General features: G+C 35.6%; 3 protein-coding genes, 1 long non-coding RNA gene and 2 pseudogenes across 5 annotated transcripts; 4 read left to right on the top strand and 2 right to left on the bottom strand.

Moving 5' to 3' along the window:
• Positions 1–4,599: 4,599 nt before the first annotated feature.
• On the bottom strand, positions 4,600–7,620 carry LOC107640219 (G-type lectin S-receptor-like serine/threonine-protein kinase At1g11330; annotated as a pseudogene). The gene is made up of 4 exons (XR_015883598.1): positions 6,434–7,620; positions 5,996–6,288; positions 5,700–5,910; positions 4,600–4,992 (listed from the first exon to the last, which is right to left on the bottom strand). The product of XR_015883598.1 is annotated as a G-type lectin S-receptor-like serine/threonine-protein kinase At1g11330 (transcript).
• A 4,874-nt stretch (positions 7,621–12,494) lies between these two features.
• LOC148563446 (serine/threonine-protein phosphatase 7 long form homolog) lies at positions 12,495–14,320 on the top strand. Its single transcript, XM_088486813.1, has 4 exons — positions 12,495–12,563; positions 12,848–13,762; positions 13,860–14,194; positions 14,242–14,320. The coding sequence occupies exons 1-4, from the start codon at positions 12,495–12,497 to the stop codon at positions 14,318–14,320; spliced, it is 1,398 nt and encodes a 465-aa protein (XP_088342939.1).
• A 16-nt stretch (positions 14,321–14,336) lies between these two features.
• Positions 14,337–15,000, top strand: LOC148563447 (uncharacterized; annotated as a pseudogene).
• A 922-nt stretch (positions 15,001–15,922) lies between these two features.
• Positions 15,923–17,524, top strand: LOC107643037 (Pentapeptide repeat-containing protein). Its single transcript, XM_016346570.3, has 6 exons — positions 15,923–16,321; positions 16,410–16,439; positions 16,545–16,651; positions 16,755–16,789; positions 16,871–16,999; positions 17,073–17,524. The coding sequence occupies exons 1-6, from the start codon at positions 16,026–16,028 to the stop codon at positions 17,262–17,264; spliced, it is 789 nt and encodes a 262-aa protein (XP_016202056.1). The 5' UTR covers positions 15,923–16,025; the 3' UTR covers positions 17,265–17,524.
• A 1,861-nt stretch (positions 17,525–19,385) lies between these two features.
• LOC148563448 (uncharacterized) lies at positions 19,386–21,089 on the top strand. Its single transcript, XR_015883135.1, has 2 exons — positions 19,386–19,539; positions 19,951–21,089. It is a non-coding gene; the product is annotated as an uncharacterized LOC148563448 (long non-coding RNA).
• Positions 19,696–20,975, bottom strand: LOC107643038 (NAC domain-containing protein 7). The gene is made up of 2 exons (XM_021123113.2): positions 20,816–20,975; positions 19,696–20,741 (listed from the first exon to the last, which is right to left on the bottom strand). Exons 1-2 carry the CDS (start codon positions 20,973–20,975, stop codon positions 19,939–19,941), a joined length of 963 nt encoding a protein of 320 aa, XP_020978772.1. The 3' UTR covers positions 19,696–19,938.
• Positions 21,090–72,089: the final 51,000 nt, after the last annotated feature.

Here is a 72,089-nt window from a genome sequence, read left to right on the forward strand (position 1 = left end):
CACCAATCACCTCAATCTCCCTTCCCTATTACCACCTACCACCACTCACATCCATCCACTTTTCCCCATAAACCCCACCTACCTTCAAAATTCAAAATCACTTTCCCACCCAAACCCACCCACTATGGCCGAACCTACTCCCTCCCCCTCACTATATAAACCCCTCTATCCTCCTTCATTTTCACACAAGACAACCCTATCTTCTACACCTTGGCCGAATACACCTCCCCCTCACTCTCCTCCATATTTTCTCTTCTTCTACTTCTTTTCTTTCTTCTCTTGCTCGAGGGCGAGCAATATTCTAAGTTTGGTGTGGTAAAATCATAAGCTTTTTGTTTTTCCATTACCATTGATGGAACCTAAGACCGGAGAAACCTCTAGAAAAGGGAAAGGGAAGACAAAAGCTTCCACCTCCGAGTCATGGGAAATGGAAAGATTCATCTCCAAAGCCCATCAAGACCACTTCTATGATGTTGTGGCCAAGAAGAAGGTGATCCCCGAGGTCCCTTTCAAACTCAAGAGAAATGAGTATCCGGAGATCCGACATGAGATCCAAAGAAGAGGTTGGGAAGCCCTAACCAATCCCATTCAACAAGTCGGAATCCTAATGGTTCAAGAGTTCTATGCAAACGCATGGATCACTAGGAACCATGATCAAAGTGAGAACCCGAATCCAAAGCATTGGCTCACCATGGTTCGGAGGAAATACTTAGATTTTAGTCCGGAGAATGTAAGGCTGGCGTTCAACCTACCAATGATGGAAGAAAACGCACGCCCCTACACAAGAAGAGTCAACTTTGATCAAAGGTTGGACCAAGTCCTCATGGACATATGTGTGGAAGGAGCTCAAAGGAAGATTGACTCAAAAGGCAAACCGGTTCAGCTGAGAAGATTGGACCTTAAGCCTGTAGCTAGATGATGGTTGGAGTTCATTCAACGCTCAATCATTCCCACTAGCAACCGGTCTGAAGTTACTGTAGACCGGGCCATCATGATCCATAGTATCATGATTGGGGAGGAAGTAGAAGTTCATGAGATTATACCTCAAGAACTCTACAAGGTGGCTGACAAGTCCTCCATTATGGCAAGGTTGGCCTTTTCTCACCTCATTTGCCATCTATGCAATTCGGCTGGGATTGACATAGAGGGAGATATCCTCATTGATAAGGACAAGCCCATCACTAAGAAAAGGATGGAGCAAACAAGAGAGCCTATTCATGGATCTTAAGAGACGCATGAAGAAGCTCATCACCAAGAAATTCCTGAGATGCCTCAAGGGATGCACTTTCCTCCACAAAATTTTTGGGAGCAAATCAACACCTCCCTAGGAGAATTAAGTTCCAACGTGGGACAACTAAGGGTGGAATATCAAGAGCACTCCATCATCCTCCATGAAATTAGAGAAGATCAAAGAGCAATGAGGGAGGAGCAACAAAGACAAGGAAGAGACAAGGAAGAGACATAGAAGAGCTCAAGGACATCATTGGTTCCTCAAGAAGAAAACGCCACCATCACTAAGGTGGACTCATTCCTTGTTCTTAAATTGTCTGTTTTTTGTTTTTATGTTAAATGTTTATCTATGTTTGTGTCTTCACTATATGATCATTAGTATTCAAGTGTCTATGCCTTAAAGTAGTGAATATGAATCCATCACCTCTCTTGAATGAAAAATGTTTTAATTACAAAAGAACAAGAAGTACATGGTTTCAAATTCATCCTTGAAACTAGTTTAATTATTTTGATGTGGTGACAATACTTTTTGTTTTCTGAATGAATGCTTGAACAGTGCATATGTCTTTTGAAGTTGTTGTTTATGAATGTTAAATATGTTGGCTCTTGAAGAATAAGGAAAAAGGAGACATATTATTTGATAATCTGAAAAATCATAAAAATGATTCTTGAAGTAAGAAAAAACAGTGAATACAAAAGCTTGCAGAAAAAAAAAAGAAAAGAAAAAGCAAGCAGAAAAAGTCAAAAGCTCTTAAAACCAAAAGGCAAGAGCAAAAAGCCAGTAGCCCTTAAAACCAAAAGACAAGGGCAATAAAAAGGATCCAAGGCTTTGAGCATCAGTGGATAAGAGGGCCTAAAGGAATAAAATCCTGGCCTAAGCGGCTAAACCAAGCTGTCCCTAACCATGTGCTTGTGGCGTGAAGGTGTCAAGTGAAAACTTGAGACTGAGCGGTTAAAGTCAAGGTCCAAAGCAAAAACAGAGTGTGCTTAAGAACCCTGGACACCACTAATTGGGGACTTTAGCAAAGCTGAGTCACAATCTGAAAAGGTTCACCCAGTTATGTGTCTGTGGCATTTATGTATCCGGTGGTAATACTGGAAAACAAAGTGCTTAGGGCCACGGCTAAGACTCATAAAGTAGCTGTGTTCAAGAATCAACATACTGAACTAGGAGAATCAATAACACTATCTGAACTCTGAGTTCCTATAGATGCCAATTATTCTGAACTTCAATGGATAAAGTGAGGTGCCAAAACTATTCAAGAGGCAAAAAGCTACAAGTCCCGCTCATCTGATTGGAGCTAAGTTTCATTGATAATTTGGAATTTATAGTATATTCTCTTCTTTTTATCCTATTTGATTTTCAGTTACTTGGGGACAAGCAACAATTTAAGTTTGGTGTTGTGATGAGCGGATAATTTATACGCTTTTTGGCATTGTTTTTAGTATATTTTTAGTAGGATCTAGTTACTTTTAGGGATGTTTTTATTAGTTTTTATGCTAAATTCACATTTTGGGACTTTACTATGAGTTTGTGTATTTTTTTGTGATTTCAGGTATTTTTTGGCTGAAATTGAGGGACTTGAGCAAAAATCAGATTCAGAGGTTGAAGAAGGACTGCAGATGCTGTTGGATTCTGACATCCCTGCACTCAAAGTGGATTTTATGGAGCTACAGAACTCCAAATGGCGCGCTCTCAATTGCGTTGGAAAGTAGACATCCAGGGCTTTCAAGCAATATATAATAGTCCATACTTTGCTCAAGTTTAGATGACGTAAAATGGTGTTGAACGCCAGTTCCATGCTGCAGTCTGGAGTCAAACGCCTGAAACAGGTTGCAAAGTGGAGTTAAACGCCAGAAATAGGTTACAAACTGGCGTTCAACTCCAAGAGAAGCCTCTACACGTGTAAAGCTCAATGCTCAGTCCAAGCACACACCAAGTGGGCCCCGGAAGTAGATTTCTGCATCATTTACTTATCTCTGTAAACCCTAGTGACTAGTTTAGTATAAATAGGACTTTTTACTATTGTATTTAGAGAATGGAGATCTTTTCATCTTTTCATCTTTAGATTACGTTTTGGGGGCTGGCCATTCGGCCATGCCTGAACCTTGTTCTTATGTATTTTCAACGGTAGAGTTTCTACACTCCATAGATTAAGGTGTGGAGCTCTGCTGTTCCTCATGAATTAATGCAAAGTACTATTGTTTTTCTATTCAATTCAACTTATTCCGCTTCTAAGATATCAATTCGCACCCAAGAACATGATGAATGTGATGATTATGTGACGCTCATCGTTATTCTCACTTATGAACGCGTGCCTGACAAACACTTCCGTTCTACATGCAAACAAGCTAGAATGAGTATCTCTTGGATATCTAATACAGGGGATCGAGTCCGAGTTATTAGTGTCTTCGTGGTATAAGTTAGAACCCATGGACGGCCATTCTTGAGAATCCGAAAAGTCTAAACCTTGTCTATGGTATTCCGAGTAGGATTCAGGGATTGAATGACTGTGACGAGCTTCAAACTCGCGAGTGTTGGGCGTAGTGACAGACGCAAAAGGATCAATGGATCCTATTCCAGTATGATCGAGAACCAACAGATGATTAGCCATGCAGTGATAGCGCATTGGACCATTTTAACTGAAAGGACAGGTGGCCATTGACAACGGTGATGCCTAACATACAGCTTGGCATGGAAAGGAGTAGGATTGATTGGATGAAGACAGCAGGAAAGCAGAGGTTCAGAGGAACGAAAGCATCTCTATACGCTTATCTGAAATTCTCACCAATGAATTACATAAGTATCTCTATCTTTATTTTCTATTTATTTATTATCATTATTCGAAAACTCCATAACCATTTAATATCCGCCTGACTGAGATTTACAAGATGACCATAGCTTGTTTCAAGCCGACAATCTCTATGGGATCGACCCTTACTCACGTAAGGTTTATTACTTGGACGACCCAGTGCACTTGCTGGTCAGTTGTGCGAAGTTGTGAAACAGAATTAAGAACCTGAACGTGCATATTTAGTTTTTAGCGCCGTTACCAAGGAAGGAATGATCACAATTTCTGCGCAGCATGCTTATTTTTCTATAGGCTCTTTGAGAGTAAGAGGTGCATCCTTAGTTTAGCCAACTAAAGTGGATTTTTGGCTATTTTTATCATAGTGGAGTTATTAATCTCGCTAAGATTGGTGATCTAAACGACGCTCCAGCATCAGCAAACCTCGTATCTTATTCTTTGTATTTTATTTCTATAACTTGAATACAGTTCTTTTTTCTTTATATATATATAAAAGTTGAATGAAATATTGTAAGTAACTGTTGTTACAAATTGCTTGAATGAAGCAGCGATTCTAATTTTAACTGTAGTAGCATAAAGAAAGAAAATAATTGATGAAGCATCATAATAATTAATTATTTTACAAGAAGACATGATCAATCCTTTATCTTCCTCGGATGTTTGTCAGACTCATGTAATTGATGGAAGATGCTCCATCATTTCTAAGAGAAGACTCTATATCTATCATAGTCTGTATTTAAATGAATGCTAGCTGTTTGGGAGGAGGAAGATTAACAGTCTCACTATTAAGCATCGAAATTACTGCAGTCATAGTAGGCCTATAGCTTGCAAGTTCTTGTACACACAAAAGACCAATATGTATGCACCTCGTTATGTCTTCTTTATTGCTTGGATTTGATATTTATGGATCTATTAATGATGCTATGTTGTCATTTCTCCACAATTTCTAAGCCTGCAAACATTAACAGTAAGCATGTACTGGTTGTTAACCTTCACATTACTAGGAACTAGGAAGAAATTCCTTTTGGAAAAGATTAAATTGACGTGAGTAATTTAAAAAAACTTACAAACCCCAAAAGGTTCAAAGATTCAACATTCTCATAAAAGCTACTATTTTTTCTACCATTAATAATCTCCAAAAGTAAAACACCAAACCTAAATACGTCTGATTTTTTTGAAAATAGTCCTTGTAAAGCATATTCTGGTGATATATAACCACTGCATAAATTTTAAAGTTAATTTCTTTAATTATCATTTCATATATAAATTAAATTCCAACAAAAGATAGAATACTTATAATGTTCCAACAATTCTTCTAGTATTGGCTTCATTTTCAGTATTCTCAAAAATTTTTGCCATACCAAAATCTGATATTTTCGGATTTAACTCGTTATCTAATAATATATTACTTAATTTCAAGTCTTTGTGTATAATCTTTAATCTAGAATCTCTGTGAAGATAAAGTAGAGCTCGAGCGATTGTTAAAACGTTTTTTCCAATTTAATACCTTTTGTTTAGGCGGATCTGCAATAACAACAAATTGTTATGAGTATTTTAGCTATATATCAAAGAAGGACCCAAATTAATTGAATGATAACAAATTCATCCACTGAAAAGAGATTCATTTTTATCAAATAAGATGAAATGATGGGAACTAACCAAATATATGTGCATCCAAACTTCGGTTTGGTAGGTATTCATAGATCAAAATCTTTTCATCTCTTTCGATGCAACATCCAAGAAGTCTGACAAAATTTCGATGTTGAAGTTTTGATATTACCATAACTTCATTCATAAATTCTTCTACACCTTGTCCAGATGTTTTTGAAAGTCTTTTAACTGCTATCTCCTGTCCATCTTCCAATCTACCCTGAAAGATATGAATAAAACTCACAATCTGTGGGATATAACACTTACTGTGTTAAGAAAAAAGATACATACTGTAATACTAATACCTTATGTACAGATCTAAAACCACCTTGTCCTAGCTTATTATTTGAGTGGAAGTTGTTTGTTGCAGTAGCAAGCTTTTCAAGCTCAAATAGTGAATTATCCGGAAGTTCAACGTGACTCATATCATTAACATAACTTCTTCTCTGAATTCTTTAAAGTGCTTTCACTGCACAGAAATATCAAATGTTTCAAACTATTTATTCTGCATAGGAAAACATATTGTATGAATTGTAGTTACCTCCTCTGATTGCCCTTTTCCTCAAGATATATGCACAAGCCACAATAAGAGCCATTGCTATTATGACCAAAAGAACTATGATCAGTGTGTGAGTTTTCTTCTTTTCAGTGTTCAAAGAAATTAAGATAAAGTTAGTCCTGGTGTTCTACATGTCATCATGTACAAACAAGGCATTGAGCAATGAAATTCATAATAAAGTTACCAAGTTCCGAAGAGGAAACTCGAATGTAAAGATCAATGCCTCCCATTGAGAATTGCTGTATGTCCATCAAGTTTCCACACCATAACATGCAGCCAATGCCAGAATCATAAGTGTATGCAATGCAAGAGCAATTTGCCAAGCACTCAGTTCTGCAATCATAAGCAATGGAAGATAACCACTGTGAAAAATCTGGAACCTTGACATTTTGCAGCTTCACAAACCCATCACTACTCCCATTATTTCTAACTCTCTCATCACATTGCAGAGGCTTCTTCCTCACACAACCGCTGCTCCAGTTTTGTTTATTCCACTCTTGAGCATTTTTTGGCTCAAACCCTCTCAAACAGCTGCAGATAGGTGAATTTTTAGGATCACAGATTCCAAAGGGACCACACTCTCCATAAACATCACACACAGAGCTTACAGCAGACCAGTCCACAATCCAATCTCTCTTTGCATAATCCCAACAGGTTTCATGAAGGTTTCCATCAGAACTCAACACATACATCATTGACACATTCGCATAGTTGTATGAGAGGTAGTAAGTGCCGTTGGTTTCACCTTCACCATCTAAGGAGAACCCGTCAAGATAGTTCGCGTTCATAGTAGGTATCCCAATAAAAACTTGACCGTTCCATGGACCACTTCGCCAATAAGGTTGAGTTCCTCTCCATATGAACACTTGAGCGATGTGAAGCGGTTCAAGACTCATAGTGAAGTCTCCTATGGATGGATCATTAGGAGTTCTCCATGAGGTGAGTTTCACTCTCTTGCCGGTAATCTCATTGGTGCTAAGCTCCATTTTCGGCAAGAAAGTATCTGCAAGGTGCTGGAAACTCTGCCAAAGGATCCTTCCTATGGTGATTTCTTACAACACAAGGTTTCCGGTGTTCTGAAGCTGTGCCGTTGTGTGGATGTAATATTTGTGATGTTTGTTGACCAAAGAATCTGCTTCTGTTGGTTCATGAAAACAAGGTTTCCATCCTCAGATATTTTGAGATGCCTTGAAGAAGAATCCTTTATAGGTTGGTTTCTGACGGCAACCCAGACCACAGAAGATTTGGACATGTACCAAATTCCGAGGTAGGATAAGGTTGATGAGTTAGAATGGGTGAAGAATCCTAGGTGGAACAAAGTGTTGTTGGAGCTTAAGGTTTTGGGGTCCTTAAGGATGTAATTAGAGGAGGTTATGGTGTCTAATAAGGAATTCGCAACATGGCAGAAGCTAAGTGTTAGTAGCAGCAAAACTGGTATGTGCATGTCACCTATGATGAAGTGAAGTAACATCATAATTACATGAAACGGTTAAAGTTCTTGGTTGGATAGAAAAGTTTGGAAGATGACTGTGAACAAGTTTTTCAATCACAAAGACAATAAGTTTCTCCACCTTAGATAAGTTAAATAAATGGTTGGTTTATTGAATATTGTAGGTATAATATAACCTATTTCTGACACCAGCTGTTTTACTTTTTATATTTTATCATATTTTTTCTTGAGAAGGGTACGTACATAATCATTATTGTTGATTTATGTTTACTCTACATTTTATTTATTAATTCGTGTCTGTATAATATTGTTACAATTAGAATCAAATTTTTTTTTAAATTAAGAAATTCTTTTTCTCCTTACTAATTTTACAACCAAACTATGCCACATATCACTCTCTCATTATAATTGAAATTAAATCTTTTCCTTCAAAATTAAAGAATTCTTCTCTCCTCTATACTAATTTTACAACCAAAATGTGCTACATGTTACTCCCTCATTACAATTGAAATTAAATCTTTTCCTCCAAAATTAAAGAGTTCTCCCATCCTCCCTCTTCCTTCTTCTATCTCTCCACTTTCTTCAACCACTCTATCTATTTTATATATCATTATTAATATTAATATTAATTATAAATTACTAATTTGACAATAAAAGATGTGCAACATGACATTCTTTAATTGTATTAAAATTAAAATTAAAATTAAAATATACCTATATTATGTATCATATATTACTATATAATTTAATAATCAAATGTGTCACATGAAACTCTCTTATTAAAATTGAGCAAAAATATTTTTTCAAAATTAATAAACTCCCTTCCTAAATTCTCTCATCTACTTTCCTCTATTTTTCTATTTCTCTCTATCATTTTTACTCTATATATAATTTATATTTTATATTAGTAATTTGACAAATCAAAATCTGTCATATGAAATTTTTTTATTACAATTAAAATAAAAAATTTTCTTCCAAAATTAACAAACTCTCATTCTCACTCTCATTCTTCATCTATATCTTTCTCTCTCTTTTTTCTCATTCTCTATTTTTTCTACCTTTCTCTTCTACAGAAAACAAAATTAACAAAATAATATAATTCAAATAAAAAATAGGGTAAAAAACTCAAATAAGCCAAAGGGAGCAAAATTTTACACAAATCCGCCAAACCAAAATCTGCTTCATGAATCCACCAATGCACATTTATATGTAGTTCGAACCAGCCTGATTCGAACTCCATTTCTACATAATTCGAACCAGCTTGGTTCGAATTATACACAAACACATGCACACACTAATTCGAACCAGTTTGGTTCGAATTATACACTTATTAAAATAATTAATAATTTAAAAATTAAATAAATATATATTTTATTTTATACATTAAAAAAAAGCTAACAAAATATTTAATTACGAGACTTCTTTAAAATATTAATGAGCTATCGATTCGAATTTCATACAATACTCTTTTGTCCATTTTTAATAACTCATGAATATTTTTTAATAATTTTTTTAATAAATTTATTTAAATTATACTACAAAAAATATTTGATCCTATGCAAAACAATTTAAAAAAAATGGCTTAAAAAATATTAGAAGTACTATAAAAATTTGTAACGTTCTAATAACTTAGGTAAATACATGCATGTACTCAAATTTTAAATAAAATACTCTACATAGTCAATAATAATTTAGAAATAAAAGAAAATATTTTGTTCCATATAAAACAATTAAAAAAATATTTTATTCTATACAAAATAATTTTAAAAAAATGGCTTAAAAGATGTTATGAGTACTATAAAAGTTTGTAATATTCTAGTGATTTAGGTAAATACATGATAAAAATATTTTTTCTTTAATTTCTAAATTATTATTGACTATGTAGAGTATTTCTTTAATGTCCTAAATCATTAGAACGTTACAAATTTTTATAGTACTTTTAACATTTTTTAAGCCATTTTTTTTAAATTGTTTTGCATAGGATCAAATATTTTTTTAGTATAATTTAAATAAATTTATTAAAAAAATTTATTAAAAAATATTCATGAGCTATTAAAAATGGACAAAAGAGTATTGGATGGAATTCGAATTGATAGCTCATTAATATTTCAAAGAAGTCTCGTAATTAAATATTTTGTTAGCTTTTTTTTAATGTATAAAATAAAATATATATTTTTTAATTTTTAAATTATTAATTTTTTTAATAAGTGTATAATTCGAACCAAGCTGGTTCGAATTAGTGTGTGCGTGTGTTTGTGTATAATTCGAACCAAGCTGGTTCGAATTAGTCTGTGCATGTGTTTGTGTATAATTCGAACCAACCTGGTTCGAATTATGTAGAAATGGAGTTCGAATCAGGCTGGTTCGAACTACATATACATGTGCATTGGTGGATTCATGAAGCAGATTTTGGTTTGGCGGATTTGTGTAAAATTTTGCTTCCCTTGGTTTATTATTGTGATTTGCCCTAAAAAATATTATTATTATGTACATATTTTTTTAGTTTTTTATTTAATTTTAAATTTTTATCTCTTATCTTTCTACTCTATATTTTTATTTCTCTTCTTTCAAATATTTATTACATATAATTTGGAGAGAATACTAATGTTATAATTAAAAGTTAGAATCAATATTCAATTGTTTTAAAAAAAATTAATTTTGAGTTAATTTTATAATTATCAATATAATTTTGTATGCTAATATCTAATTATATTTTTATATACATAAAGAGAAAAAATATTATTTTTAAATAACAAGTATAAAAATTAATTATTTTTATTTATGCAACAGACTTAACACCTAATTAAACGTAAAAATATACACGTTAAATTTTTTCAAATTTTAGATAACGAATGTTAAAATTAATTATTAATAAAAAATTAAACTTTTTCATATAAAAATAATAACTAAAAACTGTATTATTTGATTTTTTATCTATAAATTGGTATTCTTAATAAAAAAATTTTGTGGACCTACAACTTTTTTTGGTAAAAATAGTATGATATTATAAATTTTTTTTGCCATATATAATTTATACTCTCAAAATAAAATTGATTATAATTTTAAAAAATATATATTTTCATAATATATTATTACGAGTAAAAATACTAATAAATTTATATAGACAGGGTTTAATAATAGTCTAATGTTATATTTAGTCTCCCTGAAATTTCTTGACATCATTCAAGGATTTTGACAACGAACTGATAGATATTTAGTCTAATGTTATTTTATATATTTTACATAAAAAATTTTAATTAATAATTTTAACATGTATTTACAACATATATGTTATTTAAATTCTAGATTCTTTCGCAAAGTTTAATTTTAAATATAAAGATAGATTTTAACAAATTCTCAAGAATGATCAAGATAAAAGGAATAGTTATTTATTAATAAAGATAGAATTACTTCAAAAAATATAGTTATCAACTTTACTTATAAATACACTAACACTCTTTAAGTATATTCACATTCTAACCTACTAAAATATCTACTTAAAACTCTTGTTAACTTAAGTATCAAAGTCTCTTGCAGGTACTACTCCCACCTCCTCACGAAGAACTCGGTGGCACCTCGGCTCAAGAACAAATTGGACGCTACTTCGCAAAAGATCTGGACCTTATTTTCATACTCAAATCAACATTTTAGACAACTCTCGGAACAACAAACATTATTCATCACAGAAGAAATCAAATATAACAAAATAAATAAATTATTTTCATAAAAATATATTCAAATAAATTAATAATTTTAATAATATATATTAAATTATCTGCCAATTATTATCTTGAGATGAATACTTCTTCATACAATAATAAATTAAAGAAAAATATAGGTAGATAATGAAAATATTAAACAATGTGAACAATAGATATATTGGATATTCATTTCACTAGGTGTACGGATGATTATTTTAATATTAAAATTTAGATGATTAATTTGGAGGTGTAGTGTATTTTTATTTGATTGGTGGTTGTTCATATTGTTCAAGATGGTCATTGTTTACCTAACACTCCCCATAAATTAATAATACAGGTTGAATAGTAAATGTAGTCCAATTAAGAGCTTGTTTGGGTGAGCTTCTAAGAAAAGATCTCTTTTCGAGTTATCTTTTTTTAAAAGATTTTATGGAAAAGTAAAAGTAATTTTATGTTTGGGTATCTCATACAAAAAGATCTTTTTATCTATCAATTATGTTTGGGTATAACAATATAAAAGTACTTTTTTGTTTATTTATTACATGAAAAACATCTTTTTTTTAAGAGAAAAAGATCTTTTAAAAAAAGATGTAAATTACAGCTTCTCAAAAAAGATGTTTTTTTTTTTAAATTTTTCTAGTGCTTTTACTTTTACTACTAGAAATTTGCCAAACACGCTAAAAAATAAAAAAAAGATCTTTTTTCGGGCAATTTACACATATAAAATGATTGAATAAAACGTTTATGCAAATACAACATTGGCAATTTCCAAACGCAAATACAACAAACGTAACTATATATAATCCGCTACACCCTGCAACGGAACTTAATTACACGTAATCCGCTACAGGGTATCGCGGATTACGTTGAGGGCGGGGTTACTCATAAACCGATACACCCTGTAGCGGTTTATGATAAAATGGCGTTTCTGCATAATCCGCTACACCCTGTAGTGGATTATGAGTATAGTGGTGTGTCTATATATACCGCGTGAGGCTGTAGCGGAAATCATTTGAGTTATTTTGGAAAGAAAGTTAGAGAAAGAAAGTAGAGAGAAGGGAGAGAAATTTCAAATTCTTGAGTAGTTTGGAAGAATGGAGGATGAACGGCGGTTGTATCGGCTCGACGGCGTTGCTCACGTAGCCGGAACCATCGATGCAGAGGTAAGTATCTATATTTCCAAACACTATTTTAATAAATATATATTTTATTCAATATTAAGGAAGTAATTCATTAATTAGATAGACAGAGACTTAGTTTAGGTTTTAGTTTGAAAATAAAAATTTGAAATATAAACTTTGACATTTAACATTTAGTAGTCAAGGTAGAGAGGTAAATTAGTAATTTCAAAACCCAAGTAGCTTAAGACTAGAAATACAAGCTACAATTTGGTTGGTGATGTTATTGTTAGAAATTAAGCTGGTGTTCTTTATTTCTGAAAATACAGCCAACCCGATGTGTGTATAGCGTCCGTAGGCAACAAAATATGCCGTTACATAATAGGATCATACCTTACTTAGAAAGGGCTGGGTTGTACCACCTGGCTAGGCTGAACGCGCATTGGTTCTGGTTGGATGAACCTCTGGTCAGCGCATTTATCGAGAGGTGGCGGCCTGAGACCCACACTTTTCATATGCCATTCGGAGAGTGTACTATCACGCTCCAGGACGTGGCATACCAGCTCGGGCTACCTGTGGATGGTCAGGCTATTTCCGGGTGCATGACAGACTTCCACATGCACATCGAGGGGGCCAGACCGGCATGGGAGTGGTTCGAGGAGTTATTTGGTGAGCTTCCGCCACCGGATAAGAGAAAGTTATACACAGTCCACCTCACATGGTTTCATGAGCGGTTTAAGGTGTTACCAGCGGATGCTTCGGAGGAGACCGTGCGCATATATGCACGCACATATATTATGATGCTTCTGTCGACACAGCTGTTCATGGACAAGAGTGCTAATCGAGTCCACCTTCGCTGGTTGCCTTTTGTGGCGAGACTTGACGATATGGGCAGCTATAGCTGGGGCGCCACTGCATTGGCGTGGCTGTACCGATGCATGTGCAGGGTGGCGAATAGAAACGTCACCAACTTAGCTGGACCCCTACAGTTGCTACAGTCATGGATCTTTTGGCGGTTCCCCACGCTGAGGCCGCCGGGTTTTGATGCTTTCTATTTTCCATTGGCATCTAGGTATACTTTAATTCATTCTTTCTTTCAAGTTCATTACGTTCTATATTTGAAATTACATACTTACGTGCTATTTCTGCAACTCAGATGGGCCACATATTTGCCCTCTTCTGATGGAAAGGAACGGCGAATTATACAGTATCGTCTGGCATTGGATCGACTGACTCATCGAGATGTAAATATTTTGTTTTTGTTTGTTGTTATTTTAATTGTTTTTTTCACACTTATATGTATACATTGGTATAATGCTGACCTTGCCTCTTGTCTATCAGATTATGTGGGAGCCTTATGGTTCACTGGACGTACTGGCAGTCATCCATTCGGAGATACTGACCGAGGAGCACAGCCGGTTATGGCGGGCTCTCACTAGCCTGATCTACTTTGCAGTTATTGAGTGGCATCAGGTAGACAGGGTCTTTCCACAGCTAGGGGGCGTACAGCATTTGCCTGAGCCAGCGCTCAACATAGAGTATCTTCATAGTAAGGACGGCAGGGGTGGAGATAGATGGTTCCCCACTTACTATAGGACATGGCATCAGCATTGGGACGAGCAAGTTCGTTCTGTGTTGAGTGTCCAGAGAGTTCCTGATCCTACTCCATCCCCTGAGTACCTGGACTGGTGGCACCGTGTTGCACATAAGATTCTGTCACCAGGGATTGCTTTCGCCGACCCCAAGCCGACCCAGGTTCCGAACGATGCTATACTCAGAGGGTCGTCGCAGGCACCGACTAGAGTTCCAGTGTCCGATATGCCGGATAACAGACGTTTGGAGCAGAGACGATGCATCGGTACACATGCCACTTATTGCGACTGGCGCTGGCTAGACGACATGATGCAGGAGGAGCAGGTTGGTGGTGATGACGGAAGTCAGGCAGATCATCGCCTTCGTTGATCTTCTGCTAGACGACGGGCTGCTCGTGGTGGAGGAGCACCTCCCGTCCACCACGATGACGAGGTAGGATCGTCGCGTCGGCACCCTACAGACACTCATGTTGGTGGCACCGCGGAGGCTAGTATGGGTGGTACACCTTTTACCCACGTATCTAGCTCTCAGGTACTACATGGGTGTAGCACACAGCTGTTAGCCGATCTTACTACCACTTCTTTCACCATGGATTTGGACGATCAGTTGGGTGGACCCCAGTTCTATGCGAATTTTGCTGAGATCATACGGGGTGACGACGTTTATCAGTACCAGAGTTCGATTTCAGGCGGCCCTTCAGACCCTACGGAGTATAGGTCACAGCCAGCGGATATGCCTGAGACCCAGGTTCCTGAGACCCAGCTCCCGGTCGACTTGAATGAGCCCGCAGACAGCCCGTACGACACTTGGTTTGGGATGGGGGGACGCCACTATCTGCATTTGGAGTTGGGGCACAGGAGGCTCCGCCGGGAGATCGGCGAGTGGCTAGGATTAGGCGTCCGACTCGATGTGGTACAGGCTCGCACCTACTTGGTCCATTCGGACGCGACCATGATGTTGACGGTGACCAGCAATAGCGTCCGATTCTCTTAATTTCCGACAGTTATCCATGTATGAATTATGACTTATTTATTTTCTGTTAGGGTTAACGACTTGTGACAGTTATATCTGTATTAGTTATGTAGTTATACCTGTATTATTTTTGTACGAGTTACTGCGAATGACGATTATATTTTGTATCAATTCGTGCATTTTGCATCATGGGTTTTAAACCCTAACATATAAACACCACTATACTCATAATCCGCTACAGGGTGTAGCGGATTATGCAGAAACGCCATTTGATCATAAATCGCTACAGGGTGTAGCGGTTTATGAGTAACCCCGCCCTCAACGTAATCCGCGATATCCTGTAGCGGATTACGTGCAATTAAGTTCCGCTGCAGGGTGTAGCGGATTATATATAGTTGGTTTGTTGCATTTGCGTCTGAAAATTGCCAATGTTGTATTTGCGTAAAGATTTTGCTCATTCATTTTATTTGCGTAAATTGCCCTCTTTTTTCATTGAAAAAAGATCTTTTTTTATCAAAATAATGACGCCCAAACAACCACTAAATATATTTAAGATACATGAATGTTAAGGAGAAAATAATTTAAAATTATTTAATTTAATTTAATATTCATAATTATATATAATATCTAAAATAATATACTTAATATTATATATTTATTTTAATAATAATTAATAAATATAAAATAAAATAATTTTTAAATGATTTAAACTAATTTTTATTTTCTTCTAAACAATTTTTTTTTTAAAAAAAAAGCTTATTGGTAATTGTAGAGAAGATAAAATTAAAGTGTGTTCCAAAGCATCAAGTTTGAAGAAGCATAGATAATAGTGGAACACGTGTGCTACTACATTACCACCAGTCAAGTACTCAACTTCCATAATGAGTTGCTAAAGTGCAAATCCAAACTTACTGCATCTCTTCTTCTTCTTGTTCTTCTCCAATGGCACTAAATTCATTGACTCCGCTTTCCACAGGCTGTCTTCACGCATCCAAGACTTGCAATGTACACCAATCTTATTTTCATCCAAAGGGAGCTTTTAAAGTTGTCTGTGAAATGAAGAGAAACACAGAACCCAGGAGGAAGTGGGGGAAACTGGTTTCCGCCACGTTGGCAGCGGCAGTTATTGCCTTCAGCTCTGACATGTCTGCCCTTGCTGATCTCAACAAATTCGAGGCCGAAATGAGGGGTGAATTCGGCATTGGATCCGCTGCTCAGTATGGTTCTGCCGACCTCAGGTTCCTGAATCCTTTCCTTGCTTTTTAAATCTCGACTTGCTTGTAGCCAAAACTATAGTCGCCTAATTCTTTTGTTCATTACTTTTAGGAAAGCAGTGCATGTGAATGAAAATTTCAGGTAATTGCAAAATAGTTATTCAACTTATTCCCAATGTAAAATTGATCAACGTGTCCTCTGACAGAGCCTCTATTCATGATCATTCTAAATTACTGACTGATACAGAAGAGCCAATTTCACAGCTGCTGATATGAGAGAATCTGATTTTAGCGGTTCAACCTTCAATGGTGCATATCTTGAGAAAGCTGTTGCATACAAGGCTAATTTTACAGGTATAAGCTTGGATATGAATATCTATAGAGCATTAGTTTCTCTGTAGAACTTCCAAAATTTAGTGACTATAGTTTTGTTACATTTCCCTTGGACATTTTTCAGGTGCCGATTTAAGTGACACTTTGATGGATCGAATGGTAACTAACACCTCAAATTAATTAATTCTATGCATTAGTTGGTTTGATTATATGTGGTTTTGCTTGTCCGGGGGAGTACAGGTTCTTAATGAAGCCAATTTCACAAATGCTATTCTCCTTAGAACAGTGCTGACACGGAGTGACCTTGGAGGTGCCATCATTGAAGGTGCTGATTTCAGTGATGCTGTGTTGGACCTTCCACAAAAGCAGGTACACCAATTATTGTTAGGTCTGTGGTACCTACATTGCTTGATATTTAACTATGTTACAACTGTTGGTGTAGGCTTTATGCAAGTATGCAAGCGGCACAAATCCTGTAACAGGAGTAAGCACAAGATTAAGCTTGGGTTGTGGCAACAAACGACGAAATGCATATGGCAGCCCGTCGTCTCCCCTGTTAAGTGCTCCACCACAGAAACTGCTTGATCGAGATGGTTTCTGTGATGAAGCAACTGGCCTTTGCGATGCAAAGTAGTTGCACGCATTTGGCCATATGTTTTAAGAGACTATGAATGAGGCATCTCTATGCAGAGCATATCCTCCTCAAACCAACTCACGCCTACACTGATTGATCTTTGGGCAGAACCTGTTTTTGAACCCTGTTTTTCTCCCTGTAAGATAACAGATATATTTGCTAATTTGGGGAGAATATAAAGTTCTCCTGTGTTTTGATCACACGATTTCTCATGCATATCACATAATACTTATATATAACTTGAAGAATAATTTGTTGTATATTTTTGTCTTACAATTTGCAATGGGCATGGACATAGAGTGATCTCGTGCATAGTGCAGCATACACTAATCACCACTAATATTGTATGTAGAAACTGCTCAAGACATTGATGCAGAAAAAAGCAGAACTGATCAACTATTTACTGATTGATCCTCACAGTCTTCACGATCTTTTTAGTTTACCTCATCCTTTGGACAAAAAAGTATATCCACCATGTTATGATAGTCTTAGCTTAGGTAGCATTTTTTTGGGGTGATTAGAGAGGTCTTAGAAGCCAGCCAAGTTCAACTTGCGGGAAAGCAACTTATGGTCAAGGTAATAATACAAGGAAATACTCACATTATACATCTTTACGTGAAGATGATATTGTAAATTCTTAGATAGTTAGTCAAATATATTTGGTCAAGTATATCAAACCGTCTAATGATCTACAATACTATTTTCATGTGAAGATGTCGTTATGGGAGTATGCATCGTAATATAATCCAATTCTAATTAGAGCCCACAATATAATTATACAAAACTAGAGGTGAACATCCCATCTATCCCTACTCGTAACCCAAGCTTTGAACTAATCTCTAATTAACGAATCAATCATGTTGCTTGCAATTTACTCTTCCTTTTGTCTTGGTCATCTAAATATTAGATATATCGCCACATCAATCATGTTGCTAGCTCTAGAATTTTTGTAAATATGATACTAATTTCACGCAAATAAACAGTGCATCTCAATACAGTGTTTGATACAGTATATATCAAAACATTTCCATTACTAAATAGTGCTCAATGAAACTTTTTCATCCACGATGTTCAAGTCACCTAAGTTAATATCTGGCATTAGAAATTAATAATAAGATATGTGAGGGTTTTCATAAGAGGTTAGTGGAGCCCGAACAAAGAGAATAGAGTGAAACAACAATGATGAAGGGAGAATAGCCTGTCCCACTCCTCCACCTTCCCCAGCAGTGCACTCCGGTCCATGGAATGTTCCCCTTTGGCGATACAGCTCCTTGCTCATGGTTTTCAAAAAGCAATTTGGATTATTATTGGACCACCTCATCTAATCCACGCCTGAAATCTAATGTTACCTTGGGTTTCCATCTCCATGCCGCTTTTATCTCTTAGAAAGTTGGTTCTGTTTTCACTTGGTATATATACATGTAACGTGTCCAATTTGTGTCAAACATTTGACGAGGATGGAATCTAATAAGTTTGTCTTTAACCAAATTCAGACAAGAAAAGCAAGCATCTTTTATTTTATTAATCGTTTTATTAGAAGGGAAACATAATAAGCAGAGTATCTTTGGGAGGTTTACTTTGGTTTTTGGGGAAGTAATTATAAATAATGTTATGTGTGATGTTGCATAATGTATATATGACCGCCGCACATGGCAAAAAATGGTGCTAGCTTAGCATGTGTGGATTATTAAAATGCTCTTTTAACAAACCCCGGCCCCATTATTACTCACACATTCCGCATGTCAATGCGCATGGTGTGCTGCTAGTTTACTTTTTAATTTTTATGCAAGGAGAACGCGACCGATGAATTGACCTAGCTAGCTAATTCTCTTCTTCTACTATTATATGATAAACACTATATATTGAGTCAAATTAAAGGAGTACTTTGTCTTAATTTCTTGATAATTTTTAGTTGCTGCAGATGGCTACTGTAGTGGAAGTATTACGATATTAAGTTGATGGAAGCACGCCTAATCATTATGTCGCGCCATTGCATTGCATTGCTCTACTACTCTATCTTCACTCTGACACCCCCACATAAAAAGGGCTACTTGTTTCCCTTATCATCATGATTAGGTGCTTAATGAATGTTTTAATTTGCCTTCATACTGCTCCTATGGGTATATATAAACCATACATTATCAAAGTTTGAACATAAACTACTTCAGCACTAGTGGAGCATCCCTCCAACTCCTCCTCCTCCTCCTTCACTGAGTTAGCTATGACACTAGCTAGCTAATTTACAGCTGAATTTGCATGCATCCACATGCAGTAGGTACGTTAACTCCTATTCACAAAGACTCTATATATCACTTCATTCTTTTACCAAGAAAAATATAATAAATCCACTTGGCTTAGGTTTTCAAGCCTTTACACTTGCCGGTTCATGGAGAATCACAATTATTAATTGATCGAGACTACACATGTGTGTAGTAATAAATGCAATTAAACTACATATATATAATGAAGAAACCAGTTTAACATCAACAGACACACTTAAATTTAGCATCTGGTGGATGATGATAGTCATTCATACAGCACAAAATAAAGGTTCAACAATAAGAATATTTAATACGACGTTTGGGCGTATTATGTACACAAACTCGGAGCTAAAACTGTACTTAATTGCTATATGCATATTCTAGTTACTATATATAATATAATAATATTGACTTCAATTCCACAGGTGAATATCGCAGTTACTGGAGGCAGACGTTGAAACATAGTCATCCTGCTTGGTGGATCCATTTGGAAGCACAGTAGTAGCAACATGTTGTTCATCAGCCACGCTGCAGGTTTCCTTGGAAGCCTGATCTTGATCTTGACTCATGAGTTGAGAAGCAACAAATTTGTCAAGCACTCTCCAATCCGTGACTTGGTCCACCACTACTGCTTGCTCAATATTGCTACCATAAAGCAAGTGAAGTTGTTGCTGAATGCGTTCAGATGAATAGGACTGCAAAGTTCCATTATTGTTGTTGTTGTTTTCGGCGTAGGCATAGGGTGAACTCAAAACTTGATTAGGGCTCTCAAGGTGTGGAAGTTGGAGAAAAGCATCATGGGTGTTGTATTGGAATTGATGAAGGTCGTGCTTGCAGGGATAGTGAGTGGATGGAGATCCTTGCATGAAGGGAAGTTGATCATCATAGTCTACCACGTTGCGTAGCGTGGGCATCCGTTTCTTGAAGACTCTGCACACAACCCAGCCATCTTCCTGATTGGAGTCAAGACGATACTCGTGCATGATCCAGTTTGATTTGAGGCCATTGGGAGCTCGTCCTTTGTAGAACACAAGAGTCTTTCTCATACCAACCAGGCAATGGCTTGAGCTTGAGTATATGGCTTTGTCTCTTCCCGTGGCTTTCCAGAATCCTGCCTTTGTAGCTCTATTGGTGCGAGTCCCTGTTGGGTACTTCTTATCTTTATGGCTAAAGAAGTACCATTCATTTTCATCCTCGCTTCCTATTTTGCATATTTCTGCATGCATGCATCTCACTCCAGTTATAATTCATTTCTATCTACTAATGTATGTTAGTGGCTCTGATACGTACCTTGAAGATCCCATGGCTCAATCTTATAGAGATCCACATCTTTTATCACATCCAGATCAATCCTTTTCGAAGCTATCTTTTTCCTTAGGTAGTAATCAACAAGTTCTTCATCCGTCGGATGGAACCGAAACCCAGGAGGAACATGGGAAAATGCGTTCATTTCAAACCTCCTGCATTTCAATAAATCATATCACTTCCGTTAGTTGTAAAATTTCAGCAAAATTTCTGTGTATTAATGTGTTATTAGCCACGTAATTTAATTTATGTTTATTAATGTTTGTATTATATATTTTAACATGTATTTTATATCAGTGATGATTGATTGATAATTGGTTTTTTGTTTGCAAATAATAACATGATCTACATATGTATATACGTATTGTGTGGTAGATTTCACAGGAATATGTTAAATTCTGTAACAACAGTTTTAAAATAAAAATGAATAACAGCAACAGCTAGTAGTGTTGACTGTATTTGATAGGGTCTAATTCGAAGGAATCTTCTGCTGCCTGAATTCGATTTGTGCTTACAAGTTAGAAGTTTAACAAAGAGGAAAAAAGATATGATAGTAGTGTTGAATGGAAGTTCACGGTTAAAAATTGAAATTAAAAAAAAAAAAAAGGTTCAACAACAGCAAAGGACAAGAAAATGAGGAATAGAAGATAATAACATATATAATTGTTGATAATTGATGTTCCCCTTTAGATACTGTTGCTATATACAAACACTATAGAACTAATATAGAAGGATGGAAAAATCAACCGTAAACAATTACGGTCTCGTCAGCTAATAAAATTTCTCCAAAACAACTCCATTAGATTTAGGGTTTGATTATATAGCATCAAATATTTACCCTATTTGAAGCCAACCCTACAGCAAAACTGGTAGAGCACTCAAGCATTTCACGAACGTACGTAATGGCTTACAGCATAGTTTGCTAAAATTGTCTAAGAGAAGAGGCGAAGTTTTTGACTTAGGAACTGATGACTGATCATTCAAACATATATAAAAACGGTTCGGGAAAATCTAATGATCATGGCATCTATCACAGGCAGATAAACTAAAGCTAGCATGGTTGTTTTGCGGTCGAATGAATAAGCAAAGAGATCAATATCTGTCGGGTGCAAATTAAAACCAGAACAAAGGGAATAATAAATAAATAAATAAAAAGCTGAAGTAAAGCACATGAATCACGGTAGGTGTAGAACACACAAATTGCAACCGAAACACACAGATCGAAGTCATGTCAAAGATTTTAATTATGTCATGTTTTCATCAGTCTTTTATTGTTGTCTCTTTTTGTTTTTTGGACTTATGCTGGTTGACTTGAGTTATTAAAAGAAACAAACCAGTAATATTTTCTCTCGTCATGCCTTAAGAATATAGATAGAGATACTCACATATTAATAATATGCTAAAGTAGATATGCATTATATATAATGAGAACAAGTTTAAAGAACAACCTTAGCTTGATATATCCTGCACCTAAGAACTCCAAGTAGAATCCCTGTACGTAGATCTGTTGTATATGAAATTAACCAAACTTTTCTTGTACGTAGTACAATTTCTCTATCGATAAGAATCCTTTTAAATCAATATATATAACCCAAGTCTTTGTAAGAGCTACTTCCAGAAATTGCACCAAAAAACAGCAATGGAATGAACAGGATGGGGAAAAGAGAACAGAAAAAGTGGTAATTAATGAGAGCCTCGGGAATTGAAGTGGATCACGGCCTTGTGCACTCAAGAATGATGAAGGTGATGAGATAGATCCCGAGGATCCTTAGCTTCAAAAAGAGAAGTAATTAAAAGGAAAAAGAAAGAAATGTTGGTTCGTTCAGGGAATGGGAGAATGAAGAGGAGGTAGGGTTAAATAGGAAGTAAAACACCAAGAAACAAATATATAAATTTAAAGAAGAATAAAGAATGATCCCTCTCAAAAGTTTTTCTCTCTCCTTATCGATGTATTGAGTTGGAGCTAGATTACTGGAAAAGCTTTCAGTTCATAAAAGTGTGGCGCTAGAGGAATCTCTCTCCACCCACCAGCAACTGATGGTGACGAGAAAAGAATGATGTGGTGTTAACGTTTCAGAGGGCCAGCGTGGGACCCCAGAAAGAGAATGAAGAGATTATAGATGATATAATAAACAATAATGAGAGAGAGTGAAAGAGAATGAATATATATGATCCATGCAGCATAGCATAGATCAACTCATCAAATGCTGAACCACGAATGCACATTTTCTTTTTTAATAAAAGGGACCAAGTGTTGATATATATCCAGACATGTGAGCGAATAAAATTCAGTTGATGATATGCTGAAATTTTCCCAATATCTAATCATCAATGGAGTTTTATTTCTCTTCATTTCATCTCACTTTAAACAAAATTTTGGGTTTAAATTATGTGAACGACTAAATTAAACAATTCTCAGAAACTAGGATTTAATACTTTCAATTAAATAAAGAATAAGCATGCAGTTTATAGAAAAAATGCTGGACATCCTCCCTGGCATCAAAATTTCAAAAAGCCTTGCGTTTTCTAACATTTTTACATCGTATTTGGTGTACAAGATCACATTTTGATTTATATATTTATTTATTGTTCAGCATGCCTTCTTTTTTGTTTATATTAGTAGTTGTTATAATAATAGCAACACAGGTACTATATGGTAGCGTTTGGTGGAGAGACAGAGACGGAAAGACTGAGACTGAGAGACAGAGACTAAGAGACAGGGATTGAAATAAATCTCAGTATTCTGTTTGGTGCAAAATGGGAGACAGGAATTGAAACAAAAATAAAACTCTAATTTAATTTGCACAAAGGGTAAAATTGGAATTAATTAATTGAAATGAAAGTATTTTAGGTATAAAATGTTATTAAAGTTTCAGTCTCCATCTCTAAAAATTTTAGTCCCCTGTGTCTCTACTTTTTGGAGGTACTGAAATACTGAAATTTTAGAGACAGAGACAGAAATTTTAGTACCAGTCTCTGAACTAACAAACACGATACTGAGTCTCAGTCTCTCAGTCTCTGTCTCAGTACCTCAAAACAAACGCTACCTATATGATGTACAGTTCTTCTAGATGGATCACAATAATGCTTTATCCTTAAATAAATGCTAAAAATCTGCAGTATATAAATTTTTAGTAGTAATTATAAATGAAATTGTAAAAGGGAAGTTTCATCATACCAATTAAACAAAAAGGTAACAAACTTCTAATACACTCATCATCAACATTAAAGTTAATTTGTCTCAAATTCTGTGTTGAACTTTTTTTTTTTGGGGAACTCTTTATTTATATGTATGTGTTGCTGAGTAGCATCATATATATATATAATATATGCTCCTTGTTCTGATATAGCATAACCTAATATTGTTAATTTATATCCTAATAACCATTACTTGATTATTGTTGATCAAAGTTTTCTGATATAATTTAGTTAGGCTTGTTAATTATTAGCATAGACTACCAGCCTTCCAGTGGTTGGACGTTGCATTAGCTAGCTAGCAGCTTGTTTTATGTAGAGTGTGGTGTGTTACATTATATTGAGATATCACATATTTATGTGCATTGCGGCATGAGGGTGAGGATAAAAAAGCGCAAATAAATTAGTGAGAGACAAGACAAGAAAGAGGAGTATAGTATATAGTATTGGAACATTTCAAGTGCATTGAAAGTACCGATACACCAGTTATTTTAACCGTTGATCTAAATTATAAAATTATAAAAATATATATAATATATGTTGATTTATAAAAATATATATAATATATATTAATTAAAATTAACAGTCAAAATAACTGGTGCATAAATACTCTTGGATACATTTGAAATGTTTTCTATAGTATTTATTATTTAAGGATTTAGTAAAATAATAATTGGTTTTCAGTTGGAGCAACCGCACGCGGCCTCTGGTTGGTTGGTCCGCAATATAGTATATAAAAAATTAAGCCTTTTATTAAATTGTATAATTAAATCTGCTGTTAAAGCTTCCACGAGTTGGACCCACCAAGCGACCGACCATAGACAATACGAAAGTGACTCCTCTCCAAATACATACACCCGGGTCTCCACAGCTGAAGAGCGGTGGCTGCACTTTTTGTTGACTTCCAATTGAAAGGTGACACGTGGAGGAAAGTGTTTGGCACGTGAAGTGAAGACACACGCTGGAGTGGATAGGCTGAGTTATATAATATACAAAAAGGGACTAATTTTTTTATATTGATTAAATATATATGTAATATATTGTTATTGAAAGATTATGTATTTTTTTTATATGGTGTTTTATTCAAATCGAACAGTTCGATTTATTTAAATAAAAAAATAAACTACAAATCAGAGGATATGATTTGTATTTTTTATTTTTTTATTTTTTAAAATAAAAATCGGACGGTCCGATTTTAACATTAAATTTTTTTTTTATTTTCGAAATCACAAATCGGACCGTCTGATTTGTGATTGTTTGTTTAAAAAGAAAATAATACAAACAAATCGTTGCTTTCGATTTGTATATCCTATACTAGTATGAAACACACCTCTCCTCACAGTTTCTTGTTATACACCTCTCTCTCACACATGAAAAATAATAAGCGACAAAAAGGCAATATTTTGACTGAATCTCTAAAATAGTCCTCCAATTTATAAGTTTATGTATTAATTTGATTTTTAAAATTTTAATTGCATTCATTTAAACTTTTACATTAAATTTTGAGCAACATATTAGTCCTTCAACTAATTTCTGACGTGAATCAACAGCTAGATTGCTGATGTGGCACCATTACTACTACGTGATATTATCTCTCACCCCACATTATCATCATCATCTTCTTTTTTATCTCTCTCTCCCTCTTCTTCCCCCAACCTCCACCACCTCTCCCTCTCTTTCTCACTTTCCATCACTTCATGCTGCAAGTCCCTTTGTCATATACTATCTTCTCCGATCTCCTCCTTTCTTCCTCCACTTCCACCGCCACAACACCTGCCGCCACGATGTTTTTCTACCTTTCATTTTTCGATCTTGCGCCACTTACGATTGCTCCTTCACTCTCTCACTAACTTCACTTTTAAACTCTCTTTAATCCATCCCAAAAATCGCATTTGCTTCTCACTCTTAATTTCCCCAATAATGACTTCAACCTCTTGAAAAGGTAACAAAATAATTATAACAATCCAAACAAAGTCTTATACTTACTCACTCCTTTTACTTATTCATGTGCTATTTAAACTTGAAATTGCAAGGTCTTAGTTTCGATTGCCAATGACACCAAACTTGTGGAGGCCGTCATCACCGTCGGTGTTATAGCACTCCGGTGCCGACGCCACCATTGCATCCGCCGGAAATCAACTCATCGTTCAGGCTCTTTACGGCGTTAAGATCGTAGCTAACGTTGTCCTCTCTCTCTCTCTCTCTCTCTCTAAAAATTATTATGAATTGTAATTGTCATATTTAGTGATCAAATTGGTGGATTAATTGTATTATTGGTGAATATGCTTGGTACTGTGTGCCATTGTAACTAGAAATTTTCTTTTCAATGTATGTGTATGTGTGTATTTTGTGTGTAGAGAGGTGTTTTCAATTTGCGGCGGTGAAAGTGGAGGAACAGGAGAGGAGATTAGATGGGGTAGTGAGGTGGCAAAGGGACTTGCAGCAGGAGGTGGTGGAGGATGGGAAGAAGAGAGAAAGGAAAAGGAGAGGGATCGGAGAGGTGACGGAGGATGGGGGAAGAAGAGGGAGAGAGGGATGAGAAAGAGGATGATAATGATCTGGACTGAGTGATGATGCCACGTGGCAGAAATAATGCCACATCAGTAGTTTGGCTGTTGATTCATGCTGAAAATAGATTGAAGGACTAGTATGTCATTCGAAATTTAATCTGGAGATTCAAATTAGTACAATTAAAATTTTAGGGGCCAAAATGATGTAAGGGCCAAATTTAGAGGACCACTTTGAGAATTTAGTCGCAATAACTCACTTGCTATCACATAAAGCTATTTCGAATTGCGGACATATGTTATTATTTAGTTTAATAAAAAATTTAATTTATTTTATATAAATAATTTTTTTTAAAAAAAATTGAATTGGATAAATCAAATAACTAACTTTTAAAATTTATTTTTAATTTTTCGTATTATTTTTAAATGATGAATTTGGTACATTTTTTTCATTCTTCTTCTAAAATTCTTTTTTTTTAATTTATATTTTATTTCTATTTATTTAATTTTCATGAAATATCATGTATATAGATTGTTTGAAAAATAAAGTTTGATATTCTAAAAAAAAAATCACGTCTTTTTATACGTATAAAAATCGCAAAGCAGGAAAAATAATATTTTTAGGACAAAAGTATTAGCTTTCCTTGTAATGGCTTAAATCTAAAAAGTAACCATAACACAATCAGCTCTTTATGTTAACCCTGACAATAAAAATGTGAACGCTAAGATTTCTAAAATTTTGTCAAACGCCTAATCAATTTCATTCTAAACATCAAATGGTGCGATAAGCTGAACAGTTATATATTTATTAAATGATTTTTATCATTCATAAAGAATTGAATAAAAACAAAAATTAAGAATACATTTAAAATAAGAAATTAGATTAAGAAATCTAAATAAGAACACACTCAATTAAAAATTTGGGATTAGTTTTAAAAAATTAGAAGAGAATGAATTTTAAGAGTATAATTAAAAAAAAAGAGAATAAATTAAAAATAAATGTTTAATCTAACTTAAATCATTTTTTTAAATTAAATCACTGTATAAAATAAATCGATTTTTTTATCAAACTAAATAATAATACTTGGTAGTAATCCAAAAACAATTTCATGTAAAATCGACTGTAGGTTATTTATCAATAGTGGAGCAATGTTTAAACCTTTATCATGAATAAAGTATGAATTCAATTTGAAAATTCAATGGGATCAAACATAAATTTATAAACAAAGAGAAATAAAAATATTTGTAATGTTATCATAGAAGAGATATTTAGATTTTTTTTTTATCATTTTAGTTAGATAGGATGATAGATTTGGCACATGTTAAAATAAAACAAAAAATGAGCATTAATTTAATACATCTCATAATTATTGTGATGAGAAAAAAAATTTTTGTTTTATGTTTTAAAATTTTTGTGCTAATCATAACCTTTTTTGTGCTATGCAACGAAGATAACAACAAAATGAAAGATTTAAGAAAATTCTTAGTTTTTGTGCTGAACAAAAACATTTATGGTAAACAATTTTAGATTTTGAAAGATTTTTAAATTTAAAGATGAAACTGTTTTGAGAGGAGATGAGAGGGGTATGTCTAAAATGAGCTCAACACTTATGTGTTTATTGAATGTGCCATATTTATATAGATCATTAGATTTGTTTAGATTAAAATCAAAGGTTAATATAAAAGAAGAGTATTGATGGGCTCTAATAAATACAGAATATCATAGTACATAAATAAATGCTTTAAATAATAATACTTTAATACACAATACTTTAAATAGCAACATAATCTTTTATTCTTAAATAATTAAATATAAAATATATAAATACAAAATATCTAAATATTTTTATTTATTAAAATTAATTATTATGTAAAATTTTTTTATAATATTAAAAAATTATATTAAAATAATATTTTAAACTGTAACATAAAAATATAAAATTATTAAAATTTTATTTTATATTACTTGATAAATAATTCGATTATTATATTCAAAATTTATTAACTAACTACTTTTATTAAAGTATATAATATAATTTTCTATAAAAATATTTTTAAAATATAATTTACGTATATATAGAATTGTATAATTTACGTGTATATATATATATATAATGTATTATATATAATATTTTAAATAAATTATATTTTATTATATATAGGTTAATAGTAATTAGTTAGTTATTATTTATTAGACTATTAATTTTATTTAACACATTTCAGATACTTCTATATCGAATAATGCCAGTTTAATTGATCCTTAAGCCCTGTTTGGTTTTCTTCAGCATACTTCACTTCACTGTGAGAGTTTGATTTGGGTAGTGTGCTGAAAAAAAATGAAATAAAAAAAATCTTTATAGAATTATTTTATCAAATTTATTTTTTTTTCTATAATAATTTATTCATTAGGTACGAATTTAATTCCTATATACTGATAAGAGTAAATTTTTTTATATATATACATTTACGTGTATTATTATGTCATTAAAAATATAATTTACGTATATATAAGATTGTATAATCAACGTATATATATCATGTATTATATATAATATTTTAAATAAATTATATTTTAAAAATATTTTTATGAAAAATTATATTATATACTTTAATAAAAATAGTTAGTTAATAAATTTTGAATATAATAATTGAATTATTTATCAAGTAATATAAAATAAAATTTTAATAATTTTATATTTTTATGTTACAGTTTAAAATATTATTTTAATATAATTTTTTAATATTATAAAAAATTTTGCATAATAATTATTTTTAATAAATAAAAATATTTAGATATTTTGTATTTATATATTTTATATTTAATTATTTAAGAATAAAAGATTATGTTGTCATTTAAAGTATTGTGTATTAAAGTATTGTCATTTAAAATATTTATTTATGTACTATGATATTCTGTATTTATTAGAGTCCATCAATGATCTTCTTTTATATTAGCCTTTGATTTTAATCTAAACAAATCTAATGGTCTATATAAATGTGGCACATTCAATAAGCACATAAGTGTTGAGCTCATTTTAGACATACCCGAGATGAGAGTAGAAAAAAATGTTTTAGTTTGAAGAAGAAGAAAATTATGGCACGCATTTTTTGAGTTATGTGTTAGTAGAGTCTAATAATAATATGACACATGTAAACATTAAAAAAGAAGAAGATATTTTTAGTTTCTTTATTAAAATTATATATATCTTTATTTTGAGAGTGTTTTTAGTTATAGTTTAGCCAATTTAATTGTGCTTGGTTACCAAAAAAATTTGTACATCTAGCATTACTATATAACTAGAATGAGACCCGCGCGATACGCGGGACGGTAAATTAATGATAGTATATAATAAATATTAAAAATTGTTATATTTTGTAGAAATAAATTAAATATGTGTAAATTGAAGTTAAATTTAAAAAGTATTTTATTTTAAATAATTTGTAATACAAAAGATTTGGATGTTGGAGTTGTACAAAGTAACATTTTTATTTGGTGGTTTGATTTTTGCATTTGTTTTAGTTGATGGACTTAGTCATCTTATGTGGCGCTCGTCCTCCTTTTTTTTGTTGGTTGTTAGAGTTGGTACTTTCTTCTTTTTGTCTTAGGTTCCTGTGAAGATATGTTCTTTATGAATTGTTGAATTTGATGCACTTTTTATTGTGTTATTTGGTTCCATCTTTGTATGTATGTTCTTCTTTCGAATGTGTCTTGAATTTGTATGGTTTTCTTTCTCCTTAATCTCTTGATGGGGTGGTGCTTCAATGTCATTATTTTTCTGAAATGTCATTAGATTTAAAGCAGTTGTGCCCAATAAATTTTTTGCGTCGCCATCAAATAGTACAAAAGTTGTTGTAACACTTTGATCTAAAACCTTTAATTGAATTCTGAACCTAAAATAAATATTGGGCTAACAACTAATAATTTGATAGATGAGATTATGAAAAGTATATAGAGTTACCTTATTGTTAGATATTGTGGTGTTTGATTACATGTGCCACAAATGTAGTTGTTTCTTTTTTTATATATGCTTTTTTCTGACACTTTTTACATTTAACACAGTTCCATCCTAATTTGTCATCAATTTCGTTTATAGTTGCTAAAATTGTGAAGATCTTTTTCTATTCCAATATTCAGTTTATGTTATCATTAGGTATATGGTATTTGAGGAAATATGAATGTATGATGCGTGTTGTGATTTTTTTTTGTCATACCTGATCATCAGATTCTCATTGCATGACCATTAGATCTAATCATTCTGCTCTGAAAGAATGATGCTCTATTAAGTAAGTTTGAGATGTACAGTTTAAAAATAAATGTTTTGTGCTAAATTTGATGTTATGTGAAGGAATAGTGATAAGAGACTTATATATGTAGTTTAAATTGTATGAAATTTAAATACTTATAATGCAAAATTTATTATGATTAATAATATTATTATGACATTTGTAATATAGATGTTTATTACCTTTAGTGAGTTATTTATAAAAATTAATAAATTAATTGTTATGGTTATAAATTTATTGTATTGTTTATAACGGTAAGATATAATTGACGTAGTGAATGGCCTAAACTTATGGAGTTGTGGTCAACATAATTATTGTAATAATTATATATTTAGATTTGTATCCATGCATGATGCATCTTATATGTACAAATATACACAACAAAAGCTAAAAGTTAAACATTTTTAGTAAAAAAAAAATAGTTAATTAGTGTTTTGAGGTAAACATGCATGCATGATGCATCTTATATACTACAAATGTATCTAATATGAAAATGTATGTCTAATATCATATATTTTTTGGTTTCGTTTTGATACTCTTTTAATAAATTTGTTTTTTTTTTTTAGTTTTTAAATATTCTTTTCAAAATTTGTATTGGTAAAATAAAATAGAATTTGTTTTTAATAATAAGTAAAAACTACAATAATAGTTCTTTGTACCTAGTGTTACTTCTAAAAATTAAAATGATTATTTTTTTTTACCAAAGATACAGAGACTCGAACTCGCGACTAATATGGGAGATTATGCTATTTGAGGTATAACTCATTGGCAAAAATTAAAATGATTATAATAAACATAATTATAATAATAAAATATAATTTTCATTTTTTAAACTTTTAATTTATAAATTAATTGTTGCGGTTATAAATTTATTGTATTATTTATAACGGTAAGATATAATAAATATAGGAATATGAATTCAATGTATTTGGAGGTTACAAATTTATTAGATTCTATTTTTTAGTTTTTTATTTGTATATTTTATTTTTTTGCTGATTTGGAAATAGTAGTGATTTGGCAAGAATTGAGTGGTTGATTCTAAAGTTGTGCCAAGTAAGCAATATTGCTGACATGGTATTAGTAGGAGGAAAAAAAATATCTCAAAAATAATGTGGTGCATGCTTATGTATCTACTTTTATATATTAAGAATAGATATACATGACTCTTTAATTAATTTGCTTCCTTTGTTCCTAAAAATAGAAAGTAGGAGGGTGGAGGGAAAGGAAAAGGGTTGGCTTACTTGTGTGTATGTATGAGTATGGCAAAGAACGGAGTGAATTGAAGCAAACGTCTAATACGTGATCCATGTGTCATCTTGGCCCCCCTAAAACCTTCCATGCATCAAGATCACGCTTTCCACAAGTTTAGTTATATGTTTTTTGCTTCAGGAATTACATGAGAATAATAAGGAGACTGTAACTATAATGATGGAATGAGAAAGTGGAGAGGCAGCACCATAGGTAGGTAGAGTGAGTGAGAGTCCTCCTTGTCCTCATATATATACATAATCATTCTTGTTATACACACATTATTGTTTCTGTTCCCCACGCACGGTTAAACCAAGGATCGCCACTTCTCTCTGCTTATCTATTATAGCTATGTCAAACTTCCACATTTGCTTCATTTTGGACCGTACCCCTGTGATCTTATCCTTGCAACCAAGTTTTTATTTTTTATTTTTATTATCTCATCATCATTATTTCTTCTGCATTTTTTTATACACATTATTCAAATATGTATTTATTTTCCATTCTACTTTTAACAATGGCGAAATGAAGGAATGATGTAGAAACTCTAAAAGTAAGACTAAGAGGGTATATATGAAGTAAAGGTTGGGCAATATTATGAGTACAAATTAAAGTAGACCATACGCCAAATACGTAAAGTACATATATAAATAAATATTTATGTATACATCAAGAGAAAGAGTGAAGAGACCACTCCTTAATTACCAGCTGTGCATTCAAAGCAATTCCACTTTAAGTTTTGCTGCTCAACGCCAAAGATTCTGCAAGTCTTATGACTCTCCCTCATCAATAAGTAAAAAGGAAAAGATAATTGAAAATAGATCTTTTCGATCAATATCAGTCTAAAATTTATCTTCTTTTAATTTAAAAAAAAAGTATAGGTAGACAATATAATGTTAGATAGACAAAAAAGAAGTCAGAATTTACCTTATTTAGCATTAATTAATTATCGCAACAATTAATAAATGTTAAATAAGGCAAGTTATGGCTGTTTTTGGATGATTTTCTTTGGTTACCAAACATTTCCGAATAAAAAATATAAAAAGTATATGGAACCAACTCTAAATCAACAAGAAATGGAACAATTTAATTAATTATAAATATAGTAATTAGTTTTATTTATTTATTATTTAAAATATTGGTTATTAAATGTTTCACCACATTTAAATTAGGAAGAGATATGTTCAGTATCATTGCAACGTGAATCACGGAAACTGATTCAATTAGCTTCCGTCTCTTTACCCCCTTCCCTCTCCAAATGCCTAAAACATGATAAATCAGAAAATAGATTCAAAACTATCCAATTTACAAAGAAAAGAAACATTCTAATGCATAACATTAGCATCATCCACGTAGAGGGCATTTAGCTGGTTTTTTGCTAGAACCATCTTGGTTCTTTAGCATTATTGTAAAAATATTAAACAATGTGAACAATTGATATATCAGATGTTCAATTCATTATGTGTGCGGATGGTTAATCTAATATTAAAATTTAGGTGAATAATTTAAAGTGTAATGTATTTTTATTTTATTGGCCAATTTTAGAGTCACAAAAGTGATAAATCTTAAAACTTGTTTCCTGGTATTTTATTAGTTGATTATAGATTAAAAAATATTTTCCTGATAAAATTTAAACAAAAATTAGAAATGGGGCTGGATTATTAGAAGCAGCTCAAAATAAACCAGGACAGCGATGAGTGTCAGTTTGATTCAGTTATGTCAGTTGAAAAAAGTACATGCGCGTTATTAACACGCCTCATCTCTAACTATAGTAGTATTAATCAAATTATCACTGTCACTTTTTAAAAATAAAAATGATTAGATGAGGACACGCGACCTCAGGGGCCACACCCTCTATATACGACTATACCTCGCTACCTCACTACTCTCTGCAGCAACTTTTTCACTATTCTCTTTTAGTAATTCACTTGGTAATTGATAGGTGTATATTTTCCCTTTCAGTTAATATAAACAATTTGCAAACCATCTATCTATATAGTATGTATTTTTTGGCTAATATATTACCAATATAAAGCTACTTTAATTTGTTCATGATAAATGTTCCATAACAGATTTGACATTATTATTTCACAAAGCGCACGTAATATAGATCCCACTTAATTCCATGTCACCTAAGATAATGTAAATGGATTATATGTCTTTACATTATTATTGCACCACAAAATGCTTTTTTGCACTCATTATTATTGATTGATGCTATTTCATCCAATGGCCAATAGTAGTCGAGGTTCATGAAGAACTGTATGTAATGAATCCATCTGTATATAGTGAATAAATTTGTACAGTAGTCATAACTAATAATTTTAGACAATATAATCATCCCAATGCATGCATTCTCCATTTTAATAGTCCAATCGAACTACTGTGTTGTCAAAAACATGTGCACATGATCATAATAGTGAAAACTTCTTCCGTTACTCACTTCTTCCCTTAAAACTAAATTTATTCTTCTTTATTGGTTTAATATGTTGTGAGTACTGACTAATATAATTAATTACTTAAATACCATTTTTCTTCCTAATTTATGCTTGTTTTGAGTAATTGCGATGCCAAAGGTAGTAGAAAATGAAATAAACGAAGAAATAAAGTAATAGTGTCACTAGTGTGAACAGCGGTACAGACTACATATGAATATGATGATCTTTGGATTTTGTGTCCCCTCAATAATAATACTGTCAATTATAACAAGAATAATAAGATTAAGAAATGGGAACAAATAAAGTTGAGACAGTAGTGGAGTTTGGTACATATATGATTACCCTCTTACTCCATTACATCCTCAAAAATTGAAATTTACAATCATGAGTATACTACTGCAGAGAACCATCTCCTAAGGGTTTTAGTTGTATTTAATTCAAAGATGTACATGTAACAAGTTAGCAATCAGTTCTCGCTTAAGCAAAAACCAAGACACACAACACAATAACTTATCGGACAAGAGTTCGATTTTTGGGTGAAAGATCCAACATAATTCTTATATATGGTCCGGCTCAAATTGTTCGGCAATATGTACCCTACCTGCGGGTTGAATTCCCATCCGATCAGGTAGGGTTGCCAACCCGATCCGCAGCGGATAGGGTAGGGTGCGGGTAGGGTTCTTGTGCGGGTCGGGTATAGTGCGGGTTGAGCCTTAATCCTACCCGACCAACTCGTATTCTATATATGTTTATGTTATGGAGAACAACTAGGGAACCAAAAGCATATCAGCCAAAAATCAGCCAAAATGTGTTTGGGTTTGATGAAAAATTGGGTTTTGGTTTGTGCTCCGTGATTTCAAGAACGGTTTTCAAACATATTATTCAAAAAGTGATTTTAATTAAACGGTTTTGTTTACTTTTTGGCTGGTCACATTTTGGTTCCATATACTTTTCCTTATGTTATATACTTATATAAAAATATGTTTTAAGTAGATGTTGAATCAAAGACCTCTCACTAAATGCAAAAGATCCTTAACAACTAAAAGAAAATCATTAATTGATAATTTAATTTTTTTTTTACATAAAAATTAATTCTATTTTAAATTATCATCAAGTTATATAATAATGTTGTATATTTTTTGTAACCCGCAGATAGAATCGTGTGCACACGGATTAAGAGCGGATAGGGTTAGAATCTCAACCTGCTGGTAAAGTTAGGGTTGGATCCAAACCCTACCCTACCCTACCCATTGCCACCCACCCTTGTTTCAAACAAGTCTTGTAACCGGCACTTACATAAACCATTCCAGTAATAAAGAAAATGGGTTCTTTTCTGTCTAAGAAAGAAGTAAAACTAAGCACTTAAGCAGTAGTATTACCCTCGAGAGTATTAAGAGTTGAAGGAAACAGTTTTCTTTTTTTGGTATCAAGAAAACAGAAGTTAAATACCAGCCCCCCCCCCCCCCCCCCCCCCAAAAAAAAAACCCCGAATATAGCCCAAAGATCATTCACTTAACCCAACCCAAAGAAAAAATACATACAGATTATCATTTTCATCAAAGGAAAGCACCTGCTTGTGTTTGTCAAATCTATTACTGTGTATTACTATCTACTAACTAGCAAAGATACCCGCCGCACCGTGCGTGGACAAGACAAATGGAGACTATAGATTCTGTTTGATTAGTATTTTTGAGATATATATAGACACATACATAAATACATAAATAAATACATACAAATATATGAACATAAAAATACATAAATTTTATAATATATTTAATAATAATGTACAAAATATATATGTATAAATTAAATGTTAATTTTAACTTTTTTAATATACTTTATCACTGCCACAACTACCATTACTTTTTACTATTATTATCACTACTAAAATTTCAGCATCAACCTAAATTACTATAAGAAACTTAGCAAAAAAATTATATCAATAATTAACTCAATATTTTTTATTTTTTTTAAAGATAAAAGAAAAAATTGAACTAGATATGAACAACAAAAGAAAAAAAGGAAGGAGTGGAGGCACAAGGAACTAAGTGGTGCGACACAGAATTGGAAACGTTTGTCAACATTCAACACCTGGAACTTCAGTGGCTCGCTAATGGCTTTATGGTCAGCTTCGGTCCCGCTATCATTCTCACCTGAAACTCTGGTCTCGTCCCTCCTCTATTGTCGATAACCGCGAAATTGTTCATCTCCGCTAATGGTCTCTGATTCTAACTAAGATCCATCGCACGCACGGCCTCTACTATAGATCAAGTTCTCTAATTCCACCTCTCTCTCTCTATGTGTTTCAATTTGTGTTTTCTAAATATTGGTTGATTTGAACTTCAGATGTGTGAGAGCACAGATCTAGATAAAGAAAAGAGAATTTGAAAAATGAGATAGAGAGGATGAAGTGAAGATGGCATGGCGGTGGTAGATGCAATAGTGGCGGAGGAAGCAAGAGAGAAAATCATTAGTAGCAGAAGAGGGAGAACATAAAATAAAAAGAAAATATGAGGATAAAATTGACAATTTTAAAAATAATTAAGGATAAAAAAGTTAAATTTTGTGTTTTATGCATTGTGTTTTCGTTTTCAATTTTAAGAGGAGTGCTAGGTAAACAATGACTATTTTGAACAACATAAACAACTACCAATCAAATGAAAATACATTACACCCTAATTTAATGCTATTAATTAAATTTACTCTTTTAATCCTATTAATTCACATTGTTTACACATTGTTCAAAAATATTGTTAGTTACTTATACTTTTTCCAACTTTAAAGAGAAACACTAAATATATATATTTTATGTGTATCTGTATACCATCATGTTTATCTAAATCTCTTTCGCAAATAAATAGCGGACTTATGCCACGTACCTAATAATTAATGTCCATATCTTAACAAACAAATACAGCCATAATAACATAAATGTAAAGCGTATCAAAAGAATCACTGATATGTTTGAAAAAGTATATAAAAATTTTTCGGTAAGTAAAAAAGATTGTTATTAAAACAAAAAAAAAAAAGAAGAAAAAGTCATGGAGTATATTATATATTATGTTATTATTTATAAGTGATGTAAAAATATAAATCATGCTCTGAATTTTCTGCTATTTGATTCAAACGTTGAGAATAATTAAAATGGTACTTTACTCTATTAATTACTCTATTAATAGTGTTCTTTTATTTTTTTACATTAATTAATAATTAAGTATAGTTTATATTTACCTCATAATGATCTCCATTTTTTTTATTTGCGCAGATGCACGGGTAGTCAGTGTGAATAGGAGAAAAGTAAGTAAGTAACACGTTTAAAGAAAATATCAATAATAAATGTAATAACAGTGTTCAGAGAAAGAATACAATATTTTTTCTTTTACATTTATATTAGAGTATTGAGTAATTGCTAACTTATATGAAATTTAAATAATTAAATAGGACTATAATAACATCATAGATGATTGAACTTGTACAGCAAAAGATGTCAAGCATGAAGTTATAAGTTCTGATAATTTAGAGAGAAAGCTTAGAGTGCTAACAATTCTAAATGATAATAATAATATGGATATGATAATTGTTTAGATATTGTTGAAAAAAATAATAAACATTGCTAGTGATTTACGTATAGTTTAGAATAATATATCAAGTACTGTAAGCAAAGGACGCTTAACATAAATTCGAAGGGAAGGGAGTTTGAATTAGTGATGCAAAATATGAGGATAAGCTTTAATAAAGTAGTTTTTAATTAATATATTTTTTGTATAGATTTTGAGTTTAGTGTCTATTGTCTAAATATTTTTATTTGAACTTATACATCTTGTTGAAAACAATTTAAGATATAAACATGTATGACAATAACTGAGAAAAGTAATTAAATAAGCAATCATTGATTTTTCTTGCATTTGACATGATATCTGAATAGGGAAAATTATTAAAATCGTCTTCGATTTTTTAATAAGGGAAAGTATGAACAGCCAATAGAATATTTATACAATGTGTATAATAGAAGTTTAGAGAGTATTAAAGATATAATAATTAGTGTTACCTTTTTCCATTAGCTGAAGCTTTTGGGATGAGTGGTATCATGCATGGTATTAGAGCGCTAGTTCCAGAAGGTTAAGAGTTCGAGCCTTGGTGAACCCCAAAATCAGTTTAAGGTTTTGGAAAGATGTTTATTATCGCTAGTACTCGGATGGTTATTCTAGATAGTATGGGAGATGTTCATTTTGTAACTCAATAGCCTATTGTACACATTGTACAAATAGTCCATTATCTCCCTAGCGGAATCCTTTTAATAAATGATAAAAATATTTTTTAGCCAGTCTCATACCTATTGAAATATTTATGAAAATCTTATTGATCTAGTTTATTTAAATATACTATTTGAATGTAATTTGAATATTAAACATTCATTCAAGAAAAAAAGATGTTAGATTATCAAATTAAAATTCAAGAAAAAAATTGTGTTGTTGGTAAAATTATTCTAATTTAATATTTATTATATATTTAATCAATTATGTTTCTATTTCATTAAATATTATTTTTTATGGTGAATGAAAATATAGAATACAAAAAATAATTAAAAAACATTAAATTTAAATAAAAAATATTATTTCAAAAAAATACTTTAATATCCTTCTTCAAGAAAAATTTACATTATGTGGTATCAGAAATCGAGAGAGCAGTGGGTTCGGTGTAGTAACAGAAATATTAAGTTTTTTCACTTCGAAACGAACATCAGGCAAAAACAGAACAAGATTTATGGACTATTTCTGGAAGATGGAACTTGGGCTATTGAGCCGCAGGTGTTAGAGAAAGAAACGAACTCCTTTTTCCAAAAGTTCTTTTCAACAAGAGAGAATATTGATCTAAATGCTATGTTGAACCGATAGCATTGGAAGAGGTGAAAAGAGCTGTAATGACTATAAATTCTTTCAAAATTCCGGGACCAAATGGTTTTCAGACCCTGTTTTATAAGAAATTTTGGAACTCTCTGGGCTATGATGTGTGGGGTTTAGTCAAGAGAGCTTTTGAGGAAAAGATTCTAAATGCTGCAATTTTCGAGACATACATTGTCCTGATTCCTAAAGTTGAAGCTCTTACTTCCTTAAGAGATTTTTGCCCCATCAGTTTATGTAATGTTCTTTACAAAATCATTATGAAAGTGCTAGTGAACAGAGTTAGACCCTTTCTTTCGGAGATCATTGGTCCACTTCAGGGTGGTTTTATCCTGGGAAGAGGTATTACGGAGAACATTATCATTACGCAGGAATTTATGAATTTCATGAAGAACACTAAGTCTAGGAAAGAGATTATGGCCTTTAAGATTGATTTGGAGAAGACATATGACAGGGTAGACTGGAGATTTCTTGAAGCTTCTTTGGTTCGGTTTGGCTTTCCAGGGCTACTATTCATCTTATTATGGCTTGTGTGACGTCATCTTCTTTATCTATTTTGTGGAATGATGACAAACTCTAGAGCTTTAACCCCTAGAGGGGTTTGAGACAAGGGGATCCCATGTCCCCTTATCTCTTTGTGCTTTGTATGGAGTGTCTTGCTTGTTTTATTGTCTATCAGATTTCTCAAGGCTCGTGGATAACGATCTTAGTTTTCAGACATGATCCAAAAATATCCCATTTGATGTTTGCTGATGATCTGTTGCTATTCTGTAAAGCTATGAAAGCTCAGGTAGAGGAGGTTATGAAGTGCATGAACTTATTCTCCAAAGTATCAAGCCTGCGGGTGAATCTTAGTAAGTCTAGGGCTCAATGTTCAAAGAATATTTTTGTGAGAATGAAGGAGATGCTCTCGAAAGTCTCTAGTATTCGTTTTTGTCAGGAATTAGGAAGGTACCTAGGGGTTAATATTGAGCATGAAAAGATTGATTCACTGATGCGACCGTTCTTATAGAGAGACTATAATAATGGGAGAGGGTTGTCATTGGTTAAGTGGGAAGTAGCTATTACTCCCAAAAAGGCGGGTGGTTTCGGTGCAAGAGATACATACTGTGCTAATCTTGCATTTCTTAGCAATTTGGTTTGGGATTGCTTCAATAATAAAAAAAAACTATAGGTGTAGAACTGCATATTGTGATACAAAAATACCTCCAAAATTCGAATTATTTTGATGGTAGTCATGGACAGAATGTGTCAGCCACTTGAAAGAACATTCTTAAAATATATGAGGCTCTTAAAGATGGATTTAGGTGGAATGTAGGGAATGTGCAGCAGTTTGTGTGGTATGATGAATGGACCTCGTTTGGAAGACTTTGTGATCTTGTTCCCTAGGTTCACATATATGAGTCAGAATTCGTAGTGGCTGATTTGTAGTGTGATGGATCTTGGGTGGTAGATACACTTGCTACGACAATTTCTCTTGCAGTTAAGCAATTCATTTGCAGCCTTCCCTACCTGAATTCGGCGGACTTGGATCTGGGGTGGAGTTGGTGACCTGTAAGGACAAAAGGGTACAGTGCAAGAGAATGTTACAGTTGATTGTTGAAGCATAAAGTGAATTGGAATGGAAATAGTAATTGGATATGGCTTTGACATTTAAATCTTTCGGAGAAGATCAAATTTTACTACGTGGCTTGGGCTTCATAACGCTTTCCCGATGGAGGCTTTCCGATTCAGGTGACATCTAGCTAGTTTGAATTTGTGCCGGAGATGCAATGCAGCTCAGGAGACAATTGAATATTACCTGCGGGACTGTGTTAAATCCAAGAGTCTTTGGCAAATGTTAAACCCTCGCTTTATTGACTCATTTGAAGGCACCCCCATTGAGGCTTGATTTAGAAAGGTCGTTGACGTGGTGGAAATTGGCGAGTTAAGAAATTGTTATAAGAGATACGTTGCAAGTACAGTCCTTAACCGACCGAAAATCCGCTTATCAATTTAGAAGGGTTGTCACAAAATTAAAATTTAAATACTGGGAGTATGAATCCCAAGTCGTCTCCCAACGAGTTGCAGAAAGGTGTGCTATTTTATTAATCAGATGTTTTCTAAAATGGTTTGAGTTGATAAACAGGAAATTAAATTAGAGAATTTATGTAATCTTAAATAAAAACCTTGACTGGGAGTAGATTAGTTGGAAGCCCTATTCTTGTTGGAGTACTCTCAAGATTAATTGATAATTGAAGGTTGTTCTGCTTAGTTATCCCTTACTAGGTAGGGGAAAGTCAAGCAAGTTGGAAAGCTATTTCTATTCACAAGTTCCAATCCTCTCCCTTGGAAAGGATTAGTGTCAGTGACTAGAGGACAATCCAACAATAAATCCAATTACAATTTTTCTCTTGAGCATTCCAACTCAAGGTCCTCCTTTCAATCAACTCCCAATCAAGTTATGGAAGTACTCGCTCATTGTGAATGTAAACTTCATAACATAAGAAAGGGAAGTAAAGAAAGACATGATAAATAATAATCAAAAGATCAATTAAAAATAAAAATAGTTCTTGTATTAATAAATTCTAAAAATAATCCAATAATAATTCTGAATAATTGAGGACATGGAAGAGTAAGAGATAAGTAAGGAAAACAAACTAGAATAATGAAGTCTTGGCGGAGGTAATAACTCTTCTCAATATCCCAATCCAAAAAGCAATAAATTCAAAATCCTAAGAACTATGAATGTGTAGAGAGAAAACTTAGAGGAGGAGTAAAATCAGATCTAAAAAGTAAAACTAGATAGAATGAATGTTGTCTCCTGGTCTCTGCATGTTCCCTGGCTCTAATCTGCTTTTCTGGGCCGAAAATTGGGTCAAAACAGGGCCCAAAATCGCCCCCAGCAAATTCTGCAGATCGCGCACGTCACGCGATCGCGTCATCCAGGCGTTCGCGCCATCCAGCGTTTCCCCTTGCCACGCGTGTGCGTCGTCCACGCCTTCGCGTCACTGGTGCAGTTTCTAATCCGCGCGGTCGCGTGAGCCATGTGTCCGCGTCACTGCAATTTCCTCTATGTCGCGCGGTCCCGTGAGCCATGCGTCCGCGTCACTTCTCGCTGGTTATCTCCTTAATTTCTTGTGTTCCTTCCATTTTTACAAGCTTCCTTTCTAATCTCCAAGTCATTCATGCCCTATAAAGCCTGAAACACTTAACACACAGATCACGGCATCGAATGAAATAAAGGAGAATTAAAATACAAAATTAAAAGTCTCTAGGAAGCAAGTTTTCAACCATAAAGTATTTTCAGGAAGGAATTATAAATGCATGCTTATTTAATGAATAAGTGGGTAAAGATTTGATAAAACCACATAATTAAACACAATGTAAACCATAAAATAATGGTTTATCAACCTCCCCACACTTAATCATTAGCATGTCCTCATGCTTAGTTGAAGGAGATAAAATAAATGAGTAGGAACATGTAAAACTCATGCAATACAATGCAACCTATATATGTGAATGCAACAATATGATTTTTGTCCACTTGGTCAAAAGTAAATAAGCTCTTCAAGATAATCACAAATCAAATTTCACTAATTCAATTCTTATTCAGTAAGAACAGATAAAAATGCAAGAAGGTAGCTCATGAAAGCAGGGAACATAGAACTCAAGCATTGAACCCTCACTGATGATGTATGTATGCTCTAATCTCTCTAGTGTATAGGGTAATCACTCTATCCTTCTATAATCATGCTTTCTAATTTTTATTTTTCACCTAACCAATCAACAACATTTAATATACCAATGCAAACATCATGAGGTCTTTTCAAGGTTGTAATGGGGCCAAGGTAAGGGTACAGGTATATATATGGCTAAGTAAGCTTATAAATTGAATCTTTAATTAACCCAATCTTTCACCTAACGCACATATATAAATTCTATATAACTTAAATTTCATACCTAACTATCCAAAATTTTCCTTTCACATTCCTTACTCATGTATTAACTTTTATTTTAATTTTATCATACATGCATTGATCTTTGAATACTTAACTTAACATTGGGGTAATTTTGTCCCCTTATTTAATTATTGAATATTTTTTTGGATTTTTTTGAACATAAATATAAAAATAAACATAACTTATCAATGCACATAGATTTTTAATTCTTATAGTTTCACATGAGTAGGTACCCAAATTCCCATTATATCATCATGACACATTCCCTTATTATCTTTTGTTCCCACAATTTTTTCATACTTAATTAACACACAATTCTATCTTAAGCTAACCAAAGATTCAATTGGAATATAAAATTGTTTTTTCGCTTAAGGCTAGTAATGTGGTAAAATAAAGAACAAATGGGATTTAAAGGCTCAAAGTGGCTGACAAAGGTAATTGTAAGGGTATGCTTATTTGGGATATGTGAGCTAAACAATTAATGGCCTCAATCCTATGCAAGCATATAAATATATTAAACATTGGACATATAGGATGAAACAAAATATAGATTACAATCATAGAGAAGTAAACACACAAGAATAAAATAATTATGGTTAAATAATGTAACCATTTATAAAGGCTCAAATCTCACAGGTTGTGTGTTCTTTAGCTCAAAAACCATGTTCCAAATACAACTTCAAGCAAATTTAACATAAAAGTTTTGATTAAAATTAGTGAAATTCTGTTCTAAAAATGGGGTCTTAGAAGAAACTTATTGTCTTTTAAATCAAGTAGAACATGCATGCAACTAATCTATTACTATGAAATTTATCCTATTCTACAAAAGAAAAACTAACTAAAGATCCTATTTTATTGGTGTTAGGGAAGAGAGATTACCTCCGGAAGTCAGGTACTGACCGACCTTCCCACACTTAAGGCTTTGCACCGTCCTCGGTGCCATCTGTCAGGAACAAAGGTGGGCTGGTAGCAGTATCTCCACAGTCGGGACCGTCATGGCTCCCTGTGCTGGTAAAAGAAGTGGAGTCCGGGGTGTCTGAGTCTCTGTATTTTCCCTTAAGTAGCTCTTTGAGGTATGTGAATCGGCGCTTATTACGGCGCTCTCTTAGCTTTGCATTGTGTTCCTGTTGATCTAACCTTTCAAGTATCTGATGGAGCAGTTGAGTGGTTGTAGGTGCTTGCGGTGTTGAAGGAGGAATCTCTTCAGCCGGTTCAGTAGGCTGGCTTGTAGTGGCTGCTGGAGGTCTGATATATTTCCCGTTAGGGACGTACTGATCATCTCGTGGAAGCATGGCTTTGGTGTCTCCAGCTCTGTAGGAGACTCCGGCTGTGGAGACGAGATCTGAAACCAAGGCGGGAAAAGGTATGTTTTTCGCAATTTGTACGTGTCCCATGGCATTCTGGATGTGTCGTGGTAGGTTCAGAGGCTGGTCTGTAAGGATGCACCATAGTAGAACGGCCATGTCTGCAGTGAAGCAGGACTCGTGGGTGCTCGGAAAGACGTAATGGGACATAATCTGTGTCCATACTTGAGCCTCCAAGGTAAGTGCGGAAGCCAATATTCCCTTAGGACGGGCACGATGGTATCCGTAGATCCATCTGCTGCCAGGTAGTGCGATAACTCTGAGAACAGCGTCCCAGTCAAATTGGTACATCTGGCGCTTGAGTGCGGCTTCTTGAAATGCGTCCAGTCCTTCTGGAGTGGGGGGAAGATCTAAAGCTCGTTGAATGGCCTCTTCTGTGATGTGGATTTGCTTCTGACGAACATAGACAGACTGCAGGGTCGGCAGGTGGAAGTTGGAGTAGAACTCGACTACCCAGGAAAGATTAACCTGCCATGGCTGTCTCTGTAGGAAACCCCATTGTCTTTGTGCAATTTGCGGCTCAACAAATTCAGCAATATGGTTTGGGAGGATAAGAAGGTGTTCGTTGTTATAACTCCTCTCTGCCAGGATGGGGAACATCTGCTCACAGTAGCGATTGGTAAATCGCGCAGTGTCCTTTGCTGGTAAGGCTTTCGCTTTATCATCAACCTTTATAATCCTCTTAATTCTTTTTGTTGAAGGTTTAACTGCAGTTGAAGATGGCTCTGCCACTAATGCTCGTTTTATTCATTTCCTTGCTGTTGATTTGGGGGCAGCTTTCTCCTTGCCTTTCTTGGTGGCCATCCTAAAGGGAGAAAAGAGAAAGTATGTCAAAATGTCAAGGGATAGAGCAAGGAAGAGAACGGGAAAGGTGGTAAGTAATACACATTAAAAGATAAATGATGTTAACACATGGTCATGACTACATGTGAAAAGTTATCAACAGAAAATAGCCAGTGCATATGATGACAATTGAATGCAAGGTGTTTATTGGCATGCAGGCAAAGGCATGAGTAGCGTAGATCAAGCATTCAATGTCCATGTTAAACTACCACAGGATTCAAACTAGCAACCTGTTTGTAATAACAATTATATTAAATTAATAAAATATAAAAAAAGGTTTTGTGAAAAGCAGGCATTTAGAGTAGTAGATAAAAGAATTCCAAAAATAGTGCACAATGCCATACGGGCATTTTCACAAACACATAGCATGCATGGTAGGTAAGCTATTGAAAATAATAAATGGAACATGCAAGCAACCCTTTAAAAATTAACATATAATTGCCAAACAAGTTATTAACACTCCACAAGCAAACAAAAGGAATAATAATGACCCTAATAAACATCCAACACCAATCAAAAGAAAAAGAAAGAAAAAGAAAATATGAATAATGAAAGTAAAAAGAAAAAGAAAAGAAGAATAAAACATAAATTAAGAAGAATAGAAAAGTAAGGAGGGGGGAAGAAAAGAAAAACCTTGATAATGGTGGTGAGAGAGAGAGAGTAGAAAGTGAGAAAGAAGGAAGGAGGAAGAAAGGGGAAGAAAATAATGAGGGGGAAAAAGAAAAAGTAGAATTTGGGGGAAGAGAAAGATAAGATATTTGGCAAATTAGGATAAGCTGTGCGGCGCAAGCGACGCGGACGCGTGGGGTATGCGTTCGCACGACTTGCGCTTAAATTAATCGACGCGGTCGCATCGGTCACGCGGACGCGTGACGCGTTTTGTGCTACTGGCGCGAGGGCAGCCTCGCGCTCGCACAACTCTCTGTTCAAAGTTCATTATTGCCAAATTCCAGGGTGACGCGGTCACGTGGTCAACGCGATCGCGTGAGTGGCCATTATAGGGATATGACGCGGACGCGTGAGCCATGCATCCGCGTGGTAAGGCGTGTGCGTTCAGCACCAGTCCAACACCACTCTAGCACAACTTTTGGTCGTGCACCCTTTCTTACGTCGATTTCCAGGTCACGCGTCCACGTGAGTGTCGCGGACGCGTCAGCGACGCGGTCGCATGGGGTGATTTGTGCCAAAGGCACGCCTCCAGCCACACTCTCGCGTGACTTTCTGTTCGATTTCTTATTCTTTCTGATCCACCTGCAACGCGGACGCGTCGGCGATGCGGTCGCGTCGCGTGCAAATATTTGAATTTTTTTTTAATAAAAATATGTAAATGCAGATGCAAACTAAATGTGTTAACAAAGAGAAGAGTTATTGGAAAAGAAAAGAAAGGAACGATCATACCATGGTGGGTTGTCTCCCACCTAGCACTTTGCTTTAACGTCCGTAAGTTGGACGCTCCACTAGCTCAGTCTTCTACTGTGAGTGGATCCTCCAAGAGGAAGATGTCTAACTCCTTATTTTTCATCACCTTCTCACCATGATATAGCTTCAAATGATGGCCATTAACTTTGATGAGTTCAGAGCTTGAAGGATGACTTAGGTGAAAAACTCTATACGGCTCAGCCTTCTCTACTCTATAGAGACCTTCCCATCTTGATCTCAACTTGCCTAGCATGAGCCTCAGTCTAGATTTGTAAAGGAGGACTAAGTCCTCAGGTTGGAACTCTTTCCTTTTAATGTGCTGATCATGTACAGCCTTCATCTTTTCCTTGTACAGTCTTAAGTTCTCATAGGCTTCCAGGCGAAGGCTTTTCAATTCTTGCAGTTGCAACTTCCTTTCAGCTCCGGCTTTCTCAAATCCCATGTTGCACTCCTTTACTGCCCAAAAGGCTTTGTGCTCTACTTCAACTGGGAGATGACAGGCTTTTTCATAAACTAAGCAAAAGGGACTCATCCTAATGGGTGTCTTGTATGCTGTTCTGTATGCCCAAAGTGCATCTTGTAGCCTGGTGCTCCAGTCTCTTCTATGAGGTTTGACTATCTTCTGCAATATACGCTTTATCTCTCTGTTTGACACCTCGGCTTGCCCATTGGTCTGAGGGTGGTAGGCTGTTGCTACTTTATGAATTATCCCATGCTTCTTCAGTAATCCTGTTAGTCTCCTGTTACAAAAATGGGTGCCTTGATCGCTCACGATTGCTCGCGGTGATCCAAAGCGACAAATAATGTGGTTTCTAACAAAGGAAACAACAATGTTAGCATCATCAGTGCGGGTAAGAATCGCTTCCACCCATTTAGAAACGTAATCTACAGCTAACAATATATAAAAATAACTATTAGAATTCAGAAATGGACCCATGAAGTCAATGCCCCAAACATAAAAAATTTCACAGAAAAGCATAATTTGTTGAGGCATCTCATCCCTCTTGGATATATTACCAAATTTTTGGCATGGAAAACAGGATTTACAAAATCCAGCAGCGTCTTTAAAAAGAGTAGGCCACCAGAATCCACAGTCTAAGATTTTTCTAGCTGTTTTTTGAGGGCCAAAATGTCCTCCACTCTCAGATGAGTGACAGGCCTCTAAAATGGACTGGAATTCTGATTGAGGAATACACCTTCTAATTACCTGGTCAGCGCCACATCTCCATAAATATGGGTCATCCCATATATAATATTTAGACTCGCTTTTCAGCTTGTCTCTTTGATGCTTAGTAAAGTTTGGAGGAAAGGTGCGGCTAACTAGATAATTAGCTACAGGTGCATACCAAGGGACTACCTCAGATACTGCTTGCAGGTTATCAAATGGGAAGTTATCAGCTATAGGAGTGGAGTTATCCTTAATGTGCTCAAGGCGACTCAAGTGGTCTGCCACTAGATTCTGGTTACTACTCCTATCCTTAATTTCTAAATTAAATTCTTGTAGTAGCAGTATCCAACGTATAAACCTTGGTTTGGATTCCTTTTTAGCTAATAAATACTTTAGAGCTGCGTGGTCTGAGTATACTAGTACTTTAGTACCAAGTAAATAGGCTCGGAATTTATCCAGAGCAAAAACAATAGCAAGACGCTCTTTCTCGGTAGTAGTGTAATTAGACTAAGCGGCGTCTAAAGTCTTAGACGCATAAGCAATTACAAAGGGGTCCTTACCTTCACGCTGAGCCAGCGTTGCTCCTACTGCATGGTTGGAAGCATCGCACATGATCTCAAATGGCTGGCCCCAGTCAGGTCCTCTCACAATTAGAGCTTGAGTCAAGGCAGTCTTCAGTTTATCAAACGCTTGTTTGCAATTCTCACTGAACTCGAACTCAATATCTTTCTGCAGTAATCTGGATAAGGGAAGTGCTACCTTACTAAAGTCCTTAATGAATCTCCGGTAAAAACCTGCATGGCCAAGGAACGAACGGACTTCCCTCACAGAGGAGGGGTAAGGTAAACTAGAAATAACATCCACCTTTGCTGGATCTACAGAAATGCCAGTATTAGACACAACATATCCGAGTACAATACATTGTTTAATCATAAAGTGACATTTTTCAAAATTCAATACAAGGTTTGTACTGACACATCTATCTAATACTCTAGATAAACTATCTAAGCAAAGGCTAAAAGAATCACCATAAATGCTAAAATCATCCATAAAAACCTCCATACAGTCCTCAATAAGATCAGAGAAAAGACTCATCATACACCTTTGGAAAGTAGCTGGTGCATTGCACAAGTCAAAGGGCATTCTCTTGTAAGCATAAGTCCCAAAATGACATGTAAAAGTAGTTTTTTCCTGATCTTCAGGAGCTATATGAATCTGAAAATAGTATGTGTAACCATCTAAAAAGCAATAATGTGATTTACCTGACAGGCGATTGATGAGCGGATAATTTATACGCTTTTTGGCACTGTTTTTAGCATGTTTTTAGTATATTTTAGTTAGTTTTTATTATATTTTTATTAGTTTTTATTTAAAATTTACTTTTCTGGACTTTACTATGAATTTGTGTGTTTTTCTGTGATTTCAGGTATTTTCTGGCTGAAAATGAGGGACCTGAGCAAAAATCTGATTCAGAGGCTGAAAAAGGACTACAGATGCTGTTGGATTTTGACCTCCCTGCACTCGAAGTAGATTTTCTGAAGCTACAGAAGCCCAATTGGCGCACTCTCAATTGCGTTGGAAAGTAGACATCCTGGACTTTCCAGCAATATATAATAGTCCATACTTTGCCCGAGATTTGATGGCCCAAACAGGCATTCCAAGTCAGCTCAAGAATTCTGGCGTTTAACTCCAGAACTGGCACAAAAGCTGGAGTTAAACGCCCAAACTGGCACAAAAGCTGGCGTTTAACTCCAAGAAAAGTCTCTACACATGAAAGCTTCAATGCTCAGCCCAAGCACACACCAAGTGGGCCCCGGAAGTGGATTTTTACACTAAACACCCTAGCTTACTCATTTTCTGTAACCCTAGGCCATCAGTTTACTATAAAAACTACTTTTAGTGATTCATCTTCAACCTGATGACACTTTACACGTTTCATATTGTATTCTCTATGGTATGAGTCTCTAAACCCCATTGTTGGGGGTGAGGAGCTCTGCTGTTCTTTATGAATTAATGCAATTACTACTGTTTTCCATTCTATCATGCTTGCTTCTATTCTAAGATATTCATTCGCACTTCAACCTGATGAATGTGATGATCCATGACACTCATAATCATTCTCACCTATGAACGCGTGCCTGACAACCACCTCCGTTCTACCTTAGATTGAATGCATATCTCTTAGCCTCATGATTCAGATCAGAGTCTTCGTGGTATAAGCTAGAATTATTGGCGGCCATTCCTGAGATTCGGAACGTCTAAACATTGTCTGTGGTATTCTGAGTAGGATTTGGGAAGGGATGACTGTGACGAGCTTCAAACTCGCGAGTGTTGGGCGTAGTGACAGACGCAAAAGGATCAATGGATCCTATTCCGACATGATCGAGAACCGACAGATGATTAGCCGTGCGGTGACAGCGCATTTGGAACATTTTCACTGAGAGGAAGGGAAGTAGCCATTGACAACGGTGATGCCCAACATAAAGCTTGCCATGGAAGGAGCCTTGCGTGCATGAAGAAGAAGATAGTAGGAAAGCAGAGATTCAGAAGACAAAGCATCTCCAAAGCCTCAACCTGTTCTTCATTACTGCATAACAAGTATTTATTTCATGTCCTTTTACTTTTTACAATTAAATCTGAGAATTATTGATATCCTGACTAAGAGTTACAAGATAACCATAGCTTGCTTCAAGCTGACAATCTCCATGGGATCGACCCTTACTCACGTAAGGTATTACTTGGACGACCTAGTGCACTTGCTGGTTAGTTGTGCGGAGTTGCAAAAGTGTGATTGTAATTTCGTGCACCAAGTTTTTGGCGCCGTTGCCGGGGATTGTTCGAGTTTGGACAACTGACGGTTTATCTTGTCGCTTAGATTAGGAATATTTTATTTTTGTTGGTTTAGAGTCTTTTATTTGAGTTTAGTTTCATATTTTAAGTTTGGTGTCAATTGCATGCTTTTATTTTCTTTTAATTTTTCGAAATTGCATGTCCTTAGTTCTTTCTTGATTTTTAAAAAAAAAAATTCTAAGTTTGGTGTCTTCTTTGTGTTTTCCTTTAATTTTTCGAAAATTTGTGTTTGATTTTCTAAAAATTTTAAGTTTGGTGTGTTTTTGTGCTTTTATTTACTTAAAAATTTTTCAAAAATTTATTCTTGGTGTTCATCTTGATCTTCAAAGTGTTCTTGGTGTTCACCTTGACATTCAAAGTTTTCTTGTTTGTCCTCTCTGTTTTGATCTAAAATTTCTAAGTTTAGTGTCATTTTGTTGTTTTTCTCTTTCCTCATTAAAATTCAAAAATAAAAAAAAATATCTTTTCCTTATTTTACTCATAATTTTCGAAATTTGGCATTAAAGTAGTTAAAGATTTTCAAAATAATATCTTTTCTTTTTAGCCAAGTCAAAATTCTAATTTCAAAAATTGATCTTTTCAAATCTTTTTCAAAAATCAAATCTTTTTAATTTATTGCAATCATATCTTCTCAATCAAATCTTTTTCAAAATAATTTTCAATCATATCTTTTTGATTGCTAATTTCAAAATCTTTTTAATTAATTAATTAATTTAGTCTTCAATTTGCTTTTATTTTATTTTCTTTTTTTTTCAAAATTTTATTTAATTTTATTTTCCATTTATTTTATTTTATTCTATTTTAATTTCGGTCACTTTTAATTAAATAAATAAAAAATAAAAATATAATTTATTTGCAATTCATATCAATTTCCTTTTCTCCATCATGGACATAAGTGGAAATGAATAGTCCAGAAGGACGCTGGGGTCATATGCTAACCCCATTACAGCTGCATATGGGAGTAGCATCTGTATACCTCCCATCAAAGCAAGCAGTTTTGAGCTAAATCCTCAGCTCATTATCATGGTGCAGCAAAATTGCCAGTATTTCGGTCTTCCACAGGAAGAACCTATTGAGTTTCTGGCACAGTTCTTACAAATTGCTGATACAGTACGTGATAAAGAAGTGGATCAGGATGTCTACAGATTATTACTGTTTTCATTTGCTGTAAAAGATCAAGCTAAGAGGTGGTTAAATAACCAACCCACAGCAAGCATAAAAACATGGAGACAGTTATCAGACAAATTCCTGAATCAATTTTATCATCCAAAAAGGATGACACAGCTAAGGCTGGATATCCAAGGCTTTAAACAAGAGGATCATGAATCCCTTTATAATGCCTGGGAGAGGTATAGAGGGATGCTAAGGAAATGCCCCTCTGAAATGTTTTTAGAGTGGGTACAGTTAGACATCTTTTACTATGGGCTTACAGAAAGAGCTCAAATGTCTCTAGACCACTCAGCTGATGGATCTATACACATGAGAAAAACAATTGAAGAGGCTCAAGAACTCATAGATACAGTTGCTAGAAATCAACATCTGTACTCAAACAGTGAGTCCTCCATAAAAGAAGAGGCTATGGCAGTAACTACTGATCCTAATCCTCAAGAACAGATTGTTGAACTTAATCAGCAATTACTCCTTATGACAAAATTAAAACAATTAGCAGAATTCAAAGAGATGCTCCAAGACACTAAAAATTCTAACAAGAATATAGAAGCACAATTGAATCAGACAAGACAGCAGCTATCTAAACAGATAACAGAAGAATGCCAAGCTGTCCAACTAAGGAGCGGGAAGACATTAAATAACTCAGCTCAAAGTAGCAAAAAGTCAAGAAAGGAACAAATGACAAAGGATGACCAAACCACTGCCCAAAATCCCTCTGAGGACATCAAGAGCCCAGAGAGGAATAACTCTGGCGTTCAAACGCCAGAAAAGGGGGAAAAGTTGGCGTTAAACGCCCATTCCTTGCCCAGTTTTGGCGTTCAAACGCTAGAAAAAGGTGGGAAGCTGGTGTTAAACGCCCATCCAACACCCAATCCTGGCGTTCAAACGCCAATGAGGAATCAGACACCTGCAAGTGCTGATAGTAACCCCTCTAAGAAGGCTTCTTCAACCACTTCTGTAGGGAATAAACCTACAGCAACTAAGGTTGAAGAATATAAAGCCAAGATGCCTTATCCTCAGAAGCTCCGCCTAGCGGAACAGGATAAATAATTTGCCCACTTTGCAAACTATCTCAGGACTCTTGAAATAAAGATCCCGTTTGCAGAGGCACTTGAGCAAATACCCTCTTATGCTAAGTTCATGAAAGAGATCCTAAGTCATAAGAAGGATTGGAGAGAAACTGAAAGAGTGTTTCTCACTGAAGAATGCAGTGCAGTCATTCTAAAAAGCTTACCAGAAAAGCTTCAAGATCCAGGAAGCTTTATGATACCATGCACATTAGAGTGTGCTTGTACCAAGACAGCTCTATGTGACCTTGGAGCAAGTATCAACCTAATACCTGCATCCACTATCAGAAAGCTTGGGTTGACTGAAGAAGTCAAACCAACCCGGATATGTCTTCAACTTGCTGATGGCTCCATTAAATATCCATCAGGCATCATTGAGGACATGATTATCAAGGTTGGGCCATTTGCCTTTCCCACTAACTTTGTAGTGCTAGAAATGGAGGAGCACAAGAGTGCAACTCTCATTCTAGGAAGACCTTTCCTAGCAACTGGACGAACTCTTATTGGTGTACAAAAAGGGGAAGTGACCCTGAGAGTCAATGAGGATGAGTTCAAGTTAAATGCTGTCAAAGCTATGCAGCATCTAGACACATCAAATGACTGCATGAGCACTGATATTATTGACTCTTTGGTGGAAGAGATCAATATAACTGAGAGTCTTGAATCAGAGCTAGAGGACATCTTTAAAGATGTTCAGCCTGATTTGGAGGAACCAGAGGAAATAAAAGAACCTCTAAAAATCCCTCAGGAAGAGGAGAAACCTCCTAAAACAGAGCTCAAACCACTACCACCATCCCTGAAATATGCATTTCTGGGAGAAGGTGACACTTTTCCAGTGATCATAAGCTCTGCTTTAAATCCACAGGAAGAGAAAGCACTAATTCAAATGCTAAGGACACACAAGACAGCTCTTGGGTGGTCCATAAGTGATCTTAAGGGCATTAGCCCAGCAAGATGCATGCACAAGATCCTATTGGAGGATGATGCTAAGCCAGCTAAATCCAGCCATGAAGGAAGTGGTGCAGAAATAAGTCACTAAGTTACTAGAGGCTGGGATTATTTATCCTATTTCTGATAGCCCCTGGGTGAGCCCTGTCCAAGTTGTCCCCAAGAAGGGAGGCATGACAGTTGTTCATAATGAAAAGAATGAACTGGTTCCCACAAGAACAGTTATAGGGTGGCGTATGTGTATTGACTACAGAAGGCTCAATACAGCCACCAGAAAGGATCATTTTCCCTTACCATTCATAGACCAGATGCTAGAGAGACTAGCAGGCCATGAATACTACTGCTATTTGGATGGCTATGCAGGCTACAATCAAATTGCAGTGGATCCTCAAGACCAAGAAAAAATAGTATTCACATGTCCATCTGGAGTATTTGCTTACAGAAGAATACCTTTTGGTCTGTGCAATGCACCTGCAACCTTTCAGAGGTGCATGCTCTCTATCTTCTCTGATATGGTAGAGAAGTTCCTGGAAGTCTTCATGGATGACTTCTCAGTATTTGGAGACTCATTCAGCTCCTGTCTTGATCATCTAGCACTTGTCCTGAAAAGGTGCCAAGAGACTAACCTGGTCTTAAACTGGGAAAAATGTCACTTTATGGTAACTGAAGAAATTGTCCTTAGGCACAAAATTTTAAGCAAGGGGATAGAGGTGGATCAAGCCAAGGTAGAGGTAATTGAGAAATTACCACCACCTGCCAATGTTAAGGCAATCAGAAGCTTTCTGGGGCATGCAGGATTCTATAGAATGTTCATAAAGGATTTTTCAAAAATTGCAAAACCTCTAAGCAATCTGCTAGCTGCTGACACGCCATTTGTGTTTGACACAGAGTGTCTGCAGGTGTTTGAGACCCTGAAAGCCAAGCTGGTCACATCACCAGTCATCTCTGCACCTGACTGGACATTACCATTCGAATTAATGTGTGATGCCAGTGACCATGCCATTGGTGTAGTGTTGGGACAAAGGCATAACAAGCTTTTGCACGTCATTTACTATGCCAGTCGTGTTCTAAATGACGCACAGAAGAATTACACAACCACAGAAAAGGAGTTACTTGCAGTGGTTTATGCCATTGACAAGTTTAGATCCTATTTAGTAGGTTCAAAAGTGATTGTGTATACTGACCATGCTGCTCTTAAATATCTACTCACAAAGCAGGATTCAAAACCCAGGCTCATAAGATGGGTGTTGCTTCTGCAAGAGTTTGATATAGAAATAAGAGACAGAAAAGGGACAGAGAACCAGGTAGCTGATCACCTGTCCCGGATAGAACCAGTAGCAGGGGCGTCCCTCCCTCCTACTGAGATCTCTGAGACCTTTCCGGATGAGTAACTTTTTGCCATTCAGAAAGCACCATGGTTTGCAGACATTGCAAATTATAAAGCTGTGAGGTTCATACCCCAGGAGTACAGCAAGTTGCAAAAGAAAAAACTAATTTCTGATGCAAAGTACTATTTGTGGGATGAACCATATCTCTTTAAGAGATGCGCAGACGGAATGATCCGGAGATGCGTCCCTAGAGAGGAGGCACAGAAGATCCTGTGGCATTGCCATGGATCACAGTATGGAGGACATTTCGGAAGTGAGCGAACAGCCACTAAAGTCCTGCAATGTGGCTTTTATTGGCCTACTCTCTATAGAGATGCCCGAGAGTTTGTGCGTAACTGTGACAGTTGCCAAAGAGCTGGTAACTTGCCTCATGGTTATGCCATGCCTCAATAAGGGATCTTAGAGATTGAGTTGTTTGATGTATGGGGTATTGACTTCATGGGTCCTTTCCCACCATCATACTCAAACACTTACATTCTGGTGGCAGTAGACTACGTATCTAAATGGGTGGAGGCAATTGCCACAGCCACTAATGATACCAAGACTATGCTGAAGTTCCTCCAGAAACATATTTTCAGCAGATTTGGTGTTCCCAGAGTACTAATCAGTGATGGGGGCACCCATTTCTGCAATAAACAGCTTTACTCTACTATGGTTCGATATGGAATTAGCCACAAAGTAGCAACTCCGTATCATCCACAGACAAATGGGCAGGCTGAAGTCTCTAATAGAGAACTAAAGAGAATCCTGGAACGGACTATAATTGCTTGTAGAAAGGATTGGGCAAAGAGCTTGGATGATGCTCTATGGGCATACAGAATAGCATTCAAGACTCCTATAGGAACCTCTCCATACCAGCTTGTGTATGGCAAGGCCTGTCATCTACCCGTGGAACTGGAACATAAAACCTACTGGGCAACCAGATTCCTAAACCTGGATGCTAAGTTAGCTGGTGAGAAAAGATTGCTCCAGCTGAATGAGCTAGAGGAGTTCAGACTCAATGCTTTTGAAAATGCAAAAATTTATAAGGAAAAAGCAAAAAAGTGGCATGAAAAGAAATTGTCATCCAGAGTCTTTGAGCCAGGACAAAAAGTTCTGCTGTTTAATTCTAGGCTCAGATTATTCCCCGGAAAATTAAAATTCCGGTGGAGGGGACCATATGTGATTACAGGAGTGTCACCATATGGATATGTTGAGCTTCAAGATATTGATTCTGACAAAAAGTTCATTGTTAATGGACAGAGAATCAAACATTATCTTGAAAGCAATTTTGAGCAAGAATGCTCAAAATTGAGGCTTGAATGAAGCTCAGTAAAGGTCCAGCTAAAGACATTAAAGAAGCGCTTGCTGGGAGGTAACCCAGCCATTAGCAAGTCATTTGTTTTAATTAATACTTGTAGAAGTTTGATATACATTTTTCTTCAAAGGTTAATCATCAAAATTGAAGGAATTCACAGAGTTACAGAAGGATTCAGTGCAAAAAGCAGAGAAAAGGAGCTTGCTGGCAAGAAAACGCCAGTAAAGGGCATTTTGGGCGTTAAACGCCAAAATGGGTACCATTCTGGGCGTTTAACGCCAATAAAGGTACCATTTTGGGCGTTAAATGCCAGAATTGCAGCATCTTGGTGTTCAGAAAAACGCCCAGTGATAAAGGGGTTTCTGGCGTTTAACGCCAGCCAGGGTACCTGGCTGGGCGTTAAACGCCCATAATGGCCAACAATTGGGCGTTAAATGCCAGAAAGGTAGGGAGAGGAGATTTTGTTTCCAACTTCAATTTTTTTTTTAATTTTCATGTTTTGACTCATAATTTTCTGCATAAACATGTTTCAAACTTTCATCATTCACCCTCAATTTTCCAAAATTCAACAATTTTCTAAATCTCTTTTCAATTTTCTTTCAAATCTTTCCCAAATATTTTCAAAAACTCAATTATCCTCTTAATTTCTTTCCAAATCTTTTTCAACTCATCATATCATCTCTTATTTCTTAGATGCATAACCAAATTTTCAGATTTAACATCTTTATATCTTTTTCAATTACAAATCTCATCTTTTTCATATCATGATTTTATTTTCTTCCATCAATCATATCTCTATGTCATATTTCTTTCAAATTTTTCGAAATCCCTCCCCTCCTCCTATAAATATACATTCGGCCATCCCCTCCTCTCCACCATTCGAATTTGGCTCTTCTCCTCTCTCTCTCCTTTCCTTTCTTTTGCTTGAGGGCAAGCAAACCTCTAAGTTTGGTGTGTTTTTCCGTGATCACTGAGCTAAGACTCATCAAGATCATGGCACCTAAGGGAAAACAAACCAACTCAAGAGGCAAGAAAGAGAATACTCCAAAGAGTCTTTGGAATCAAGAGAGGTTCTTAACCAAAGAGCATGCAGACCATTACCACAAAATAATGGGTCTGAGGTCAGTGATCCGGAAGTCAAATTCAATTTGAAAGAAGATGAATATCCAAAGATCCAAGAGCAAATTCGAAACAGATGATGGAAAATTCTAGCTAATCCTGAGACAAAGGTTGGAAGAAACATGGTTCAGGAATTCTACTCAAATCTGTGGCTAACAGATAAGCAGAGAATAACTGGAACCGCCTTTCACACTTACCGAACTATGGTCAGAGGGAGGCTTATTTACTTCCATCTGGACAAAATAAGAGAGGTCTTCAAACTGCCTCAACTATAAGATGATCCAGAATCCTTTAATAGGAGAATGGTGAGAGTAGATAAGGGATTGGATCAAGTTCTAGAGGACATATGCCTCCCTGGAACTAAGTGGATAACCAATTTAAAAGGTGTCCCAAACCAACTCAAGAGGAGAGATCTCAAACCAGTTGCAAGAGGCTGGTTGGACTTCATTGGGCATTCTATATTGCCCACTAGCAACCGCTCTGAGGTCACTGTCAAAAGAGCAGTGATGATTCATTGTATTATGCTGGGGAAAGGAGTGGAGATTCATCATCTGATTTCTTGTGAGATTTACACAATTGCAAACAAGAACTCCACTGAAGCCAAACTGGCCTACCCAAGCTTAATTTCTCTGCTATGTAAAGATGCTAGGGTGAGGATGGGAGTAGATGAATTCATCCCAATCGAACACCCAATCACCAAGAAGTCAATGGAAGGACAAGTGCAAGACAACTCCATCAAAAGGAGGGCACAGGAGTTCCTCCCAGAAATTCCTGAAATTGACTACTGGACCCGCCTAGAAGCATCTGTTACCAAGCTGCAAGAAGTTATGGAACAACTTAAGGAAGAATAGCAGAATCAAAACTGCATGCTCTGCAAGCTGCTGAAGGAACAGGAGAAGCAGGGGCGTGAGCTACAGGAGCTGAAGCGCCAGAAGCTCTCCCTTGAAGGACCAAGCACCCCACAGATTGAGCGGAGCATCCACTTCTCAAAATCAAGGTTGTTGAGTCCTAACTCTGTGATAACCTTTATTATTAAGAGTCTATTTTAAGAGTCATTCATTTTTCTGCTTTAAATTTTCTGTCTTCTATTATTATGGGTCTGCTCTTATATTTATTTTTGAGTCTTATTTTTAGTCCATAATCAATAAAATTTAAAGTTTATGTCTTAAAGCTATGAATGTCCCATGAATCCATCACCTTTCTAAAAAAAATGTTCTTAATTGAAAAAGAAAAAGAAGTACATGAATTTCAAATTTTAAAACAGTTTAATTATTTTGATGTGGTGGTAATACTTTTGTTTTCTGAATGAATGCTTGAACAGTGCATATTTTTGAATTTGTTGTTTATGAATGTTAAAATTGTTGGCTCTTGAAAGAATGATGAAAAAGGAGAAATGTTATTTGATGATCTGAAAAATCATAAAATTGATTCTTGAAGCAAGAAAAAGCAGTGAATAGAAAGCTTGCATAAAAAAAATACGAAAAAAAAGGAAAAAGAGAGAGAGAGAGAGAGAGAGAGAGAGAGAGAGAGAGAGAGAGAGAGCAAGCAGAAAAAGCCAATAGCCCTTTAAACCAAAAGGCAAGGGTAATAAAAAGGATCCAAGGCTTTGAGCATCAGTGGATAGGAGGGCCCACATGAATAAAATCCTGGCCTAAGCGGCTAAACCAAGCTGTCCCTAACCATGTGCTTGTGGCGTGAAGGTGTCAAGTGAAAACTTGAGACTGAGCGGTTAAAGTCGTGGTCCAAAGCAAAAAGAGTATGCTTAAGAGCTCTGGACACCTCTAATTGGGGACTCTAGCAAAGCTGAGTCACAATCTGAAAAGGTTCACCCAGTTATGTGTCTGTAGCATTTATGTATCCGGTGGTAATACTGGAAAACAAAATGCTTAGGGTCACGGCCAAGACTCATAAAGTAACTGTGTTCAAGAATCAACATACTTAACTAGGAGAATCAATAACACTATCTGGATTCTGAGTTCCTATAGAAGCCAATCATTCTGAACTTCAAAGGATAAAGTGAGATGCCAAAACTATTCAGAGGCAAAAAGCTAAAAGCCCCGCTCATCTAATTAATACTGATCTTCATAGATGTTTTTGGAATTCATTGTATATTCTCTTCTTTTTATCCTATTTGATTTTTAGTTTCTTGGGGACAAGCAACAATTTAAGTTTGGTGTTGTGATGAGCGGATAATTTATACGCTTTTTGGCACTGTTTTTAGTATGTTTTTAGTATATTTTAGTTAGTTTTTATTATATTTTTATTAGTTTTTATTTAAAATTTACTTTTCTGGACTTTACTATGAGTTTGTGTGTTTTTCTGTGATTTCAGGTATTTTCTGGCTGAAATTGAGGGACCTGAGCAAAAATCTGATTCAGAGGCTGAAAAATGACTACAGATGCTGTTGGATTCTGACCTTCCTGCACTCGAAGTGGATTTTCTAGAGCTACAAAAGCCCAATTGGTGTGCTCTTAATTGCGTTGGAAATTAGATATCCTGGGCTTTCCAGAAATATATAATAGTCCATACTTTGCCTGAGATTTAATGGCCCAAACAGGTGTTCCAAGTCAGCTCAAGAATTTTGGCATTTAACTCCAGAACTGGCACAAAAGCTGGAGTTAAACGCCCAAACTGGCCCAAAAGCTGGCGTTTAACTCCAAGAAAAGTCTCTACACATGAAAGCTTCAATACTCAGCCCAAGCACACACCAAGTGGGCCTCGGAAGTGGATTTTTACACTAAACACCCTAGCTTACTCATTTTCTGTAACCCTAGGTCATCAGTTTACTATAAAAACTACTTTTAGTGATTCATCTTCAACCTGATGACACTTTACACGTTTCATATTGTATTCTCTATGGCATGAGTCTCTAAACCTCATTGTTGGGGGTGAGGAGCTCTGCTGTTCTTCATGAATTAATGCAATTACTACTGTTTTCCCTTCTATCACGCTTGCTTCTATTCTAAGATATTTATTCGCACTTCAACCTGATGAATGTGATGATCCGTGACACTCATCATCATTCTCACCTATGAACACGTGCCTGACAACCACCTCCGTTCTACCTTAGATTGAATGCATATCTCTTAGCCTCATGATTCAGATCAAAGTCTTCGTGGTATAAGCTAGAATTATTGGCGGCCATTCCTGAGATCTGGAACGTCTAAACCTTGTCTGTGGTATTTTTAGTAGGATCTGAAAAGGGATGACTGTGACGAGCTTCAAACTCGCGAGTGTTGGGCGTAGTGACAGACGCAAAAGGATCAATGGATCCTATTCCGACATGATCGAGAACCGACAGATGATTAGCCGTGCGGTGACAGCGCATTTGGAACATTTTCACTGAGAGGACGGGAAGTAGCCATTGACAACGGTGATGCCCAACATAAAGCTTGCCATGGAAGGAGCCTTGCGTGCATGAAGAAGAAGATAGTAGGAAAGCAGAGATTCAGAAGACAAAGCATCTCCAAAGCCTCAACCTGTTCTTCATTACTGCATAACAAGTATTTATTTCATGTCTTTTTACTTTTTACAATTAAATATGAGAATTATTGATATCCTGACTAAGAGTTACAAGATAACCATAGCTTGCTTCAAGCCGACAATCTCCGTGGGATCGACCCTTACTCACATAAAGTATTACTTGGACGACCCAGTGCACTTGCTGGTTAGTTGTACGGAGTTGTAAAAGTGTGATTGTAATTTTGTGCACCAGTGATCCAGCATTTGATCAATGAAAGAAGGGGGTAGTGATCCTTACGAGTGGCTTGGTTGAGACACCTGTAATCAATGCAGACTCTCCAGGCATTCTGTACTCTGGTTGCTATGAGCTCTCCATGCTCATTCTTCACTGTGGTGACTCCAGACTTCTTGGGCACCACTTGTACTGGGCTTACCCATTCACTGTCTGAGATGGGATAGATGATATCCGCCTCAAGTAGTCTGGTCACTTCCTTTTTGACAACCTCCAAGATAGTGGGATTTAGTCTTCTTTGGGGTTGACGAACAGGCCTTGCTCCCTCTTTTAGAAATATTCTGTGCTCACAAACTTGAGGGTTGATGCCTACTATGTCCGCCAAACTCCACCCAATTGCCTTCTTGTGCCTCCTCAGCACACTAAGTAACTGCTCTTCTTGTTGAGAAGTGAGTTCCCGTGCAATGATAACTGGAAACTTCTGCTTGTCCTCAAGGTAAGCGTATTTGAGGTGTGGAGGGAGGGGTTTTAATTCTAACTTCTGCTCATGGCCAGGCTCTGGATTGTCTGGAGCTGGTGACAATGGTAAAGTACTTTCATTGTCCTCAGAAAGTGTCCCCACACTCGGACCTTGTCCTATGTACTTCTCTTCGAACTCCTTCTGGTGAACTTCAGCCATAGTTTCACCTATGATGTCACACTGGAGGATAGAATGATCTTCTGGGGGGTGCTTCATAACTCCATTTAGATTGAAGCTTACTACTCGGCCGTCTATTTCAAAAGAGTGTATTCCTGAAAAAGCATCCAATTTGAACTTCGAGGTCTTTAGGAAAGGTCTTCCGAGTATGATTGATGATGGCTTCTCTGAGTCATTTTGGGGAATCTCTAAGATATAAAAATCAATGGGGAATGTGAGCCCCTTAATGCCCACTAATACATCTTCAGCAACTCCAGCCACTGTAATAATGCTTTTATCTGCTAACACAAAACGAGCTGCCGACCTTTTTAAGGGAGGGAGCCTCAAAATATCATATATAGACAAAGGCATTATACTCACACATGCTCCGAAATCACACATGCAGTCAGAAAATACCACACCACCAATAGTACAATTAACCATACATGGACCTGGGTCACTACACTTTTCAGGTAAACCTCCCATTAAAGCAGATATGGAACTACCTAAAGGAATAGTTTTTAATTCATTAATTTTGTCTTTATGTATGCATAAATCTTTTAGAAACTTTGCGTATTTGGGTACCTGTTGAATAACATCAAAAAGGGGAACAGTTACCTCAACCTTTTTGAATATTTCTACCATTTTGGGATCAGGTTCCAACTGCTTCCTGGGCTTCCTTGCAAGTTGTGAAAAGGGAATATGAATGGCATTTTCTACAATGTCTGCGCCTTTTGGTGCTTCTTCCTGTGATTGAGCTTCTTCTTCTTCAGCCATGTCCTGTATGTCCTCTTCCTCCTCAACATCTTCTATTTTCACTACCTCTTCAGCTGAGGCGTGTTCTGGTGGGTTTGGCTCTTCCTGATTCCTCTCTTGCAATGTGGTTCCGGACCTTAGGGTGATGGCATTAATGCCACCCTTTGGATTGGGTAATGGTTGAGAGGGGATTCCACTGGAGCTCAAAGGCTGGTTATTGGAGTTATTCATTGATCCAATCTGTGAGACAAGAGCTTACAAGGTAGAGTTCAGACCATTTAGAGTAGAAGTAAGGTTATTTTCCATGGCCTGTTGTCTCTGATCAATAGATTGTAGTAACTCATCATTAGAAAATGAAGAAGGACAAGTGATCTGAGAGGTCTGCTGTTGGTTGTGCTGTGATCCTTGGAATTGCCTCAGGTGAGGTTCTCTGTAAGGCTGGTTCTGGTTTTGCTGCCTGTTGTTGTTATTATTCCACCTTTGATTTCTCTGATTGTCTCTGCCTCCTCTGTTATTGTTGTCCCTCTAGCCCTGGTTAGAATTATCTCTCCAACCTTGGTTCGAATTGTCCTGCCATCCGTGGTTGTAATTACCACCTTGATTGTATCCTTGATTGGGACGGTCATAGAAGTTATGAGTGGCTGCCACAGTGTTGTCTTCTTGCTGGAGCTGCGGACATTCATCAGTATAATGGCTATAATCAGCACAGATTCCGCACACTCTCTATGGGACTAACTGTTGGCTTTGCTGTGGTGGAGAAGGTTGAGCTTGCTGAGCTTGTTGTTGATTCAACTGCATCTGCTTCAGTAAGTTGGTCATCTCACATATACTCTGAGTCAGAGCAGCAATCTCTCTGCTAGAGGATACTTCTGCAACAGCTTTTGAACGACCTTGTTTCTGCCTGTGATTTCGAGTAAATTCAGCTAAGTCGCTGATTAATTTCCTTGCCTCATCAGTGGTCTTGTACTTTTTCATAGACCCATTGCTAGCACTTTTCAATGTGGTCTTATCTTGGGGCCTCATTCCCTGTGTGACGTAGCCGAGCAACACTATCTTGTCAATCATATGGTGGGGGCATGCTTCCAGAAGGTTGTTGAAGCGCTCCCAGTATTCGTAGAGAGTTTCGGACTCATCCTGAACAATCATGGAAATGTCTTTCCTCAATTTATCAGTAACTTCAGCTGGAAAGAATTTTTCCAAAAGTTCTCTTCTAAGCGTATCCCAGTCAGAAACAGTTGCTGCGGGTCGAGTGTAGTACCACTCTCTCGCCTTTCCCTCAAGAGAGAACGGGAAAGCTTTGAAAGAACTGAAGATTGATGGTTTAGAAGTTATAGTAAATACTCGTTGCAAGTATAGTTACTAAACCAAGCAATCAACCTTTCTTACAAACGTTTTGGTTGTCACAAGTAACAAACCCCTTTAAAATTGATAACCGAGTATTTAAACCTCGGGTCGTCTTCTCAAGGAATTGCAGGGAGGTGTTCTTATTATTGGTTATGAGTCTTGTAAATTAGGGGTTTTGGAAAGAAGGAGCAAGTAATGTAAGATAACAAGTCGTTAAAATAATAAATAACAAAGCTCTTGGCAAGGTATAAGAACTGGAAGTCCTATCCTGGTTATCCTTATTAATTGTGATGAGAATTGGATTTTTCTCCCACTTTGTTAACCTCTAACTATGAAGGTAAGTTAAGTGGATGAATTAATTTTTATTCTTCAGATCCTAGTCTTTCCTTGAGAAAAGTTAGAGTTATTGGAACTCGAATTAATTCTTGAAGAATTTCAATTTTCAATCAACAATGAGTTTGATAACTCAAGTGTCTCCAATGACTCAACCAAAGCTAAGAGGGAAAATTCTAAATTAAATTAAAAGCATCAATATAAATAAAGCAAAGCAATCTTAAATCTGAAATACCTCAAATAATATTAATTAAGAAAATCATAACATGAATGTAGCATAAGCCAAATAGGCAACATAACTAATATAAGCATTAAAGTATCTGAAAGTAAGAGATAAATATAAAGTAAAAGAACATTGAACCTGGGATTGAGAGGCACTCCTAAAACTAAGAGAAATCCTAAATCCTAATCCTAAGAGAGAGGAGAGAACCTCTCTCTCTAAAAACTACATCTAAATCCTAAAATTGTGTATTGTGAGCTTGTTCATGAATGGATGCATTCTCCCACTTTATAGCCTCTAATCTGTGTTTTCTGGGCCGCAAACTGGGTCAGAAACAGCCCAGAATTCGCTGGTTGCGAATTCAAACACGCTGATTTTTCGTCACTGCGACGTGGCCGCGTGGAGCACGCGTTCGCGTCACCTAGAGTCAGGGCAACTATAGCATATTATATATCAAATCGAAGCCCCGGACGTTAGCTTTCCAATGCAACTTGAACCGCGTCGTTTGGATCTCTGTAGCTAAAGTTATAGCAGTTTGAGTGCAAAGAGGTCAGGCTGGACAACTTAGCAATTTCTCCAACTTCTTGTATTCTTTCCACTTTTGCATGCTTCCTTTCCATCCTCTGAGCCATTCCTGTCCTGTAATCTCTGAAATCACTTAACACACATATCAAGACATCTAATGGTAATAAGAGAGGATTAAACATAGGGAACTTAAGGCCAAAGAAGCATGTTTTCAATCAAAGCACATAATTAGGAAGGCAAATGTAAAACCATGCAAATAGTATGAATAAGTGGGTAAAGAGTTCATGAAAACCACTCAATTGAGCACAAGATAAACCATAAAATAGTGGTTTATCAAGCTTTCAACAGAATAGAAGTTTAATCTGCACCATCACGCCTGACAGTAGAATAGGCTGCTTAGAAATCCCTCAGGTGCTTGATAGGCTCTTGAGCAGGTAAGCCATGAAACTTAGGCATCAAGTTGAGCAGTGCAGTCTTTATTTCAAAGTCTGTAGCCACTGCTGGGTGATGCTCTTGAAACGGTTGCATTGTGAAATCAGGGGCTCCAGCCTCCTTGATAGTAATTCTCCTAGGTGCTGCCATGTCACCTGCACGTAAATCAACCAAATCAACAGAAAGGGAGCTTGTTTCTTCCTCAAGTGATGTTTCAGATTCGCCCTCAGAGAGGACTAACCGACGCTAAGCTTGCCTTATTCGTGAGATAGTTCTTTCAATCTCAGGATCAAATACTGGCAAGCTTGGATCAGGAAGTGAACGCGTCATTTAACGAAAGAAACATGTAGCTCATAGTAGCAAAAATAAAATAAAATGCAAATAAATAAATTCCAATCAATAACTTAGCACTCTGTTGCAACTCCCCGGCAACGGTGCCAAAAATTGACGTGACGGAAATTGGCGAGTTAAGAAATTGTTATAAGAGATACGTTGTAAGTACAGTCCTTAACCAACCGAAAATCTGCTTATCAATTTAGAAGGGTTGTCACAAAATTAAAATTAAAATACTGGGAGTATGAATCCCAGGTCGTCTCCCAACGAGTTGTAGAAAGGTGTGCTATTTTATTAATCATATATTTTCTAAAATGGTTTGAGTTGATAAACAGGAAATTAAATTAGAGAATTTATGTAATCTTAAATAAAAACCTTGACTGGGAGTAGATTAGTTGGAAGCCCTATTCTTGTTGGAGTACTCTCAAGATTAATTGATAATTGAATGTTGTTCTGCTTAGTTATCCCTTACTAGGTAGGGGAAAGTCAAGCAAGTTGGAAAGCTATTTCTATTCACAAGTTCCAATCCTCTTCCTTGGAAAGGATTAGTGTCAGTGACTAGAGGACAATCCAACAATAAACCCAGTTACAATTTTTCTCTTGAGCATTCCAACTCAAGGTCCTCCTTTCAATCAACTCCCAATCAAGTTATGGAACTACTCGCTCATTGTGAATGTAAACTTCATAACATAAGAAAGGGAAGTAAAGAAAGACATGATAAATAATAATCAAAAGATCAATTAAAAATAAAAATAGTTCTTGTATTAATAAATTCTAAAAATAATCCAATAATAATTCTGAATAAATTGAGGACATGGAAGAGTAAGAGATAAGTAAGGAAAACAAACTAGAATAATGAAGTCTTGGCGGAGGTAATAACTCTTCTCAATATCCCAATCCAAAAAGCAATAAATTCAAAATCCTAAGAACTATGAATGCGTAGAGAGAAAACCTAGAAGAGGAGTAAAATCAGATCTAAAAACTAAAACTAGATAGAATGAATGTTGTCTCCTGGTCTTTGCATGTTCCCTGGCTCTAATCTGCTTTTCTGGGCCAAAAATTGGGTCAAAACAGGGCCCAAAATCGCCCCCAGCGAATTCTGCAGATTCTACAGATCGCCCACGTCACGCGATCGCGTCATCCAGGCGTTCGCGTCATCCAGCGTTTCGCCTTGCCACGCGTGCGCGTCGTCCACGCCTTCGCATCACTGGTGCAGTTTCTAATCCGCGCGGTCGCGTGAGCCATGCGTCCGCGTCACTGCAATTTCCTCTATGTCGCACGGTCGCGTGAGCCATGCGTCCGCGTCACTTCTCGCTGGTTATCTCCTTAATTTCTTGTGTTCCTTCCATTTTTGCAAGCTTCCTTTCTAATCTCCAAGTCATTCATGCTCTATAAAGCCTGAAACACTTAACACAGATTACGGCATCGAATGGAATAAAGGAGAATTAAAATACAAAATTAAAATTCTCTAGGAAGCAAGTTTTCAACCATAAAGTATTTTCAGGAAGGAATTATAAATGCATGCTTATTTAATGAATAAGTGGGTAAAGATTTGATAAAACCACATAATTAAACACAATGTAAACCATAAAATAATGGTTTATCAGTTGTGCCTGGTAATGAGGTTTTTTTGGGGCCGAAGTGTGGTGGGTATAGAGACATAAGTGTAATAGTATTCTCAATGTTGGGGATCTTTGGACGGATCACAAGGTGGTTGTCCTTATCAAAAGCACTGTTATGGACCTGAGACTTTATATGCACCGGCATTCTTCTTTCAACACCTTTAAGAATCGCTGATGCTGGGAATCCCTGTAGGTAATAGTAGCTTTAAAGTTAATTGTGATGCAAGTTTATTCTCTGATTTGAGTTTGGCTGATTTTGGCTGTATTATTAGAGACTCTAATGGAGTTAGATCTCGGACTGTTCTGGTAGTTCTCATCCCTGGTCTATCACCAGATGTGAGATTTTTGCAGTCTAAAGGAGGCTTGTCTTAGTCTGAGACTGTAGTTTGAGAGACATTGTGTGTGAAACGGATTGTTTGAATATTCTGCACCTTTTGCATGACTTTGTTGGTGGGTACATGTTTGAAGTTGTTAATTTAGTTAACAAAATTCAGGAGCTTTTATCAAGATATTGGTATGTTCAAATCGATTGAATAGCTAGGAAAACAAATAAAGTGACGGATTAAATGGCTAAATATGAAACAAAAAGTGATCCTAATCATGTGATTTGGTCAAAGCTTAATAATATTCTCCAATAAATCATTAATTCTGATTTAGGAGGTGTTTGCTTTGCTTTTCGACACACACAAAAAAAAAAATTCTTCTTTATTTATGATGTATTCATGTATAACTAAAAACTATTACGTTTTTCTATTATTATCTTAACTATTCTAAAATCTAAAAATCCTAAATTTCTAAAACCTAAACTCTAAACTCTAGAAATATTCAAATGATATTAATTTATGAAATAAACAAATTCAAAGAATCTCATCATTAACTCAACATCTATAAAAAAATATTTATACTTGAACCGAAAGTAGCAGGAGAACATTAATTTACCAAAATCAATATTATTTGTTCATTAGGATTTGTTGTGCAACAATAATTACCAAACAACTAATTTAACTAAGAATGCTTATATAGAATTCATATAAAATATTTTCATTTGAGATATTAAAAAAAAGTGTATTGTGTTATCAAAATTATTTGTTTATGGAAGATTAAAAAAATAATTTTTTTAAGAGTACATTAGTAAAACTTCATCCTATTCTTCTTTGAATTAGCTACTTCCAAACGTTTTTTTTTTTCTATAACATAAAATTACCATCACAAACTCATTTTTCATAGAATTTATACCAATTTTCAAACTCAAAAATAGAAAGCTTGATATGGGTCCAAAAGCATTGATTAAATTGCCATGACCAAGAATTTTCTCCATGTTTTGGAATAAGATACCATTTAACAAAATAAAGAGACTAAAAAATGTATTTAATAATGCACAAATACTACTGTTTTGTCGATTTTTAGCAAATCGACAGTGGTTCGATATTTAGTGATTTGTGAGTGAAACCTACTCCTCTATGCGAGTACCAGTTTTCTAAAAGTGCATCAAATCGTCTTCGATTAGACAAGTGTTGAAAATAAAATAAAGAAAGTTTGTAAATTGATAAACGAAACTTAGAAATTAGAGTTTTCGAAAACTAAATACATGGTAAATGAAAAGGTTTGCATCAAAATTAAAAGAAAACAATAAAAATAACTTCGATTAGATCAAAGGACTTTAATATAAGCGATAAAATGCAGAAGGATAAATTAAACAAAGAAAGTAGAAAACACTTAATAGAAAAAATCAATTGAAATGTTAAGTTTACAGAAAAATAAATTGAAAGAAAGAGGAAGGTGGAATGAACCCTACAGAAAATGTAACTCGATTGCAAACTCAAGAATTCCCTGGGATGTGAGTGTGCTTGAGTGTTTTTTCTGAGTAAAAGTTCCAACCCTTTTTCCCTAACACTTCCTAGTATTTATAGGCTATCTTACATAACAGACAATTAAGTTACAATTAATTACAATTAAATAAAATTACAAATTTGAAATGTACTCCCTCTTGGTAACCGTTCTCGCCGCGTGATTGTAGATATTCCCCATGATTTCCTCGTGTGAAAGAAGCCACTAACCTTCCCACTTTCACAACTATTCGACCAGCTCTTCGAAGGCCTTACTCAATTTCTCGAATCGAGTCTCCTACTCGATTAGGCTTACTCGATCAACAAAACAGCCGACATCCAAATCAGCGCCGATTACTTCCATTTTCACGCTCATGCGTATATCTTCTCGAGAAACCATACTTAACCCATTCCGATTCAATTCGTTCTTATCGAAAATATTTTTCGATCAACAAATTACCCCCTTGGATTAATGTGGTTGCCTTCGATAACATTATCGAAAAGTAAAGCACTTAATCCAAAAAGATGTCAGTTTTCAACTCAGTAAATTGTCATTTAAACTCCCCATTATTACTAATCCACTCGACACGTCTCCCGAGACTTACGCTTTCTCTCTCTACCACTTCATCTTCCTCGCGAAGTTACCTCTATTCGCATTTCTTCTACAGTAACGGCTACAGTGATACTTTAAATTTATCACTCTTTCCTTTGTTCAAATCTCTCGAACCTCATCATTCTCTGAATTTTCTCTACACCAGGAATTTCTTCACAAAATCCTCAACCTTCAATCTCCTCTCTTTTCTTTGACAATGGCTGGTTCCTCTTCTCATACCACCACTCAAGATAAGGGTAAAGGTCATGTAATAGCACCGCCATCACCGCCAGCCCTTCGCATTCTTAACCAAGTCAATGAAATCATTGACGATCCCTATTTGCAGGCCAATGACACCAGAATCCTAATCCCCTTCACAATCGGTGCAGATACAAACTGCTTCCTTGGACCGATTGAAACACTTGAGAGAGCGAACAAAAAACTTCCTTTCTTCCCTAATGCTGAAGGGGAAGATTTATTGATAAACCAAGCTTTTAACATCTCTCACTTCATCAACCAAAAACCGTTCCGAAATAATCCAAAAATCAATCCTCGAGGGTTCTATTTCACAACTTGGTACCAACGCCTCGAACCCACAAAGGGTGCTTGATGAGCGAATATTTTATACGCTTTTTGGGGTTAATTTCATATAGTTTTTAGTATATTCTAGTTAGTTTTTAGTTTATTTCCATTAGTTTCTAGGAAAAATTCATATTTCTGAACTTTACTATGAGTTGTGTGTTTTTCTGTAATTTCAGGTATTTTTCTGGCTGAAATTGAGGGAGCTGAGCAAAAATCTGATTCAGGCTGAAAAAGGACTGCTGATGCTGTTGGATTCTGACCTCCCTGCACTCAAAGTGGATTTTCTGGAGCTACAGAACTCAAAATGGCGCGCTTTCAATTGCGTTGGAAAGTAGACATCCAGGGCTTTCCGGAAATATATAATAGTCCATACTTTTCTCAAGGATAGATGACATAAACTGGCGTTCAACGTCAGTTCTCTGCCCAATTCTGGCGTCCAGCGCCAAAAAAGGATTAAAAGTTGGAGTTCAACGCCAGAAATGGATCCAAACCTGGCATTGAACGCCCAAAACAGCCTTATACACATGAATTGTTTAAGTCTCAGCCCCAGCACACACCAAGTGGGCCCCAGAAGTGGATCTCTGCACCACCCATCATAGTTTACTCTATTGCGTGTTCCTATCTAAGATATCCATTCGCGCCTAACTATGGAGAAGGTGATGATCAGTGACACTCATCACCTTCCTCAATTCATGAACGTGTGTCTGACAATCACCTCCGTTCTACATCAGATTGAATGAATATCTCTTAGATTCCTTAATCAGAATCTCCGTGATATAAGCTAGATTGATGGTGGCATTCATGAAAATCCGGAAAGTCTAAACCTTGTCTGTGGTATTCCGAGTAGGATTCAGGGATTGAATGACTGTGACGAGCTTCAAACTCGCGAGTGCTGGGCATAGTGACAGACGCAAAAGGAGGGTGACTCCTATTCCAGCATGATCGGGAACCTCAGATGATTAGTCGTGCTGTGACAGAGCATCTGGACCATTTTCACAAGAGGAGGGGATGTAACCATTGACAACGGTGATGCCCCAACACACAGCTTGCCATAGAAGGACGTGCGTGCGTGAATCAGAGGACAAAGGAAAGCAGAGACTCAGAAGACAAAGCATCTCCAAAACTCCAACATATTCTCCATTACTGCATAACAAGTAACCTTTAACCCATGCTC

This window comes from Arachis ipaensis, chromosome B5, assembly GCF_059453495.1.
Source record: "Arachis ipaensis isolate K30076 ecotype BB chromosome B5, ASM5945349v1, whole genome shotgun sequence".
Classification (NCBI taxonomy): Eukaryota; Viridiplantae; Streptophyta; class Magnoliopsida; order Fabales; family Fabaceae; genus Arachis; species Arachis ipaensis.

Coding starts and splice junctions, on each gene's coding strand:
- LOC148563446 (XM_088486813.1), top strand. CDS start 12,495: ATGGAGGATGAACGGCGGTTGTATCGGCTCGACGGCGTTGCTCACGTA. Junction 12,564..12,847: donor CCGGAACCATCGATGCAGAG/GTAAGTATCTAT, acceptor CTGAAAATACAG/CCAACCCGATGTGTGTATAG. Junction 14,195..14,241: donor GATCCTACTCCATCCCCTGA/GTACCTGGACTG, acceptor TTCTGTCACCAG/GGATTGCTTTCGCCGACCCC.
- LOC107643037 (XM_016346570.3), top strand. CDS start 16,026: ATGGCACTAAATTCATTGACTCCGCTTTCCACAGGCTGTCTTCACGCA. Junction 16,440..16,544: donor CATGTGAATGAAAATTTCAG/GTAATTGCAAAA, acceptor TGACTGATACAG/AAGAGCCAATTTCACAGCTG. Junction 17,000..17,072: donor TGGACCTTCCACAAAAGCAG/GTACACCAATTA, acceptor CTGTTGGTGTAG/GCTTTATGCAAGTATGCAAG.
- LOC107643038 (XM_021123113.2), bottom strand. CDS start 20,975: ATGAACGCATTTTCCCATGTTCCTCCTGGGTTTCGGTTCCATCCGACG. Junction 20,742..20,815: donor TGAGCCATGGGATCTTCAAG/GTACGTATCAGA, acceptor GCATGCATGCAG/AAATATGCAAAATAGGAAGC.